This window comes from Lithobates pipiens, unplaced genomic scaffold, assembly GCF_037356315.1.
Source record: "Lithobates pipiens isolate NorthernLeopardFrog02 unplaced genomic scaffold, aLitPip1_a1.2 Scaffold_19, whole genome shotgun sequence".
Lineage (NCBI taxonomy): Eukaryota > Metazoa > Chordata > Amphibia > Anura > Ranidae > Lithobates > Lithobates pipiens.
In genome coordinates this window covers 499,809,552-499,881,640 of record NW_027507764.1, presented here as the reverse complement: position 1 = coordinate 499,881,640, position 72,089 = coordinate 499,809,552, and positions in this window count along the sequence as shown.

The following is a 72,089-nucleotide window of genomic DNA, read 5'->3' as shown; positions in this document are numbered from 1 at the left end:
CAGCCTCTTGGGCACCACATGCTTGAACAGACATATGTTGACCTGCCATGCAGATCGTTGGCAAGCGTACCTTAAAGACCCACACCAAAGAACAAAGCGGACCTCTCCTTGCTCCTCATCAGCTGGGATCTCCAACCCCACTATACCTTCAGTCCTCTCTGAAACCTGCACTGAGAGGAATGAAGGTGTATAATTAGGTGTGTCACAGCCAAGTACTTGCGGGCAATCTGCTAGTGGTACATTGACGTCCGATTGTAGCAGGCAAATTTCCCTGCCCCAGCTGCTGGACTGTCGAAAAAGAAGTTCACTCCCAGCCATCCACATGCCCAGCGGTTGAATGGAAGCTTGCCTAAATTGCTAGCACTTCAACTGCTGCCTTTTAAGTTGGTAGATTCGACTCCTTCCATGAGTTAGTGCAATGTGCGGTTCCTCAGTGGCAGGTTCCCAAACGCAACTTTTTCTCACAGAAGGTGATTCCGCTCTCTACCAGCATGTGTAAGGCAATGTCCATGCCTCCCTGGACAGGGCGGTAAGCGGTAAGGTGCATATTACTGCTGACTCATGGTCCAGCAGGCATGGACAGGGACGTTACCTATCTTTCACGGCACATTGGGTGACTCTTATGGCAGCTGGGAAGGATGCAGAACAAGGTGCAGTAGTGTTGGAGGTTGTTCCGCCACCCCACCTCCAAAATGCTACTACTGGTTGTGACACACCTCTCTCCTCCACCCCTCCTCTTCTTCTTCCATGGCCTCTTCCTGTGCTTTGTCCTCGGAACCAGCGGTGTTCCATAGGTGTCCAAGGGGCTACGCAAGTATGCAGGCAAAAAGATGCCATGCCGTGCTTGCGCTGGTGTGCAGGAGCCACACTGGGGCAGATATTCTGTCAGCTCTGCAGGGGCAGGCTAAGAGGTGGTTGGCGCCACGCCAGCTTAAGTCAGGAATGGTGGTTTGCAACAATGGCACCAACCTCCTCTCCACCCTCCGACAAAGACAACTGACCCATGTGCCCTGTGTGGCTCACGTCCTTAACTTGGTGGTGCAGCGGTTCTTGGGCAGGTACTCAGGCATACAGGATGTCCTGAGGCAGGCCAGGAAAGTCTGTGTGCAATTCTGCCAGTCACATAATGCCAGTGCTTAGCTGGCTGAGACATGCCCATCAGGTGGAACTCAACATTGGCCAGCTGCAGCGGCTGCACATGCAGCCATCAATGAGTACCTGTGCGACTATGGCACCAGGACAGGGTCAGGGGAGCTTGGGTTTTTTTCTCCACGCCAGTGAGCCATGATCAGGGATGCATGCACTGTCCTGTCACCATTTGAGGAGGCCACGAGGATGGTGAGCAGTGACAGTGCATGTATCAGTGACACTGTACCTCTTGTCCACCTGTTGGAGAACATGCTGCGTGGAATAAAGGACAGAGCACTTGTGGCAGAACAGAGGCAGGAAGAGGAGGACTTCCTTGCCTCTCAAGGCCCCCAGATAGTGTTCCCGCTGGCCCGCCGATCACACAGGAAGAGGAAGAGGAGGAGGATTGTGTCAGCATGGAGGTGGAGCCTGGTACTCAGCATCAGCAGCAGTCTTTTAGGGATCATTTATAGTCCCAAGAAACCCGTGGACTTGTACGTGGCTGGGAGGAGGTGGCTGTGGATCATGTCGTCCTTAGTTACCTAGAGGACTCCGGACCGAATGCCTCAGCTAACCTACGCTGCATGGCCTCCCTGATCCTGCAAAGGCTGCAGAAGGATCCTTGTATTCAGCGGATCAAGGAGAAGGATCATTACTGGCTGGCAACTCTCCTTGATCCACAGTACAAGGGTAAGGTTGCGGACCTTATCTTGCCGTCGCAGAGGGAGCAGAGGATGAGACATCTTCGGGAAGCCTTGCAGAAAGGTCTGTGCAACGCATTCCCAGAGACTGGGAGGTTACAAATTCCTGGGCCAGGACAATGTGTTGCTGAGGCTTCAGTCAGTCACAGAAGGAGCGGTGGAAAGGTGGCCATCTGACTGATGCGTTCAGACAATTTTTTAGTCCGCAGCCCCAAGGTATGATCTGTTACAGCAACCATCGCCAGCGTTTTTGTGCAGGAATACCTAGGTACAAGATCAGACTTGGACACCTTTCCCACTGAAAATCCTCTGGATTACTGGGTCTTGAGGATGGATCACTGGCCAGAGCTTGCACAGTATACTACTAGTAGCTACTGGCCTGTGCTTCATCCAGTGTTCTTTTGGAACGCACATTGCTGCTGGAGGCTTTGTAACCGATCACAGGGTGCGCCTGTCCACCGTCTCGGTTGATCGACTAACCTTCATAAAGATGAATCAGTCTTGGATCTCCACCAGCTACCAAGCACCTGAAGCTGATGTAACCAAATATTTTTTTTTTAAATGTCACATCCCTTTAAGACTGCCTATGCTGATGCTGAGTGACTATCCTGTTATGCTGACTGACTATCTTCTTCCTCCTCAATGATCCTGCTGATAGCTTGGAAGAACATTTTTGGTTCTGGGCGCCGCCACCAGTGGCTAAGGCCCAATTTTTAAGCCCCTGTTTAACCACTACAATACAGGGCACTTTCGCCCCCTTCCTTCCCAGCCCAATTTTCAGCTTTCATCGCTCTAGCGCTTTCAGTGACAATTGTGCGGTCATGCTACACTGTACCCAAATGAAATTTTTATCATTTTGTTCGCACAAATAGAGCTTTATTTTGGTGGTATTTATTCACGACTCAGTTTTTTATTTTTTGCGATATAAGCGCAAAAAAGCGGAAATTTGGAAAAAAAACAATATTTTCTTTTTTCTATTTTAAAAGAAATCCAATAAAATCTAATTTTGTCATAAATTTAAGCCAAAATGTATTCTGCTACATGTTTTTGGTAAAAAAAATTCCGTTAAGTGTATAATAATTGGTTTGTGTGATCACGGACATATGTACGCAAATGATCATGTACATATGTGTGCAGGTGATCACGTATATACGTGTGCAGATAATCATTGGAACATGTGATTTTAGTGGGACATATGTGGGGGACATGTTTTTATTATTAGGGACATGTGTTTTTATTATTTGGGGACATGTATGTTTTGGGGACATATGTGGGGACTGTGTTTATACTGTGTGGTGTGTTGTGTATTACACTAGACTGGTGATCAGTGAGTAAAAAGCTGTAAAAAACAGCTCATACTCACTGATCATCAGCCGGCTGCAGCGATCTGCTCTCCTCTCCTCAGCGATGACTTCTGTGTGAGGAGAGGAGGAGCCGATTGCCTAGCAACCGGCTGTTTGTTTACATCACATGACGGCTGTGATTGGACACGGCCGTCATGTGATCAGGAGGGCCAATCAGAGAGCCCTCTTGCCGATCTGAGATGCGCCGTGACCGGGTGACACGGGCGCATCGGGATCGCGCGCGCGATCCCGCTCCTTCTGATGGACATTCCTGAACGTCCTTTTAGAAGTAGACGGCTCTCACCCGGCCGTATATGTGCATTGCCCGGGTGGGAAGTGGTTAACAGGGGCGTGTAATTTAAATTTTTGATGCAATACTTTGCAGCAGGGCTCATTCCTGCGCTCCAACTAGGGTATCTATGAGGGGTTGCAGTGTTGTGGCACCAGCACCATTGCCTAAGGCTCAATTTTTCATCCCCTGTTTAACAGGGGCATGTAATTTCAATTTTTGATGCAATAATTTGCAGCAGTGCTCATTCCTGCGCTCCAACTAGAGTAACTGTGAGGGGTTGCAGTGTCATGGCCCCAGCACCAGTGGTTAAGCCCCAATTTTTCAGCCCCTGTTTAACGGGGGCATGTAATTACAATTTTTGATGCAATACTTTGCAGCAGGGCTCATTCCTGCGCTCCAACTAGAGTATCTATGAGGGGTTGCAGTGTTGTGGCACCAGCACCAGTGCCTAAGGCCCAATGTTTTAGCCCCTGTTTAACAGGGACGTGTAATTACAATTTTGGATGCAATACTTTGCAGTAGGGCTCATTCCAGCTCTCCAACTAGAGTATCTGTGATGGGTTGCCGTGTCATGGCACCAGCACCTGTGCCTAAGGCCCAATTTTTTTACCCCTGTTTAACAGGGGCATATATTTACAATTTTTGATGCAATACTTTGGAGCAGGGCTCATTCCTGCTCTCCAACTAGAGTTTCTGTGCAGTGTTGCAGTGTTGTGGCACCAGTGCCTAAGGCCAAATTTTTCAGCCCCTGTTTAACAGGGCCTGTTCCAGCGCCCACCGAAAGTAACTGTGAGGACTTACAGTTTTGTGGCACCAGCACCACCACCACCAAAGGCCCAATTTTTCTACCACTGTTCAACAATGGCATGTAATTACAATTCTTGATGTAATAGTTCACAGCAGGGTGTTCCAGCGCCCACCAAGAGTTACTTTGAGGGCTTACAGTGTTGTGGCAACACCAACACCTTAGGCCCAAATTTCTGCAGAGCATATAGGGCAGGCCCCTTCTTTCAAACATCCAACTGACAAACGTCTCCTACTTGCAAACGGACGGAGACAACAGGAAGTGAGATGAAATCTACACCTAGGAAGGGAAATTCTCTCCTGTAAGCCCTTGTACACACAGTACAAGTGTTGTCGGATAATCCGACCGTGTGTGGGCTCCATCAGACTGGAATATCCGACCGACAAAGTTTTAGAGCTGGGCTATAAAATTTTCCGACAACATGATCCGATCGGACTTTGTCCGATCGTTTGTAGAGAATTCCGATCTGACAAAGTGCCACGCATGCTCAGATCAAATTCCTAGACCAAAGCTATTGGCTACTAGCCTGAACGTAGTCCCGTCGTAACAAAATAACGTCATCACGTTCTGAACGATCGGATTTTCCGACAACTTTGTCCGACCGTGTGTATGCAACAACAATTTCGGACAAAATTCGGATTTGGTTGTCGGAATGTCCGACCGTGTGTACAAGGGCTTAGAGTTGATATGGGAAAAACGTGTCTCCTCTCCACTGATGCTTTATCCCAATCCTTGTTTTACTAAAAACCTCAAATTTTCAAAAAACATTGGTCATTGGGACAGAAAGTGAGGTGAAATCTTCTGAAGAGGTGAACAAATACCCATGCCATTTTTCTCAATAATTTTCATCCATATTGCCGGAACCAGACATTACATTAAAACCGCAAGCAGTTTTAAATGACTTTTTTTTCTGTTAGAAATGCCATTTTGTGCAGGGACTGTTCTAAACATGGGAAACACGTGCCACTTCACAGGCATACTATAGACACCCCCCAGGCACGATATTTAAATGAATATTTCACTTTTTTTTAAGCGTCATTAAAATCAGTGCTCCCGGAGAAAAGGCAGTTTTTAAAACTTTTTTTGCATTGATACATGATCGCTGGGGCAGGAGCCGGGTCCCCAAACCCTTTTTAGGTCAATAACTTACATATTAGCCTTTAAAATTAGCACTTTTGAACGTTCGAGTCCCATAGACTTTAATGGGGTTCTAAAGTTCATGCAAATTTTCGGTCCATTGACAGGTTCTGGTGCGAACCGAACCGGGGGGGGGGGGGGGTGTTCGGCTCATGCCTAGTCTCTAACATCCACCTGGTCTATGGTGACATCATGGAGGAGTGGAAGAGCACTCCAGTGGCAACCTGTGAAGCTTTGGTGAACTCCATGCCCAAGAGGATTGAGGCAGTGCTGCAGAATAATGGTGGCCACACTTTGGGACCAATTGGGACATTTTCACTTAGGGGTTTACTCATTTTTGTTGCCAGCAGTTTAGACATTAATGGCTGTGTGTTCAGTTATTTTGAGGGGACAGCAAATTCACACTGTTATACAAGCTGTACGCCCACTACTTTACATTGTAGCAAAGTGTAATTTCTTCAGTGTTGTCATATGTAAAGGTATAATAAAATATTTACAAAATTGTGGGGGGTGTACTCGCTTTTATGAGATACTGTAAATAATATATATATATATATATATATATATATATATATATATATATATATATATATGGACTGAAGTGTGGAGGAAATTCCAATTGTATACAGACTGGACATAACTTTTTTTTGTGAATTGAAAGGCCCAATTTTAGTCTTACTTACATAGTTCTGCAGGACATCATCAGAAATGCTGGACATCTGCTAGACAAATGCTGGGCAAACTGCACCAATGCTCAAGTTTTCCATTGTTCCATTGCCATGTTCAAAATTTCTAAGAAAAATTGTGAGTCAATGCCAAAGAAGGTCCTTACATTTAATGTAGAATAATTGCTAATTATTGCCACAGTGAATATGTCCAGCTGTACTATACTATTTACAGGCTATGTCCAAAGATGAGATGCCCTTTATTGTCAAACAGGAAATGGCTATCATTGCAATCAGTATATTCAAACCTTTTTTTTCCATTTTGGATAAAGCAAGGGAGGGTTAAAACCCATGTCAGAATTTTTTTGGGCAATCTGTTTCCCATTTTGGACATTTCCCTTAATTTCCTGTCCATAACCAAACAGGAAGTGGGAGGAAATCCCTGAAAATTAAGGCAATCCCTTGGGGACCCCCAGGTTACCATAACTAGTGTCCCTATTGGAAGATTTCCCCTCTATTACCTTTTTGGGGACAATCCAAAATTTTAGCTTTTCTTTACCTTCACTTTCAAAGATATTCATAAACAAATAGAGAGGGTGAACCTCCTTAAGGGGGGCACAGGCAGCAATACAAACTGACAGGGGTTCAAATCCCTCTAGTGGATTGGCGTTGATTATTATTCCTACTGGAATTTTATTTTATTTATTTTATCTAAAGTGATGCATAAATAGGTAAAAAAAATGACCCCAGTAAGGAAGCAGCAGTGTGTGGCTTCTTAAAAAAGGCAGTGAAACAATGTATGTCATACTTTGCACATCTAAATACATTATAGCATTTCCAGTGACCTTAATAATTAATTTAATACAATTAACATGTTTTTAAAAATTGCATCATCTTTGGCACAGTGGAAAGTCAAGTTTCTGTCATTAGCTGATATTCAGTGACAAATTATTGTATATAGTAGATTTCAAAAAATGTTCAAAGAAAACTCCTTATTTATGTATGAAGACTTCAGAAAATTATGCTTGAATGAATTTAAGCCACCATGGTGATGCAATTCTCAAAGGAATACATAGTTTGGATGTGAAGTAGACCTTTGGGAAATGAAACATCTGTACTCTTATACCTATGTGGTTGTCAAATGATAAATCTTAATTGTAAAGTGGGATTCGACCTAATGCAGTCTGAGCAAATACACTAAGTAGTAGGTAGAGTTTGTTACATAAATATTTATTCAACCTAATGGATATTGCACAAAATTATATAACAGTATTGAAAAGTGCTTACTGTCAGTTGGAAGCACCCAAAATGAAGCGACAGGTATTGCAGAGATAAGACTGTCACCAAAATTCAGATATGTTATTCCTCTTACACAAAAAAATCCAAATTAGGACACCTTTAAATGGATAGTCCACCTTGAGAGGGACAGTTACAGTAATTAGTAATAGTTCAATTTTGGACAGATGCCAAAAGCTTGCATCAGCTATAGAATGTTGTTCTGCCTACAAGGTGCCTAAGTTGTTCTTTAACCTGCTCTTTTTTGCCAATGATTCCTAATTTAAGTCAGTGGGAACTTTTATAGTTTTGTTTTAATTGTAAGCCAGAGAAACAAATGTTCTCTACACATTGCTCTTTTTTGAGTGTGAACATGCATCTTGAAAGACGTTTAAATTTTACTGAATTTTTTATAATCAGGAGGTCTTTTTTGTGGCGGTACACACCAGCACTGCCTAGTGCCACCTCCCGGCACTGATCCTGTTCTTATAGTGCTGTTGTGACAGCTGACTGAGGTGACACTGCCATTTGTAACAACAGATGCCGACAAAGAAAGTCTTCTACTACTCACTCCCTCTGCTGCTCTCTGTATTAGATGATCAGTCACCATCTCGCAGCAGAAACTCCAAACCTTCCAGGGCCGAGAGCACTTCCGAGACATTCAGGATCTTCTCTCTGTACTCCAAGATTTCCTCCAAATGCCACTCCAGATCGCTCCCAAAGTCAGGATCCTTTGACAGCCATAGGCTGTCATACCCAAAGCCTTCTGTTGGTTGTCGTCCGCTATCAATAGGCCACACTTGGCCACACTTGGGCTACATACCAGCGGAGGGCTCAGTAGCTCTTATCCAGCCTGCTTAACTCAGCTTTCCATTACTTGTGCAGTTGTTTCCCCAATAACAGCATTCACACTTCGTACTGTGACCAGTACTCTTCCTGGATAGAGGGGAGAACTTTTCTCTGTTGTCGGTGCTCACAGGCTAGCGGATTCTTCCAGAGTACCCAGCAGACAGAATCATACTATCCCAGCAGGACCTGCATTGACACTGGTTCCCTATTCTGTATCCGCATCTCTCGCAACCTCCTTCCAAATTCTTCTTCCATGGTGGCAGGTATCTGTACCTCTCCTCTTCTGCTATCCAGATCTTGGATCCAAGTGGAGGTTTGGATGTCCCAGACTGCAGGAAGCATCCCACTACTGCCACCAAATGTGACGGAACCGCTTGGGCACCCCCACTAGGTGCTTCCATCCACCAACCATTGTCTCCTGCCCTCCAAACTGTTCCAAGCAGATCAAGAGCTAATACCACCCCTTTTTACCACAAACATTGTACACAGACAATATGTGAGGTAAAATTCCAAAAGAAGGCTCTTTATTTGAAACTCAGACACAAACTTTTTTATACCACAGAAGGAGACCCCCCTCCTGATCATATTACCGGAATAATACAACCTGTGCACAGGAATATAACTAAAGCAACCAACATATATTATAAACATGAGGATAATTGAACAACTAGCCACCTGGAAAATCAGAGGTCTCATTCCAGGTCAGACTTGCAGAGATCGAGCTCACAAAGTACAATACACATTATTACAAGTATACACACATCCCCACAGTAGTTTGCTAGCAGACAATAGGTGTGTTAATTAGCACAATTAAGAATTGGTGAAAAACAGATGGCTTTAGCTGATGAGATTAACATTTGCTATGAGTTTCCCAGTGTTGAGCAGTCATTGCTGGAAATGTGGCATCTAGCATTTAACATGGATCTCGGACCTAGACTCCCAGGGTCTGTGTGTTCTGGGGAGACACAAATACGAATCAGAAACAAGACCCAAGTACCCACCTCTAAAAGAGTAGTGTTCCCTTGAAAGCCAGGGCCCATAGTCAATAGTCAAGAGACTAGCCTTCAGTCCCCTTCAAAAGCCTCTGTCCCAGGTGAGTCTGTCACGGTGTATCTGAGGTCTGTTGAGTGGAGGGAGGAGGGAAGAGCTCTGTACTTGGGTGGAACTTGGGGTTGCTAGGAGAGCCCTATACTAGGGAGTGGGTTGGGGGTTGCAGAAGAGAGATTTTTACTGGATAAGATTTATAGATGAAGGAAGGGAGCTCTGTGTTGGTGGGGAATTTTGGAAGAGAACACTTTACTAGGAGGAGATTGGGGGGGGGGTATTTTTTGGCTGTACAATGGCATATGTGTTACCTACTCCTGAGCTCTGCACTCTGTGCGATAAGCATTGCTGAACTCTGCCACCAATGCGAAGTATGTGTAGGTGGCAGTTGAGAGCACTGGAAACGATTTGGAGGTGGGAGAAAGGAGTTCTGTGCTGGTGGGGTATTGGAAGAGAGCATTTTACTGGGGGGGGGGGGGGGTGGGATTGAGGGGACAGTCATTTTTCGATGTAAACTGGCATATGTGTTACCTACTCCTGAGCTCTGTGCCCTGTGCATTATACACTCCTGAGCCCTGCCCCCAGTGCAATACACAGTTCAGAGTACTTCTCCCAGTGCCTTATGTACTGCTGAGCTCTACGCCCTTTGTGATACGCCTTAGCCCTGCACCCTGTGTCCTGTTTGATATTGACTCCCGAGCTTGGTGTCCTGTGCGATATACACTCCTGTGCCCTATGCAATATATTATATTATTATTCTTATTATACAGGATTTATGTAGCACCAGCAGTTTGCACAGCACTTTACAATATACTCCTGGGCCTTGTGTGATACCCATTCCTGAGCACTTCCTATACACTTTGTTGTACATTTCATACTCTTGACCACTGCACTGTGTGCATTGGGTTAGACAGTATATGACATACTCCTGACCCTGGGAGATATTAGTACCACCAGGAAGAGAAAGATAGGAAATGTTTTTGGGGGAAAAAACAAAATCGAGTAATATTTCTCTCTACCTTTTGTAGATTTTTTTTAAGTCATAAACATCAAGCTGATCTAAAAGCCATTACTTACAGTGGTGTGAAAAAGTGTTTGCCCCCTTCCTCATTTCCTGTTCCTTTGCATGTTTGTCACACTTAAGTGTTTCGGAACATCAAACCAATTTAAACAATAGTCAAGGACAACACAAGTAAACACAAAATGCAATTTGTAAATGAAGGTGTTTATTATTAAAGGTGAAAAAAAATCCAAACCATCATGGCCCTGTGTGAAAAAGTGATTGCCCCCCTTGTTAAAACATACTATAACTGTGGTTGTCCACACCTGAGTTCAATTTCTCTAGCCACACCCAGGCCTGATTATTGCCACACCTGTTCACAATCAAGGCATCACTTAAATAGGAGCTGCTTGACACAGTAAGGTCCACCAGAAGATCCTTAAAAGCTACACATCATGCCGAGACCCAAAGAAATTCAGGAACAATTGAGAAAGAAAGTAATTGAGATCTATCAGTCTGGAAAGGGTTATAAAGCCATTTCCAAAGCTTTGGGAATCCAGCGAACCACAGTGAGAGCCATTATCCACAAATGGTGAAGACATGGAACAGTGGTGAACCTTCCCAGGAGTGGCCGGCCGCCCAAAATTACCCCAAGAGCGCAGCGACGACTCATCCAAGAGGTCACAAAAGACCCCACAACAACGTCCAAGGAACTGCAGGCCTCACTTGCCTCAGTTAAGGTCAGCGTTCATGCCTCCACCATCAGGAAAAGACTGGGCAAAAATGGCCTGCATGGCAGAGTTCCAAGGAGAAAACCACTGCTGAGCAAAAAGAACATCAAAGCTCGTCTCAATTTCTCCACAACACATCTTGATGATCCCCAAGACTTTTGGGACAACATTCTGTGGACCGATGAGACAAAAGTGGAACTCTTTGGAAGGTGTGTGTCCAAGTATATCTGGCGTAGAAGGAACACTGCATTTCATAAAAAGAACATTATACCAACAGTAAAATATGGTGGTGGTAGTGTGATGGTCTAGGGCTGTTTTGCTGCTTCAGGACCTGGAAGACTTGCCGTGATAAAAGGAACTATGAATTCTGCTGCCTACCAAGAGATCCTGAAGGAGAATGTCCGACCATCTGTTCGTGTACTCAAGCTGAAACGAACTTGGGTTCTGCAGCAGGACAATGATCCTAAACACACCAGCAAGTCCACCACCGAATGGCTGAAGAAAAACAAAATGAAGACTTTGGAGTGGCCTAGCCAAAGTCCTGACCTGAATCCTATTGAGATGTTGTGGTAAGACCTTAAAAAGGCCGTTCATGCTTGAAAACCCTCTAATGTAACTGAATTAGGACAATTCTGCAAAGATGAGTGGGCCAAAATTCCTCCAGGACGCTGTAAAAGCCTCATTGCACGTTATCGCAAACGCTTGGTTGCAGTTGTTGCTGCTAAGGGTGGCCCAACCAGTTATTAGGTTTAGGGGGCAATCACTTTTTCACACAGGGCCATGATGGTTTGGATTTTTTTTCACCTTTAATAATAAACACCTTCATTTACAAATTGCATTTTGTGTTTACTTGTGTTGTCCTTGACTATTGTTTAAATTGGTTTGATGTTCCGAAACACTTAAGTGTGACAAACATGCAAAGGAACAGGAAATGAGGAAGGGGGCAAACACTTTTTCACACCACTGTATGTATGCTCATTTTTTTTTTTTTTGCAAAGCCAAAATAAATATAGAAAACAAAGTAAATAAATAAAATGCTGTACATTTAGGGTAAATTCTGCAAAAAATGAGACACATAATACAGGCGCACACTGAAAAATAATATAAAAACACACACAAAAATATATATTTTGTAATGGAGATAGGCTCAACTGATAGTGGCAGCAGTACCCATGCATGAGACAGGGGCCCCAAGTAACAGCCCAACAGGTTTGTCCTGCACTTTTATTCAGAAAGGCAACACATAAGGATGAGCCCGATATTCAAGTCGAACATTTGCTGAATACTGAACATTATGGGGCATTCGTGGGAAATTCGAGCACCCGCAGAATGCCCATAATGAACGGCTAGACCATCAATGCAATATGAGATTGCAATGCATTGACAGCTGCTGATTGGCCAAAGCATGCACCTGACCTGCATGCTGTGGCCAATCACAGTGTGCTCTACTGTGAGAGCCATGATTGCCAAAGGCAGGGTGCCTTTGCCCAATCATGGCCCAGGAGTCCACATCCCACACTATGTTAGGCTGCTTACATAGCAGCCTTACATAGTTTTATGAATGAGAGCAGCAAAATGACATTTGTAAAGGAAAAAATTTAAATTATAACTGTTCATGGCTGTAATGTATTTCCGGATACCGGCAATATACATAAAAATCATTGAAAAAAACGGCATGGGCCCCCCCAGTCCATTACCAGGCCCTTTAGGTCTGGTATGGATATTAAGGGGAACCCTGCACCAATAAAAAAAAAGGTATGCAGGTCTCCCCCAAAATCCATACCAGGCCCTTCAGACCCCCACGACACTTTTTAAAAATTCTGGCACAGGGTTCCCTTTAATATCCATACCAGACCTGGAGGGCCTTGTATGGATTTTGGAGGGGTTTTATTTTATATTTTGGTGCTGGGTTCCCCTTAATATTCATACCAGACACAAAGGATCTGGTAATGGACTGGGGGAAGCCCATTCAATTTTTTTCAATGATTTTTATTTATATTGCCGGGATCCGACAATACATTACTGCCGTAAGCATTTTTAAATGAAAATGTTTCCTTTAGAAATGTAATTTTGTTGTTAGAAAGTGTGGGTATAGGGAAGGTGTGATTATTACAGTGCCGATTTAAATATAGAGTTATATCATAAAATAACCAGTATCCCAAGAATATGAATATTATACATAAAGGGATTTTTATAAATACAACAAAGCTTTATTGAAAAAACATTTTTTTTTTTTATCACAATATTCTGTACAAAGCCAGTTATTTTTACAGGAAATACCAGAATACATAGATAAAAATTCAATCCATTCAGTTTAGGTTGTTGGTCAAGAGAATCCCGACATGTTTCGCCAAAATCATGGCTTCTTCAGGGGAATACATTCTTTGACCCAAAGAAGAATGAATAGTAACTAGAAATAATAATAGACAATACATGATTATTTACATAAAATTACAAAATAACACACCGCCCAATAACCCCCACTGGGATGGTCTACATAGAGAGATAGAGCATAGAGATTCACTTATGATTAGTTTTTCCAATTAAACTATAGGTGAATACATACCCCTGGCTCATACACAAGTCCACAATCGGTGGAGCCCTCCCACAAACGGGGGAAGAGATTGGAACAACCAAGCCTTAGGTCCCACCCATAGTGGCTGCAGGGGGCAGAGGAAAGGCCAATCAATATAAATTAAAAAAGAAAGAAAAAATCTAATTTATTGCAGCTATGGCAAGCAAAGAATATATATGTATCACATACCGTATATACTCGAGTATAGGCCGACCCGAATATAAGCCGAGGTCCCCAATTTACCCCCAAAAAACTGGAAAAAATTATTGACTCGTGTATAAGCCGAGGGTGAGACATGCCTGTCCATCCCTGTGTGTCGTCCATCCCTGTGTGTGTCCATGCATCCGTGTGTGTGTGTGTCCATGCATCCGTGTGTGTGTGTGTGTGTCCATGCATCCGTGTGTGTGTCCATGCATCCGTGTGTGTGTGTGTCCATCCATCCCTGTGTGTGTGCATGCATCCGTGTGTGTGTGTGTGTGTGTGTGTGTGTGTGTGTCCATGCATCCGTGTGTGTCCATCCATCCCTGTGTGTGCATGCATCCGTGTGTGTGTGTGTGTGTGTGTGTGTGTGTGTGTGTGTGTGTGTGTGTCCGTGCAGCCTACCTGTGTCCAGCCTGCCTGTGTCCGTCCAGCCTGTGTCCGTCCAGCCTGTGTCCGTCCCGGCCTGCGTCCCGTCCCGGCCTGCGTCCCGTCCCGGCCTGCGTCCCGTCCCGGCCTGCGTCCCGTCCCGGCCTGCGTCCCGGCCTGCGTCCCGTCCCGGCCTGCGTCCCGGCCCGTCCCGCAGCTCTTCGTCGGTGGCCATTCTAGGATTCAAAAGCCGCGCCTCCGTCGGTGATAGGCGGAACACTCAATTTCCCACTGACTGCTGGGAAATTGAGTGTTCCGCCTATCGGATGTCCGTGATAGGCGGAACACTCAATTTCCCAGCAGTCAGTGGTCCGCCTATCATGGACGTCCGCTCATCCTCATACTACGGACGAGGATGAGAGGACGTCCGTGATAGGCGGAACACAGACTGCTGGGAAATTCAGTGTTCCGCCTATCACAGGCGAAGGCGGAGACGGAGGCGCGGCCTTTGAATCCTAGAATGGCCGCTGTCTGTCTGCTCGACACGCTGATCGGGCAGACAGACAGCGATGACTCGAGTATAAGCCGAGGGGGGCACTTTCAGCCTCAAAAAAGAGGCTGAAAATCTCGGCTTATACTCGAGTATATACGGTACTTACCAATTACAGGTTGATATAAAGGATTAGTGTTGGGAACGCTGAAATTATTGTAGCAAGTTTTTAGTAGAAAGGGCTTTGGGGTAACCTAAAACTTAACCCAAAGCTGTTTAGGTGTCTTCATCAATCAAAACCGGTAATTGGTATCCAGCAACTAAGCCCAACCGAGACAGGGCTAGATAGTAAGCAATGTTGCTTAGTATGGCCCCTAATGGTAAAAGAGACAAAGGAAACCTTTCCACCTACGCCACAGACATCAGCATTCCCAGAAGGCCAGCAACCACCTTAGGCTGGAGGGACTTATATACCCCCCACCCCGTGGGCGCAACGTCCGGACGTCAACGGCATGTGACGTCACCGTCAAACCACGCGTGCGCTGAGCGTGCGCACCAACAGGGAGCGGACAGAGCACTCTCTGCATCTGTACCCGCCCCACACAATGCGCCTACAATCCCCAGAATGCCTAGCGGTTGTCGAAGCGTCAACATGATGATGCAAAATGACTCGATTGTCAGAATGACTCGAGCGGGCATAACTAGATGGTATAAACCGGAGAATAATACCGGATGGGGGACAGGGGAGTAAGGCAGATGGTAAGGGGCGTTCACAGAAGCGGGGAGTGTTACAACGGGAAAAAAAGAGAGCCAGGGCAGACAATGGAGTTGGGTAAGGTCCAGACATGGCCAAACGGCCCCGATTATAGAAAGTGTTTGAAAGTAATATACTCATTCAAGCCGGGATGCTGAATAGCATCCAGGTTATGTATCCATTTTGTTTCCAATTTTAATAATGTGGAATCTATTTCCCCTACTCGTGCATGCATCGGTACGTGCTCAAGGGCAGAGAAACGCACCACATTTGCATCAAAGTCATGATGGTAGCCAATATGTCTGTTAAGTGCAGTAGTACATTGGCGCTTCAATAAGGGAGACATATGGTCTCTAATTCGTTTAAAAAACGGACGCTTGGTTTTCCCAATGTAAAAGCAGCCGGATGAACATTGGGCCAAATAAACTACATTGTATATCTAAGGACTTCTGCGCTCTATGGGTAAAATAGAAGAGGGCGAGAGTAGCGAGTGAAGAAAGCAGCAATCACTAAATGAGTTGACTCTCACTAGTAGAAGTAAAATAAAAAAGGTGTGATGCGCTAATTTCAATAAATTAAAATAGCCACAATAAAACCAATAATGTGCAAAATACATTCAAGGTTAGAAAAATTGTATGAAGTGCAACCATGCATAAATATATCAAAAGGTGACTTTGTGCATAATATATAAAGATATGCTTAGATAAGTCAAAGTTATGCTGCAGTAAATCATAAAGTGACTATGTGCACAAAAAATCATGAATTCACCATAAGTATCAAAATTCATATACAAAATGTGTAAACATCATTAAATGTGTAAAAGATTAAACCATATAGTGACAAATATTACTGTGAACAATAAAACAGATTCTTGATCCAAGTGACAACCGTGAGTCGCAATAAAGTGTCCCATACACAATCAGATCAACTCGTGCAATTCGGTAAACACACTGAATTAAACGTGCAACGTGCTTGGCGAGCAATCCTTCCGTGATGATCTGTGCAAATAGTGCTAATGCTATGCAATTACCTCACCGCTGTAGGTAAACAGCGAAAATAGTGCTGGACACACAGGTAACAAGGGATGATCACAGAGATGGCTGTATAACAGGCTCTTTTGGAGACTCCTCTAACTTCCTCACATATGATGAATGGTGGATAAACTCAGGGAAATAGATCAAAGAGAACCGCCATAGTGTAGTATTTTAAGCATGTAAAATTTATTGAAAAAATTAAAACTACTCACAAGAGAGGTAGGAATGTGCACATTAACAGACAGCAATAGACCGGATATGGACGTCACTTCCGGGTTCCTACGCGTTACGTCGTCAAGACTTCAACTGGGATAGTTTCAAAAGGTACCGGAAGTGATTTATAGGTGTACTGGGCGGGACTACGCCGCCCTTCAATTAGCATACCGCCGCTGTGTAAGCATACTAGTGCTGGCGGGGACAGGCCAATTAAAATAGACGGGCGTGTCTCTAACTGAATTCTCCTCCCACCTGGAAGCACACATAGTTATAGCGACCATCAGGAGGGGAGAGCAGACAAGGGGGCGGGGAGGGCGAAAAAAAACAGAATCAGTTCTAACATTCCAAGAGGCTGCCGAGAACAAAAATAGTGCATTACGTCAGCTGCAAGTAGCACAGCGTTAAACTTATACACATAATGTCTATCGAAAAAGATATTTAAAGCCGATAGAGCGCGCCCGGCGGCCATTTTGTTGGAGTTAATTTAGAACTATGTAAGCAGCCATTTTTTTGGTGGTTAATATTATAACAGCATCGAAAACGGCGATTGTATGTAAACAGCTGGTAAATATAAGTTGTAAATAAGCATAAAAAATATTTAAAACGATGTATCAGAAAAGTCAAAAAAAGGGAATCACTAATAATTAGAGAGTGCCCACCCCTATATACATAAGTATAGATATATATATAGATGTATATACATAGGCAGCTTAAACAGGGAAAAATAGAATGGCTACGAAGCATATTTGAATAGCTAAAAATATATCTCTAAAATTATTTTACTTTACTAAACAAAAGTTTATATATATATGTATATATATATATCTTCGCGGAGACACGGAAATGACGTACACATTACAGATATCATCAAAACATAGCAGTTAATTTAAAAGGCATATTGGTGTATAATAAGAATATATGTGAAGAAAAATATATGTCTAAAAACCTAAAATAAATAAAATCACAAAAATATTCAGACCATATGCACTAAAAAAAAAGATGGATCTTAAAACGTCGCAGAGAGAAAACAAATCGCTTTAAAAATATATATATTAAGATAGAAATGTCGGAAAAAACCTAAAAAAAACTAAAAAACCTAAAAAATCCATAAAAAAGGCCACGCAACAAAATATCTATAGGGGGCTAGAAATCGCTAATAAAACAGTTCAAATCGAACTCTATGTTCAATCCCCTGGGGGCAAAAGTATCAAGGGTATATATCCATTTGGACTCTATCTGACTTAGCGTCCTAACCTTATGTCCCCCTCTCCAATGTTTGACATAGGGGGCAATGCCCCAGAATTTTAGATGCTTGGGGTCTCTATTGTGGTGAATAGCGAAATGTTTAGAAACATTATGTTTATCATACCCCTTCTGGATATTTTGTATGTGCTCTTTCAATCTAATCCTCAGAGGCCTTTTTGTACGGCCTACATATTGTAGGCCGCAGCTACACTCTAAAACATAGACGGCACCTACTGTATTGCAGCAGATAAAATCTTTTACTTTATGTGTGTTGCCAGTACTTGTGGCTAGAAATTCAAAAACTTTATTAGGTTTACTCGCTCTCGTGCACGCGAGGCACCTTTTACAGGGAAAAAAACCTTTCCCCGTGAAAAACGTAAAGTTGTTCACGGGAGGATCAGGTATGTTTTTAACTAGCATATCTCTAAGGCTAGGGGCGCGTCTATAGATGAACTTCGGTTTAGGTGGTAGAACTTCGTGTAGATCTTTATCATTCAAAAGGATGTGCCAGTGTTTTTTGATTATTTTTTCTATATTTTTGTATTGATTATTATAATCCAAAATTATTGCTCCTTCTACTCCTTTTTTATCTTTACGTTGTGTTTTCATATCCTTAAGGAGGTCCTGGCGATCCATCTTTTCTACTTCTGATATTTTTTCCTGAATTACACTCTTACCATAGCCTTTCTCCTGAAATCTCTGTCCCATGGACCCGGCTTGTTCAAGAAACACTTCTTTTTTGCTGCAGTTTCTCCGTAATCGCATAAATTGCCCTTTAGGGATATTAAAGAGCCAATTCTGATGGTGGCAGCTTGTCATTGGGAGATAGCTATTTTTATCTACACTTTTGAAATGTGTTTTAGTTTCTATTCTCCCGTCCTCTTGTGTGATTACTAAATCCAGGAAGACTATTTCCTTCTCATCCGAGTTCCATGTCAGCGTTATGTTCAAGTTGTTCTCATTCAGTTTCTGTTGGAACAAATTAAGGCTAGCACTACTACCTTTCCAGAGTATTAAAATATCATCGATATAGCGCCTGTACATTACTAGTTCTTCAGGTGGATTTGAGAAAACTGCGTTTTCTTCCCATCTAGCCATAAATAGACCGGCGACGCTAGGGGCAAATTTAGCCCCCATAGCGACACCTGTCGTTTGGTGATAGAACGTCCGGTTAAACCAAAAATAATTGTTTTTTAAACAAAAATCAAGACATTTAACTAGATATTTCCTTTGAGAGCAAATAAGGTCAGAGTGATTTCTCAAACCCCACTTGACGGCCTCGCACGCCTCATGATGGGGAATTATGGTGTAGAGCGAGGTCACATCCGCCGTCGCCAGGATAAACGGTCCATCGTGTGTAAACTCTTCTAGAATCTGCAAGACGTGCTTAGTATCGCGAAGATAGGCTTTCATCTTCTGTACTGTAGGCTGTAAAAAGTTATCTATATAGGATCCTATCCTTGAGGTGAGTGAATCTATGCCATTTACTATAGGCCTAGGTGGGGGGTTGATCTTGTCCTTATGGATTTTTTGTAAATAATAAATAATTGGTGTTCTCGCTAATTTTGGCATAAGGTATTGAGCTTCTTTTTTGCTCAGAATTTCTTTTTTTAGACCCAGGTGTACTACAAGCTCAAGCTCCTTTCTTCCTCTGAAAATCGGATTTTTTGGTAGGGTAGTATAAGTCTTAGTGTCACTCAATAGTTTTACCATGTTATCATTATATTGCGTTTTGGACAGGACTACAATCCCTCCACCTTTATCAGCTGGACGGATCACTACATCTTTCCGCTCGCTAAGGCGTTTCATTCCACATCTCATATAATTAGGTTCTGTATGTTTCTTAATGTCTAGGTTTTTTAGATCTTCTGCGACGATTTTCTTAAAAACATCTACAAATTTATTATTGCTGATTTGAGGATTAAAAACAGATTTATTCTTAAAAGTGCTATGTTTGATGTCATTGGGTGAAGGGGCATGGGTGTTTCTAGGATTGTTCAAGAAGTATTTTTTCATATTTAGGCCCCTTATATACTTCTGGATGTTTACAATCGCCGTTTTCGATGCTGTTATAATATTAACCACCAAAAAAATGGCTGCTTACATAGTTCTAAATTAACTCCAACAAAATGGCCGCCGGGCGCGCTCTATCGGCTTTAAATATCTTTTTCGAAAGACATTATGTGTATAAGTTTAAAGCTGCGCTACTTGCAGCTGACGTAATGCACTATTTTTGTTCTCGGCAGCCTCTTGGAATGTTAGAACTGATTCTGTTTTTTCCGCCCTCCCCGCCCCCTTGTCTGCTCTCCCCTCCTGATGGTCGCTATAACTATGTGTGCTTCCAGGTGGGAGGAGAATTCAGTTAGAGACACGCCCGTCTATTTTAATTGGCCTGTCCCCGCCAGCACTAGTATGCTTACACAGCGGCGGTATGCTAATTGAAGGGCGGCGTAGTTCCGCCCAGTACACCTATAAATCACTTCCAGTACCTTTTGAAACTATCCCAGTTGAAGTCTTGACGACGTAACGCGTAGGAACCCGGAAGTGACGTCCATATCCGGTCTATTGCTGTCTGTTAATGTGCACATTCCTACCTCTCTTGTGAGTAGTTTTAATTTTTTCAATAAATTTTACATGCTTAAAATACTACACTATGGCGGTTCTCTTTGGTCTATTTCCCTGAGTTTATCCACCATTCATCATATGTGAGGAAGTTAGAGGAGTCTCCAAAAGAGCCTGTTATACAGCCATCTCTGTGATCATCCCTTGTTACCTGTGTGTCCAGCACTATTTTCGCTGTTTACCTACAGCGGTGAGGTAATTGCATAGCATTAGCACTATTTGCACGGATCATCACGGAAGGATTGCTCGCCCAGCACGTTGCACGTTTAATTCAGTGTGTTTACCGAATTGCACGAGTTGATCTGATTGTGTATGGGACACTTTATTGCGACTCACGGTTGTCACTTGGATCAAGAATCTGTTTTATTGTTCACAGTAATATTTGTCACTATATGGTTTAATCTTTTACACATTTAATGATGTTTACACATTTTGTATATGAATTTTGATACTTATGGTGAATTCATCATTTTTTGTGCACATAGTCACTTTATGATTTACTGCAGCATAACTTTGACTTATCTAAGCATATCTTTATATATTATGCACAAAGTCACCTTTTGATATATTTATGCATGGTTGCACTTCATACAATTTTTCTAACCTTGAATGTATTTTGCACATTATTAGTTTTATTGTGGCTATTTTAATTTATTGAAATTAGCGCATCACACCTTTTTTATTTTAAATAAACTACATTACTATAGTTTCACAGGTGGCACAATGTTTAGTAATATGTTGAGTTCCATTGGATAAAGAGATGTATGGAGAATTGGAAATAAATTTACAAACATCACATGACCCACAGCAAAAAGTACCTCTCTTCAGGAGTCTGGATGGTCGATCCAATATAAAATGACTGGTGACCAAACGATCCTTCATGGATGGAGATCTACGGGAAGTAAGTTGTGGACAAGGTCCAATGTATTTCTGGATTGTCTAATCTGCCAAAAGAAGAGGCCAATACTTGGAAATAATTTCTTTCATTTGAGAGTATTGTCGTAAATACTGAGTGATTATCCGAATGGGCTGATCAGTTGGAGCAGTATTTTTGGGAAAAATAAGATCAGTTCGATTACGGTTGACAACCTTATTGAAGGTGCGTTTTAAGAGCGATTTACTATAACCTCGCTGCTGGAATCTAGTAAATAGATCCCCCGCAGCGTGATGAAAATCGGAATCCAATGTACAATTTCTTCGGAGACGTAGGTATTGACTGTACGGAATACTATTGAGTAATTGTCGAGGGTGGGCACTTGAAGCATGCAGGATAGTATTTCCTGCTGATGGTTTACGATATAATGATGAATTGAGTCTACCTTCATCATCAATCAAAATTTGTAAATCCAAAAATTCAATCCGAGATTGGCTATATTTCATGGTGAAACTCAAATTGAATCTGTTGTCGGACAAATAGTCAAAGAACAGCTTCAACTCGTCAATAGTTCCTGTCCAAAACACGAGGACATCATCAATATAACGATGCCAGCTTAAAATATGTCCAGTTAAGCTAGATAGTCGATCATCGGAAAAAATGGTCCTCTCCCACCCCCCCGGTACAGATTGGCGTAGGAAGGGGCACACTTGGTGCCCATTGCTACACCCTGCACCTGGAGGTAGTGGGAGGAGTCAAACATAAAAAAATTATGGGTTAGAATGAATTTCAGAAGGTCAAGGACAAATCCATCATATGCCTCAAAGGTGGAGCCCCTTTCACTTAAATGGTCCTGAATAACTTGAAGTCCTTTTTCATGAGGGATGGAGTTATATAGACATTCAACGTCCAAAGCCACCAACCAAGTGTTCTTAGGTAGTTGTTTGCCCTCTAAACTCCTCAATAGGTCAATAGTATCTTTGACATAAGAAAATAAAGAAAGCACATGTGGGAAAAGGTACTTGTCAACAAGAGCACTGGCATTTTCCGTTAGTCCCTGGCAGCCAGAGACTATTGGTCTGCCAGGTGGACTGGTCAGAGATTTATGCAATTTGGGCAAGGAGTAAAAGGTAGGTATTTTAGGGTATTTAACGTTTAAGTATTTCCAAGTATTGAGATCTATGGTGCCTAATTGGTAGGCCTTAAAAATTAGTTGATAATACTGTGAATTGGAATTACCCACAAAGGACTTAGAGACCGGGCGGTACCATTTTGTTGTGGTACTGCTCTAAACACAGGGAAGATGCGCTACTTTACAGGCATACTAAGGACACTCCCCAGGCACGATATTTAAAGGAATATTTCATTTTTTATTGTTTCACTTTAAATATTATTAAAACACTTTTTATGGCAATAACATGCATATAAGCCTTTTAAAAAAACACTTTTGATTGTTCATGTTCGTGTCCCATAGACTTTAATGATGTTTGCACAAATCTTTTGCCTGTTCGCAAGTTCTGGTGCAAACCGAACAGGGGGGTGTTCGGCTCATCCCTAGCAATAAGCACAGTTCAATACAGAAGGGCATTGTACAGCAAGTCCATAGCATAACACAAACAAAATATCTACTTGAATGACGCTCTTACAAAACCTATGTAAGGGACAAACAAGATGCCCCAAATGTGTTCCCCAAAAGTTTTTATTGTTTATTGAAAGGTTTTCTCATGTATACAAGAAAAAAAAATATCAAACAAAAAAACAAAAATAAACAAAACATAAAAAGGTATGGAAGTGCTACCCATGCAGTAGTGTCTTATAGATACATTGTATAAGCACAGATAGCACTTGAATCAAAAAAAATGGAACTTCCGCTTATCCGATTCCTCCTCCCTTCCGATGTCGCATTTGGCACCTTTCAGGGGGGGGCAGGTACCTGTCTAATACAGGTATTTGCTCCTACATCAGTTGAAAGATCACTGCAGAATCCGTGGAAATCTACGCCATGTGTGGCCCCTTCGCTGTCCCCCCCCCCACTGTCTTCTGGGAGACACACAGGTCCCAGAAGACAGCAGGGACCACTCAGAACGTGCAGCGCGACTCACGCATTCACAGTAGAGAACCAGGTGGGAAGCTGCAAGGCTTCACTTCCTGATTCCTTTACCAGCAATGCCGGTGCCTCCACCTGGAGCTGAGGGACAGGTCGGCTTTGGGTGATGACATCGGGGGCGCCCTGGACAGGTATGTGTCCTTATTTTAAAAGTCAGTAGCTGCAGTATTTGTAGCTGCTGACTTTTTTTTTTAGGCGGAACTCCGATTTAAGGTGTGACTGAACATCATAATTATATCAAGCAGATATGTGCGGTTTGCTATAACTCAGTAGCAGAATGATAGATGATGCTCTGTAAGTGGCCCAGTCAAATCTACTGTGTAGGAAGACTAAGGGAAGAACTCTTCTCTATTAATTAATTAATGACAATTAATAATTACAGACAACACATCAGTCCAGAACCCATTGATGACAGGGCAATTCAAGAAAATATGTGAGAAATCTCCCAGGGAATGACCACATCTCCAACACTCTGGGGAATGAGAAGGAATCATTTTATGTAGTTTAGAAGGAGTAATGTAGGCCCTATGTACTACCTTGAATTGTATAAGTCTGTCACAAAGGGAGACTAAAGTGTGGAAAAGGAAGTCTCAAATATCATCCCAGTCATCATCATCCAGATGCTGGATGTCACACTGCCATTTGGCCTAAGAGCATCTAGAGTAGGTAAGGATATTGAGAGCAAGTGGAAATATAAATGGGAGGTGAGTTCTCCGTACATTCAGTCCTGAGCACTCGTTCAGTGGCCGATTGCATAACTACTAGGTAGGCCTGCGGAAATTGGCTGGAAAAGGCATGGGAGAGGTGCAGGTATCGAAACATATGAAGTAGGAACATTAAAGTCAGATGATAGGTGTGTTAGAGGTTTCAATGAAACACCAATATACTTGGCCCATGTGCCGGGTTCGGGCAGCATATAGAAGTGGGGTAAGGAGGGATTCATCCAGAGCAGAGTATTGGGTGAGGCTGCTTGATCTGGGAAGTTTTCACCCCCCAAGGTCAACTCTCCAGGCTCTAATAGTAGTAAGCATGAAAGGGGTGAGCATGTATGGTGCCTTTGGGCCTCTAAACAAAAAGATCTGTAATGCTTCAAGAGACCACTGCCACTTCCAGCATTATGGAGGTGTTGGAGCGTTCAGGGCAAAACTACCAGGCCATGGTGACTAGCTGGGTGGGCAAAAAAAGAATTGTGCCAATTGGAAGAGGCAAAGCCCCCTTGGGTATTTAAGAAAATTAAGGTGGATAACTTATATCTTGGAGAGCAAGGACCCCATAGAAAAGAAACAAAAATTTGGTTGAGTCTGGGATCCAGGAGGGGGAATAATGGAATAGAAAAACAAATTTGCGAAGGATTTTCATTTTGATGAAATTTGTCTGGCCCAGAAATCACAATGACAATGCCTCACATGCCTTTAACTTCCATTTGGTCTCCTGCAATACTGGGGTAAGATTAAGGGGAGGTAGTCTGAGGCCTTGCGGGAAACCTGTACCCCCAAATATTTGAACTCTTCCATCCACTGGATTGGTAGGGCAGGTGGGGTAAAACTATGGGCCTCTGGCTCTATAGGCAATATTAAGGACTTTGTGCAGTTGATTTTTGACACCTGTGACTGGAATAGGAGTTCCAATGCTGTAATGCACCCTGTAGAGTGGGACCAGCATCATTAAGAACTAGTACTAGGTCTGCAAAAAGGGACGACCCTTTCCTCCAGCCAGCCAACACAAAGGCCCTTAATCTCTGAGGAAATGCATAGTATCTCTGCCACCAGTTCTATTGCTAAGGAAAAAAGGAGCTAGAGGGCACCCCTGGCTAGTACCCCTACGGAGTTGGAACAAAACTGATAAACCTCCACCCAACCTGAGTGAGGCCATGTGACATCTATAGAGGATTTGGAGCCATTTAATGAAAAGCAAGATAAAGACCATATGTCTAAATATCTCCCACAGGAAAGGCCACTCAGTAGTATCAAGTGCATTTTCTATGTCCATGACGCCACCACACTAGATCCTCCATTCAGATGTTGCACATGAAGGTTAGTAAATAACCGACAGATTTATAACTGTGAGCCATAAATCGAGTTTGATCTGGGTCTATTAGAATTGGCAGCAGCTTCTGAATATTTAGGTTAAAACGTTTAGTTAGAATTTTGAAAACATTTTTTAACAGGGCAATAGGCCTGCAGGAGGCACAGGTGCACATTTACCTGTTTAGTGGTCTATCAGTAGTCATCTTTCACCCAGTAGCATTCTCTTGCAGAGAGAATAAGAGAAAGAGCAATTAAGTCTCACTCAGCTCACATCTATAAAGGCTTGTTTACAGCTGACTAATTAGCTAGTTAAATCATAGGCCTAGGACTGCAGACTGCATTAGTCAACCCAATGTGTTTGGGCTTAGGGACCCAAGCCAGAATTTATTAAGATCTAGGTTTGTTTTACTCCATAACTGATACCAATACTGGGGCCTCTAACCATGTGAAGTTTAGCAATTTAGGTGGCACACATACACTATCCAACAAATAAGGGTAGTACTTACTACAACAAGAACCTGCTGCTATGGCTGAGACAACTTGTTAAAGAATTAACACCAGTTCACAGATTAGGAAACTGGTAGTAATTAAGACCAACGCTAAGCCCCATCAGGCTCCACACACCCCACTGCAAAACTCTCCAGCCATGCACCTGTCTGTGTGATAGTTGCAAAGGTCAGTAGGCAGGGTTGTCAACCTCATGCAGCATTTTTTACTGACAAATGGAACATTTACTGACAGAGCATGTTTTTTACTGACAATTTAAACTAACAAGTTATATGCCTGGATTACACTTTCAATGTCAACACAGCGAGACAAAATATCAACCTTTGATATTTACAGACAGTTGTAAAAAAATCACAGATGTTTACAAACTGTCAGTAAATTTACAGACGGTTGACAACCCTGTCAGAATGGAATTCAGTAATGCTAAGCTGGGCTGAAGATGGAGAGTCAAGTATGGGCACTCCAGGCTCAGTGCCACTACCTCCTTAGATAGATAGGTAGGGGATTGCCTGTCTAGCATCTGTATATTATGTTGTAGAACAAATTATTTAAGTTAAAACAATCTAAAGAATTAGATGTAAAATGTGTTCAGTACTTATGGCCCAATAACATCAATAGGGTATAATTATCTTTCTATTTTAGACAACAATTGGAGATTATATTCCTAAATTACTGAGAGTTATAAAGGTCCTGGTTCCCTTCCCTGCATTTGAACTCACCTCACCTAAATTTGCACTTTAGTAAGTCAGGGTGTAATGCACCCTGTAGAGTGGGACCAGCATCATTAAGAACTAGTACTAGGTCTGCAAAAAGGGACGACCCTTTCCTCCAGCCAGCCAACACAAAGGCCCTTAATCTCTGAGGAAATGCATAGTATCTCTGCCACCAGTTCTATTGCTAAGGAAAAAAGGAGCTAGAGGGCACCCCTGGCTAGTACCCCTACGGAGTTGGAACAAAACTGATAAACCTCCACCCAACCTGAGTGAGGCCATGTGACATCTATAGAGGATTTGGAGCCATTTAATGAAAAGCAAGATAAAGACCATATGTCTAAATATCTCCCACAGGAAAGGCCACTCAGTAGTATCAAGTGCATTTTCTATGTCCATGACGCCACCACACTAGATCCTCCATTCAGATGTTGCACATGAAGGTTAGTAAATAACCGACAGATTTATAACTGTGAGCCATAAATCGAGTTTGATCTGGGTCTATTAGAATTGGCAGCAGCTTCTGAATATTTAGGTTAAAACGTTTAGTTAGAATTTTGAAAACATTTTTTAACAGGGCAATAGGCCTGCAGGAGGCACAGGTGCACATTTACCTGTTTAGTGGTCTATCAGTAGTCATCTTTCACCCAGTAGCATTCTCTTGCAGAGAGAATAAGAGAAAGAGCAATTAAGTCTCACTCAGCTCACATCTATAAAGGCTTGTTTACAGCTGACTAATTAGCTAGTTAAATCATAGGCCTAGGACTGCAGACTGCATTAGTCAACCCAATGTGTTTGGGCTTAGGGACCCAAGCCAGAATTTATTAAGATCTAGGTTTGTTTTACTCCATAACTGATACCAATACTGGGGCCTCTAACCATGTGAAGTTTAGCAATTTAGGTGGCACACATACACTATCCAACAAATAAGGGTAGTACTTACTACAACAAGAACCTGCTGCTATGGCTGAGACAACTTGTTAAAGAATTAACACCAGTTCACAGATTAGGAAACTGGTAGTAATTAAGACCAACGCTAAGCCCCATCAGGCTCCACACACCCCACTGCAAAACTCTCCAGCCATGCACCTGTCTGTGTGATAGTTGCAAAGGTCAGTAGGCAGGGTTGTCAACCTCATGCAGCATTTTTTACTGACAAATGGAACATTTACTGACAGAGCATGTTTTTTACTGACAATTTAAACTAACAAGTTATATGCCTGGATTACACTTTCAATGTCAACACAGCGAGACAAAATATCAACCTTTGATATTTACAGACAGTTGTAAAAAAATCACAGATGTTTACAAACTGTCAGTAAATTTACAGACGGTTGACAACCCTGTCAGAATGGAATTCAGTAATGCTAAGCTGGGCTGAAGATGGAGAGTCAAGTATGGGCACTCCAGGCTCAGTGCCACTACCTCCTTAGATAGATAGGTAGGGGATTGCCTGTCTAGCATCTGTATATTATGTTGTAGAACAAATTATTTAAGTTAAAACAATCTAAAGAATTAGATGTAAAATGTGTTCAGTACTTATGGCCCAATAACATCAATAGGGTATAATTATCTTTCTATTTTAGACAACAATTGGAGATTATATTCCTAAATTACTGAGAGTTATAAAGGTCCTGGTTCCCTTCCCTGCATTTGAACTCACCTCACCTAAATTTGCACTTTAGTAAGTCAGACCCATTGCTACTCTAATAATTAAAATAGATGATAGCATGGGTAATCCTTGGGGATTTGCATGCTGCCATTCATAATAAGGGGTGTCCCGTCCATTAAGGGAGCATGGGCGCCACCCCCCTGTCCATTGACGCCTCCCCTATCCATGCATAATTAATAGGATTCTCCGCTTAGGATTTGGGCTGCTGCCTCCTCTGAACAACTCCAAAAATTGAAGGCGACGCTGTCCCTGTACTGAAGAGTCACCTTCAGAAGTGTATCACACTTCGCATTAGGTAGTGCAAGTGTTAAAATTGATCCACAATAGTGTAGTGTATTAAACCACTATAAATGCTTATGATTGCAAATAAACTATAAAGTGCAATGTGCTAATATGTCACCAGATATGTGACACAACTTTACCATACATGTGAAAGATTATACAAATACACAATTAATTTAAAATAAAAAAACTTGAATATATGCGGAAATATATATACATATATTCTAAAAATTCTCAAAAACATATAATAAATCAAAAAACAAAGTGTCCTCATGTGAAAAAATATAATATATATATATATATATATATATATTCAGTCTTTTAGGCCGCGTACACACGGGCGGACTGTTCGCCCAACTTTGTTCGTCAAACAATCCGACAAACAGTCCGCTCAAAATATGCATGAACGGACTTGACCACACACGATGAACGAACAGTCCGCTGAAAGCGTGCGCGATGACGTGAACGGCACGTACGACGGGACGAGAAATTCGACGTCCAATACACTGCAACCTTCGCCGTGTAAATCCTTTCTGAGCATGCGCGAAACTTAGTTTGTCGAACAAGCCCACACATGAGCAGACTGTCCGCTGAAACCAAGTTTCAGCGGACTGTCTTATGGAAATTCCGAAAAACTTTGTTCGTCAGACTGTCCGCTGAAACTGTCCGCTGAAGCCCACACACGAGCGGACTGTCCGCTGAAACACTGTTCAGCGGACAAAGTTGGGCGAACAGTCCGCCCGTGTGTACGCAGCCTAATATATATGCAATATTCCCAAGTGACTTGTGCAGATGTCCAAAGTGCTCTGTGCTTACACTCCAGTGCAGAAAAATGATGAAGTGACAGTAGTGCTCCCCTTCGGTTCCACACTCACCAGATCTTTGTACTCCTGCAGTGGTAAAGCACGTGTAATCAAGTTTGATTGAGTGGCAATAGCAGTGACCGATTAGTGACTGATTAGTGACTGATCACACATCCGTGGTACACCAGGTACACCAGGTGCAGGATATCCTCATAATGAAGGAGAATAGAGGCTGGAGAGGAAGTCACTTAAGTCACTTAAGGCAGGGCTTGACAAATTAGGTTGAATCTTCTCTGCTGCCAGATCCAGCAATGTCTGGATCTGGCAATGGTAAGCATGCAACAATGGTAAGACATTGCTGGATCTGGCAGCAGAGGAGATTCAGAATCTAGACATCACATATAATACACAAGTATTACAACATGATACATATAGAATTGGACTTAAGGTATGTAGACGCAGAGTAAAAGAGCATGGTAGCACATAAACATGATAATATTGACAGGAACAGTTCATTATTAAAAAAAATATAATATAAAATATTGCGCATGATTACTATGACAAAGCATAGTAGAAAAGCTTCATGCGTTTCGTGGACAATTGGCCACTCATCAGGAGCAGATGTGGATAAGAGGTATCTAGAATAAAAATTCCAAACTAGTATGATAATTAAAATAAGGGGAGGGACAATGAGGGGGAACAAAAGAAATCACAGCCACTCTTATCCACTCATAATATATTGGTAAAAATATTGATGATCAAAATAACTGGAGGCACAGTGAGGAACGTCATCCTCGGGAAATGGGGCAGCAAAAACTGTGACAGGATGGCGGCACATACACATCAGTACAAACTGTGACACACCCCACCATTATGGTTCTTATTACTATTATGCAAGGGTCATTCTTGGACCATACTGGGGGAGCTCTGGCTTTCTTCAACCCCAGGAGCTGTGACCCACACTGGGTCCTTCCCCTCCTCTCCCTACCCAATGAACACAGAGGGACAGGTTGGTGTTAAATGCAGGTCGACGCTGCTACCCCATGCGGAGCGTGTGACATCATTGTTGACGCTGAGCACTGACATGTTGTTTGTCCAGCTGCGTTCACCACAAAGGAGCATTGCACACCAACCGTCGAGCATCAATAGCTGCTCAGGTGCTGGCGCTGCCCCCCCACCCTTGAATACACTGCGTGACGTTGGTGGCCACATGTGGCTGGCTGCCAGTACTTATACCACACTCTCACTGTGCTGACACTTTGGTTTATCCTTGAGACACTGCTGCACCATCCTGAAAGTACTATGTGGTTCTATCATACTCACTTACCAATTTCTATACTGCTACATCTATCTTATCACTCAATCCTGGTGAGATACAATGCTACTTTTTTTATCCGTTTCCTTGTCACTTCTTTATGGTTTTATAGGCCACAATTTTCTCTATCCCTTTTTTCTCCTCAGTTCATCAGTTTGTGCAAGTATTCTATGACACCATATCAATCTTCACAGATACTTCTTGGCAATTTATATAGCACAAATTACATAACACAGCTGATCTTTTTTCAACATCCACTCACTGGTGTTGGTGCCGCCATCCTGTCGCAGGTTTTTCTGCCTCGGCTCCCACGTTCCTCACTGTGCCTCCAGTTATTTTTATCATCAATATTTTTACCAATATACTACGAGTAGGTAAGAGTGGCTGGGATTTCTTTTGTCCCTCCCCTTATTTTAGTTATCATACTAGTTTGGCATTTTTATTCTAGATACCTCTTATCCACATCTTCTCCTGATGAGTGGCCAATTGTCCACATAACGCATCAAGCTTTTCTACTATGCTTTGTCACAGTAACCATGTGAAATATTCTATATCATGTTCCTGTCAATATTATTATGTTTATATGCTACCATGCTCTTTTACTCTGGGTCTACATACCTTAGGTCCATTTCTATATGTATCACGTTGTAATACCTGTGTACTATATGTAATGTCTAGATTATATTTCCTGAATATAATATAGCAATGTTTTACTGTCCTAGGTGTATGTATGCTCCTATGCAACATTAAACATTTATTACTATATAATTATTGGTTTGTTCATTCTAAGCTGTGTGCTTCATATAAAGTCCCACTATTCTCTCCACCCCCCCCCCCCCTCCCCATTTTTCAATGTACAAGGGATGGAGACATATGAACTTACCAGTCATTGCCTTATACAAAGTCCCATTTTCTTCCCCCTTTTTGCATTCTCTAGGCTTCAATATAGGGTGGGCTTGGGTTGCAGAGAGTGCGCTCCAAGCCTACCCGGGTGTGTTACAACAGCGAATCAATATTCGCTGTTGTAACACTGATCCGCCAATCAGTTAGCGGGTTTTGACACCGGTCACCAGATTGTCTGAAAGCACAGGGGGATCCTATTGAATGCCTATGAGGGGAGGGAGAAGCCACACGGCAGAAGCCACTGTGATGCAGAAAGGACACAGGAGCCCGTAACCCACAGCCTGTAGGAGCCCGCAGCCCACCCATAGGAGCCCACAACCTGACCGATGCCTTCCGCAACTGATGAGGTAAATGCCAGGGTAGAGGGGGGGGCTGCCGACTGACCAAACAGGGAGGGGGGGTGGTTGTTTGCCACCCCCCCAAAAAAAACACCATCTGCCACTGTGTATAATAATGCAAAATGAAAAAAAAAATTCTATGGGCTATTGAGGAATTCCATATCATTGCACAGTATACAAAAGATAAGCTCATTTATGGCCTGTATGCATCAGTCAACCCAAAAACGTCTTCAGTTATATAATTGGCATATGTTCTGAAAACCTACCTTTTCTTGAATTTCAGAGTTTGTTTTAATTTTGTCATCTCCCAACATATCACTTTTCCGGAATGTGTGTGCTTTGTCTGTAGATCCACTTTTAAGTTTCTGTTTTTCTTTTTCTTTTCTTAAATTCCATACACTTAAAAATATATCTTCTATCTGGAAATATTAAGTTGAGCAAATATTATTTAAGCTATTTGGGCTTAAATGCCTCCTAATGAAGTAATTTTCTCTTTTTTGTTGTAATCACACTTTTCAAATGTGTTCTTAATTGCCTGGTGAAACCAGCTTTGTACATGTGATTTCTCAAGCATGTCAAAGTAAGTGCTCTTTCAGAGATCAGTTGGTTTTCATTTGACAATTACATTATCACTATGTTCCAAGGTGCTAGGGATGAGCTGGATTTGCCAAGGTTCTCAGGATAAACATACTGTTGTTTGAAATGGTTCTAAGGAAGTTTATTATTGTAAAAAAAACAGCACATGCATGATCGCCAAGCACCTGTTGTGAATTATTTTAAATCTGAGATTGATCACATTAATTTAGATTACAGATATGCAGATACACAGTTAAAAGGCTTGGCTCAATGTGAATCAGATTTCCTTAAAAAAGTGTATGTAAGATCTATTTTGGCAGTCTACCCACTTATCAGTAGTTTTGCGATATAAAAAGTAAAACAGTAGAAGACTTATTATGACCATAAAGCTTTTTGCATATGTTCTGACTTTGTTTATTATAGTCAGAACAAATATATGTGTGTTTATGTAAATAATATATATATATATATATATATATATATATATATATATATATATATATATATATATATATATTGTTTTTAGGTTCTCCTTACATACTTTGTAAAAAAAAAATAGGATTTTTATATACAGCTTACCTGTAAAATCCTTTTCTTGAGAGTACATCACAGGACACAGGAGCTTCATTACATAGTGGGTTATGTAGGCACCTCTGGTGATTGGACACTGGTTGACCCCAATTAAGGAGAATTCCTCCCCTATATAACCCCTCCCATATGGGAGGCACCTCAGTTTTGTAGCAAAGCAATAGGATACCACGTAAAACCCAGGAGGGGCGGGAGCCATGTGTCCCGTGATGTACTCTCAAGAAAAGGATTTTACAGGTAAGCTGTATATAAAAATCCTAATTTCTTTATCATACATCACGGGACACAGGAGCTTCATTACATAGTGGGATGTCCCAAAGCAATGCTCAGATTGAGGGGAGGGAAACACAGATCATAATTATAGACCGCCATGGGCCGGAGGACCTAAACTGCAGCCTGCAGTACACTGCACCCAAAGGCGACATCCTCTTGCCCTCTGACATCCACCTGATAGAATCTGGTGAATGTGTGGACTGATGACCAAGTTGCAGCCTTACAGATCTGAGCCAGGAAGGCCTGGTGATGCACTGCCCAAGAAGCACTTACAGCCCTAGTAGAGTGCGCTTTCACCTGAAAAGGAGGGATTTTCCCTCTAACATTATAGGCCTGAGAAATAATCTGCCTGATCCACCTTGAGAGAGTGGATTTTGATGCCGCCTGGCCCTTCCTATGGCCTTCCGGCAAAATAAATAAGCAATCAGTTTTCCTTATCTGAGCAGTTGCCTGAAGATATACACTGATTGCTCTAACCATATCCAAAGTGTGCAAAGATTCTTCTTCTGCGGACTGTGGGTCCGGAAAAAAGGATGGCAGGATTACATCTTGATTCAAATGGAATCCCGAAACCTCCTTAGGCAGAAAGGACCTGTTGGGGCGCATGACCACCCGGTCCTTATGAACAATTAGATACGGCTCTTTGCTGGAGAGAGCTGCTAGTTCTGACACTTCTCTGGCCATGGAAATGGCTACCAAGAAAACCAATCTTTTGGTCAAAAGAACTAATGAAGCCAGATGCACAGGTTCAAAAGGTTGCCCCTGCAAAGCCGAGAGAACCAAATTAAAATCCCATGGGCATACCGGAGGTTTGACTGGCGGCCTTATCCGCATAGCCCCCTGGATGAAAGCCCGCACCAGGGAATGCGATGCAAGTGGCTTCTGAAAAAATACTGACAAGGCCGAAATCTGCACCTTGATAGTGCTTACGGCCAAATTCATTTCTAGGCCTAACTGGAGAGAGGCCAAGATCCTGCTAATGACATACTTTCTAGGATGCCATTCTCTGAGTTCACACCAGGAACATATGCCCTCCAGATTTTGTAGTAAATAAGCCTGGAGGCTGGCTTTCTGGCATTATACAGAGTAGAAAGGACTGGCCCCAAAAGCCCATGGTCTCTCAGAATGTGGGTCTTAGCAGCCAAACCGTCAAATTCAGACTGTGTAAAGCAGGATGGTAAATTGGACCCTGCGAGAGCAGATCTGATCGGAGAGGGAGAATCCATGGCCTGCCTACTGCCAATTTCATGATCCCTGCGTACCACGGTCGCCTGGGCCAAGCCGGGGCTACCAAAAGGGACCGACTTTGTTTCCCTCTAGACTCTTCCCAGGAACCACGACAGAAGCGGGCACGGGGGGAAGGCATAAATCAGACCATTTCCTCTGCGAGCACGTCTCCTCTAACACAGCTCCCCAGCCTGTCAGGCTGGCATCTGTCGTAATAATCTTCCATGGAAGAGGAAGAAAGGTTTGCTTTTCAGCAAATTCTCGGTTTGTAGCCACCAGACGAGACTCCTGCGTGTCCCTGGGGATAGACGCATAGGAAGATCCAAGGATTGGGGCTTCCTGTTCCAGGCCGCAAGGATGCATCTTTGCAGAGGCCTTGAGTGGAACTGGGCAAATGGAACGGCCTCGAAGGAGGCGACCATTTTCCTTAACAGTCTCATGCACAATCAAATGGGGGAAGATCTTCTGCCCAGAATTAGCTGCACCAGATCCCCGATGGCCAAGGCTTTTGGCCTTGGAAGAAACACCTTGCCCTGAGCGGTGTCGATAAACATACCCAGGTATTTCAACCTGGTAGCAGGCTGTGGGGATGAATTTTCTAGGTTTATAATCCAACCTAGGCGTTCCAGGTGTTCTAGTGTTCTGGAAACACTGTGGTTCAGGAACGCTACCGTTTTCTCCATGAGAAGCAAGTCGTCTAGATAAGCCATGACGGCTATACCCTGAGCTCTTAGGCTTGCAAAGAGAGGGTCCAGAATCTTTGTGAAGACTCGAGGGGCCGTAGCGAGCCCGAACGGCAAGGCCCCAAATTGAAAATGGCACCACTCTACCGCGAACCTTAGATACTTTTGGTGTGTGGGAAATTTTGGCACATGGAGATATGCATCCTTGATATCTATTGATGCCATGAACTCTTCCCCTTGCAGGGAGGAGACCACAGTGCGAATTGACTGCATTTGGAAGGACCGGATGCGTAGAAACCAGTTCAGATCTTTCAGATCCAGGATAGGTCTGACACTTCCATTTGGCTTCGGAACGGTGAAAAGATTTGAGTAAAACCCTGAACCCTGTTCTTTTGGGTCCACTTCTACTATCACCCCTTGGGATAGTAAGTGATCTAAGGCCAGAAACTCTAGCCTGTAGCCCAGAGATACCGAAGAGATCACACATTTGTCCCGGATCTCTTCACGCCAGGCTTCCGCAAAATGCCGAAGCCTTCCCCCCACTCGGCCTAGCGGGAGCACCCCTTCACAAGGAAGTTTTTGGGCTCTGCTTGGCAGGCTTCCGCCCCCAAGTCTTTTTCTGCCCTTGGGCCCGGCCCTGAGCCTTTCCTGTAGAGGAGGGTTGAGAAGGCCATCGCCACTGCTTAGAGCTTGATGCTCCGGGAGAATGAGAAAGCCTAAATGATGGACGTTTGCTCTTTTTGACTGGAAGGAGAGTAGATTTACCCCCTGAAATCTTTTGGACGAATTTGTCTAATTCTTCTCCCAACAGACGTTCCCCTTTAAACGGGAACCCAATCAAATGCTTCTTGCATGACAGCTCAGCTGCCCAATTCTTTAGCCATAGGGCCCTTCGCATGTGTACCAACATGAGAGACAAACGTGATGCTTGTTGGACAGAATCCAAAATCGCAGCAATCATGAAACACAGAATATGAGGTATTTCTGCATAATTTTCTACTTCCTCAGTGGGAAGGAGTCCAAGCATCTGCTTAACCTGTTCCTTGAGGAACTGACACAACCCCACGGCTGCTACTGTAGGATGCACCACAGCGCTAGTCATGGAAAGGAGGCTTTTAATAAGGTTTCCAGCTTCTTATCAGTTGGATCTTTAAATACCTGCGCATTATCCAAGGGACAAGTCAGGTTTTTATTCACGCAAGAAACAGCCGCATCAACAGATGGGACCCCCCCACTTCTTGGTGAAACTTTCCTCCAGAGGATAATGCATAGAAAACCTTTTAGGAGGAGCAAACAGTTTATCTGGATGTCCCCAATCCTTATAGAACAATTCATTCATTAAGGGATGAATTGGGAAGGAATAGGCAGTCTGTGGGGCTCTCCTGACTCCCAGGGAAGAAACAGAGGATGTAGCGACTTCAGCAGCAGGCATTCTGAATGTGGTACGCACCAATTCAGTATAATACTGCACCTGTTTTCTGAATGCCTGGGAGGAGGGGACTCTCTCCTCTTCCTCTGTTTCATCCGACTGCTCATGATCCCTGTACCAAGATAGGGATCCCTCCTCATTGTCAGAAGAATCATCTGAGAGAGGAATTTCAGCAGAGGGAGGGGATCTACCCATTTTCCTGCTATCTTTCAGGGAAGCAGAAATAAAATTCATTATTCTCCCTTCAAAACCCTCCAATGTAGCCCTAAGGGATTCCTCAATGACATAAACCGGGGCTGGGACATTAGGAGAGGCTGCAAAACCTGACAGGGGCACTGACTCATTCTGAGAGGCTGGCCCCAGTCTTGCAGGGGGGGATGGTAACTTACAGGCACTTTTAGAACCCCTGGACCTAGGCGGTGATTTACCAGTGCTCTTGTTACCTCCCCCCGAGACCCTCTTACGAGGAGACATAGTCCTAAGCTGTAAAGCAGAGGTACTAGTAAAAAGTGCATTCACTGTTGTGCTTAAAGTCTCACAATAATTATATATGCTTAAACTGCACAACCTGATGCTGAGTAGGTGTCTAAGGTTTGCCTGGATCCAATCCCTTCAGATGCTTACTGCCCACAGCTCCTGTGTCTCACACTTACAGCCCCCTGACGCTCTGGGCTTTTTAAAAACTGCTACCTGGGGCCTGCGCAGTACAGCGCCGTGCACACTGACGTGCACGGCTCACAACCACACTCCCCGCTCCTCCATTAGGCCAGGAACGTGCTCGGCGCGCGTGCACGCGGACCGCGGAATCCAGGGGGGAAAGGAAAACTCAATCGGAGCTGCGTGGGACCCCCAGACTATGTGGGACCCCTGTATTACCTCTATTGTGGCAGGGACTGCAGTGGAGACGTAAGACAGCTGGAGAACCAGGCTTCACTGAGCGTGTGTACTGAAAAGGCATGTAAGTATGCATCAGGCTGCTCTTACTCCCTCTAGTGGTGGAAACCAGGTAAGACATACAACTACTCAAAATGAAGAAATCCATCATATAATTATATATACATATATATAGGATTAACTTCCGTTACCTGTCCCGGCCGCAGGAATTGCTGAAACAGACAAATTCCAGCCTTCACCCATCACGGTGGGCAGTGTTAGCCAACCTTCAGGTTTATCTGGGGCTCTTTCTCGGAAGAACCTCCTACCTGGACCATGTAAAAGACTCTGCCAGAAACTTTTGTGCGCTCTGTGTAAACAGTACACCAAGTCTGGTTTTCCCAGAGCCCAGTCTTCCAATAGGAGAGGACTTACCGGCCAAACCTCATTTCTTCGGCTGACGAGGCCCGGGTACCATACCATCTTGGGAGTCAAATATCGGCCCGGGGTATGGATCCGGTTTGTTGTAGCCCTTAGGCCCCCGCAGGGACCTGCACAGAGCTAAAGTTTTACGTGACCAACCACCATAGACACTGGAGAAAAAACGGAGGTGCCTCCCATATGGGAGGGGTTATATAGGGGAGGAATTCTCCTTAATTGGGGTCAACCAGTGTCCAATCACCAGAGGTACCTATATAACCTACTATGTAATGAAGCCCCTGTGTCCCGTGATGTATGATCAAGAAAAAGCCTGTTGTTCTCTTAGCTCAATCTCCAATTTAAACATACAACTGACCCTTTCCTCCTCTATCCCCATCAGTGATCATGTGGATCTGTAAAAGGATCAGAGAGAGAAAGTCTGAAGGCAATCAGCTTCTACTATGCACTCTCTTTGTACACCTGATATTGCTCTGAGATTCCTGTGTCATATCATCCTGTGTCTAATTAAAGGTTTATTGTAATACAATATTATACATTGTAGATTTTATGTATATAAAATGAAAACAGATATGCAGTATCTCACAGTATCTCAAAGAAGTTGAGTGCACATGCTCAGCATCCTATCCGTTGGTTGTCTTTGTGAAATAGCTGTATGAGTGCTAGACATGTGTGATTCCTTTCGCTAAATTTGTACGTTCGGGAGGATCTGAAATACGAATTGCCATGTGTCCGAATTTTGTACGAAATACAAAGGAGGAAGTCAGCACAGCACAGAGATGGTGGGAGCCCCTCATCTAACGAAAATTCATATTTCGGATTGGAAATTCTTCAACGGAATTTCGTATTTCGGATAAAAACCAAACTTCCATCAGCATCGACTGTCATATTGAGGTATATTTTTGCCTTTAAATTCATCGTAACGAACGTTCATACAAGTTAACGAACCTAACGACAATTCGTATTTCATACAAATTGAAACGGAATTTCGGACACGAAATACGAAGTACGAATTAATTTTAATACGAACCGTAATGGAACAGAACGAAACAAATTTATTGACGGTGCCCATGTCTAATGAGTGCTGCCAGCATTGCTGTAGAGGTTGAAGGGGTGGGGGGGTCAGCCTGTCTGTGCTCAGACCATATGCCGCAAACTGCACCAAATTGGTCAACATGGCTGTCATCCCATAAGGAAGCCTCTTCTAAAGATGATGCACAACAAAGCCTGCAAACAGTTTGCTGTAGACAAGAAGACTAAGGACATGGATTACTGGAACCATGTCCTGTGGTCTGATGAGACGAAGATAAACTTATTCGGTTCAGATGGTGTCAAGCGTGTGTGGCGGCAACTGGGTCAGGAGTACAAAGACAAGTGTGTCTTGCCTACAGTCAAGCACGGTGGTGGGAGTGTCATGGTCTGGGGCTGCATGAGTGCTGCCGGCACTGGGCAGCTACAGTTCATTAAGAGAACCATGAATGCCAACATGTACTGTGACATACTGAAGCAGTATTCCAAAATGATAACGACCCCAAACACACCTCCAAGCCAACCGCTGCCTTGCTAAAGAAGCTGAGGGTAAAGGTGATGGACTTGCAAAACATCTCTCCAGACCTAAACCCTATTGAGCATCTGTGGGGCATCCTCAAACAAAAAGTGGAGGAGCGCAAGATCTCTAACATCCACCAGCTCCGTGATGCCGTCATGAAGGAGTGAATGAGGACTCCATTGGCAACCTGTGAAACTCTGGTGAACTCCATGTAGGTTAAAGCAGTGCTGTAAAATAATGGTGGTCACACAAATATTGACACTTTGGGCCCAATTTGGACATTTTCACTTAGGGGTGTACTCACTTTTATAACAGCGGTTTAGACATTAATGGCTCTGTTGAGTTATTTTGAGCGGACAGAAAATTTACACTTTTATACAAGCTGTACACTCACTACTTTACATTGTAGCAACGTATAATTTCTTCAGTGTTGTCACATAAAAAGATATAATAAAATATTTACAAACATGTGAGGGGTGTGCTCACTTTTGTCAGATACTGTATATAAAAAATGACATTTTCCAATATATCATATCTTTACAGCACTGGTACATGGCCTGGTCAGGGATATGACCCCATGTCCTTGTACCTTCTGTAGCACTACCCTCGTGAGGACCGCTGGTAGAATCTGTACTCCACTGGTTGCCCCAACTCTGCAAGTCCTCCGACACCTCTGACACCCTGGGTTCAGTAATTTTTTTACCAGTTGACACCAATGGCAATAAAAATGATACAGGTGAAGCAGTTTAACCACTTGAGACCCGCACTACGTCTATTGACGTCATGGGGTTTCGCTGGTTATATCTAAATAATGCCTGAGGCCACAGACATCATTCAGATATTGCCGTTTTCAGCCGGCGATTCCCTACACCATAAGAACGATCATAGCGGCTGTTCCACCGCTTGATTGTTCTTACGGGCGGTGGGAGGGGACGTCCCCCCCTCCCGCCGCCCTCCGGTGCTTCTACCGACTCACCGTTTCCATTGGTGAGTCGGTCACAGGATCCGCCGGCCCCAGCAAGTGATCATAGAGATTTCCGGCAGACTAGATTGTCCCCGGAGTCTCTATGATCGTTCGGAGGCCGGGCGCGATGTTATGACGTCACGCCCGGCCTTGGTATTCAAATTAACGGTGCCGATCTGGCTAGGAAGCCATGATCGTTTTTTTTTTTTTATTCTTCCCAGCCTAGAGGTGAGATATGGGGTCTTATTGACCCCATATTTCACTGTAAATAGGTCCGATCGTGCCATATTCCTATTACAATGGATGTTTACATTCTTTTTAATAGGAATAAAAGTCATCAATTTTTTTTTATTTATTTTTTTAAGTGTAAAACTAAAAAAATAAAAATAAAATTAATAAAAAATAAATAATAATTAAACCGCCCCTGTCCCCGTGAGCTCGCACACAGAAGCGAACGCATACGTAAGTCCCACCCACATATGAAAACGGTGTTCAAACCACACATGTGAGGTATCGCCGCGAACGTTAGAGCGAGAGCAATAATTCTAGCCCTAGACCTCCTCTGTAACCCAAAATATGTAACCAGTAAAAAAATTTAAAGCGTCGCCTATGGGGATTTTTAAATACCAAAGTTTGGCGCCATTCCACGAGCGCGTGCAATTTTGAAGCGTGACATGTTGGGTATCTATTTACTCGGCGTATCCTCCTCTTTCACATTATGCAAAAAAATTGGGCTAACTTTACTGTTTTTTTTTTGTTTGTTTTTTAAGCATGAAACATATTTTTTTCTGAAAAAAACGCGTTCGAAAAATTGCTGCGCAAATACCGTGCAAGATAAAAAGTTGCAATGACCGCCATTGTATTCTCTAGGGTCTTTGCTAAAAAAACATATATAATGTTTGGGGGTTCTATGTAATTTTCTAGCAAAAAAATTAGGAATTTTACATGTAGGAGAGAAATGTCAGAATTGGCCTGGGTCCGAAGTGGTTAAATTGGTTTACTGTGGCAAAAGGGACACACAGAAATGCATAACATAGTTTCATAGTTAGTAAGGTTGAATAAAGACACCAGTTCAACCTGAGTGAGTGTCTACAATTGTCCCTATCCCTGTACATTGCACACTCACATTGGTCCCTACCCTCAAGGAGCCCACAATCCAAGGTCTCCATTCATATACTAGGGTCAATTTTGGACAGAAGCCAATTAACCTACCTGCATGTCTTTGGATTGTGGGAGGAAACCGGAGTACCCTGAGGAAACACACGCAGGCACAGGGAGAACATGCAAACTCCAGGCAGGTAGTGTCATGGTTGGGATTCAAATCAGTGACCCTTCTAACTGCTAGGTGAGAGTGCTAACCACTACACCACTGTACGTCATAAGGATGGCTTGTCTGTAAGCAATATAGCACTGTCTGGAAGCAATATAGCACTAGTATGAAATGTGACTGTGCAATCTAAATATTTCTATTTCGCAATGCAAAATTCAAAGAAACACAGTGCAATCCAACCTTGTTAGGTCACTGAGGCCTATGTGAACAGGCAGCAGAGAGGCAGAGGACTGACACTTAGACCCCTTTCACACCAGGGCGTTTTGCAGGCGCTATAGCGTTAGAAATAGCGCCTGCAAAACGCCCTAAAGAAGCTGCACCATTGTGTGTAGTGTGAAAGCCCCGAGGGCTTTCACACTACAGCGGTGCGCTGGCAGGACGTCAGAAAAAAGTCCTGCCAACAGCTTCTTTGGAGCGGTGAAGGAGCGGTGTGTTTACCGCTCCTCCACCGCTGCTGCCTATTGAAATCAATGGGGCAGCGCTGTAATGCCGCCGGCAAAACGCCGCTATTGCGGCGTATTGCCAGCGGTTTTAACCCTTTCGCGGCCGCTAGCAGGGGGTAAAAGTGCCCCGCTAGCGGCCGAAATGCGCCGCAAATCCGCCGCAAATCCGGCGGTAAAACGCCGCTAAAAATAGCCGCGTTTTACCGCCGATGCAAGTTGCGGTGTGGTGTGAAAGGGGTCTTAATAGAACTATGTCAAGCCACTCCCCTCTGTCTCCTCAGCACACAGGCACTTAAAGCGGAGGGCCGGTTATAAAAAAAAAAAAAAAGTCAGCAGCTGCAAACACTGCAGCTGCTGACTTAATAAACACACTCACCTGTCCAGGGCGCCCGCGATGTCGGCCGCCCGAGGCCGACCCGTTCCTCAGCTCTCGGGTCCCGGTGCCGCCATCCCTTGTAAGGGAAACAGGCAGCGGAGCCTTATGGCTTCACTGCCCGTTTCCTACTGCGCATGCGCGAGTCCCGCAGCTACTGCGCATGCGCGAGTCCCGCAGCGCTTTCTGAATGGGACGCGCTGTGTTCTGGAACACACAGTTCCCAGAACACAGCGCGACTCATTACCCAGAAGACGCCGCGACGAAGAGAGAAGACAGAAGATCTCCGCGGAGGAGGAAGAGGAAGATTAGGATAAAGTGCCTAGCAACAGGCATTTCTGGTAAGTAAAAAAAAAAATTTTTTTTCATTTTTTTTTTTTTAGATTTTTTGTAATTTTTAAAATTTTTTTGTTTTTCTGGGTGGCCCTCCCCTTTAACATTAAACAACTGACAAGCATTCAGCAAACTGTTGTGTTTAAATTGGCTGGCTCCTTTAAGCAGAGTTCCTGAGAGCAGACCCCTTGTATTTGACAGTCACTTATGAAGTTGAGAAGAGGATAAAAAGAGGTTAATGGCAACCCCGCATGATTCCAGCTTATCTTCAGCTAGCACTTAAAATATGAGAAAGGGAATAATCATTGATGTTAGAGCAGAGCAAATGTAGCTGCTATGTAATGAACCCCTTTGAAAATGCATAATTTTCCTGTATGACCTTAGCACAAGTGGTCATCATATATGTTCCTTCACTAGTATTGTATCCATTAGGGCTACAGATGACAGGGAGGTCAGCAAAGCACGGATGTCTACATAAATTGTCTATGGGATTGACTGAACTTGCATCCAGTAGCACTACAAGTATCAGGAATGTGGGCAGAGACAATAATGTCTATATGCAGTGTCTATAGGATTAAATGGGCAGGTGCCCCCTCAACAGCGTAACAGAAGTTGCTGATAGTGATGCAGTCAGGATTCTTTCAGGATCTCCCTCTGGGTCCTGGCTCAGGGAATGGCATCTGACCTCCGTCACACCACGCCGTGGCCTACCCATATCTGAAGTGAAGGTAGCAATGAAAGATCAGGAACAGCCTCCGAACCGCTATAGATAAGAAGCAATGCTGATGTCCCTCTGGTTGCAGCTCTATAACTCTCTCCTATGCAGGCCACGACTCGGCTGCAGTTCACACTGCCACAGAGCTCCTGCTGGAAATCCAGGCCGACATCCCAAGAGAGCAATCTAGGCCTCAACTAGCCTTTTTATATCCTCTCCCAGCAGTCTGTTCTTTTCTCCTCAGCAATCTGGGGGTTGTAGTTCAGGTCAGTCCTGCTGAAATTGAAACTCTAGCCTTCTGAACTACACATCCTCCGATGCTTTGCTCTACTCTAGGCTCTTTAGGAAATGACACATGGACTCCAAGCCAACACTAGAGGGAAACAGCTCCACATTAACAGCACTGCATACTGTCTCCGAGTTGCAGGCACAATAGCCACCTCCCACACTTCTGTGGCTGCTTTCCCTAAATGTTTGTGTTAAAGATGTCCTAGACTGCTTGCCGCTATAGAGGTGCTTCTATGCAAGGCTTTGAAACCTAGGACAAAAAAGATAGTATTGTAAATGGTGGCTCATGAAGTGGGCAGGTAGAATTGATGTATTAAATAAAGCCACCAATTGTGTTACTTTGTAGACGATAAACATCCAAGTGAATTGATCCTCATGAAACGTAAAGAAATTACAGCCACACCCACGGCAATCCAGTACACTGTGTTGAGCATATAGTGATTTGCTGTTAAGTCTGTCATAGGAATGAGCAGTGGATGGGATCATGTATTACTCATATTGGAAATTGTATGAGCCTTATTTTTATTGGTATATTACATTTATTTTAAACTGTATTTAGTAAATGTATGGTTTACGTGATGGACTGAACTATAGACTCATTAGGACACCAGAATAATCCTATATTTTGCATTGGTTGCCAAATCTAGGTGTTGCATGCAGCAGGGATGTTGGTACCCCATCTTGCTGGTTAAAAAGTCTCTTCTATGTTGATACCGGTTATCCTGCTGATTTTTGCTGCAGCACCCAGTTACTCCTGGCTTTGCCCAGGAAGGAGTGTGAGGAATTTAAACTAGAGAACTTGGGACAGCGAAATCCCACACCCTCCAAACTTGGTCTTGCCTTTAAAAGCTCCCTACTAAAAGAAGGAGCATTTTAAGATCAACAGAACATGATTGAAACATGATCGTTATAACCACAAATTAAATATCCCGCAAATGGTGAAAAAAAAACTAAACATATCCAAATCTTAAAACAAATGTTATTTCCTTCTCTGGCACAGAGTTTTTCAAATACGTTCCAGACCATTTCCAAACAGCTGTGTGTTGCTAATTGTTTAAAAATTGGGAAATTATTCTCGGCAAGTTTATAATACAGAAAAATTGGAATGTTTAGATTTGCAGTTGCTTAAGGAAATGAGCAAAGATATCTTTGAAAGCCAGTTATTAAAAAAAACACAGACGTTTTTCCTTTATTTTTCACCATTTTTGCAATCTTTACTGCCCACAGATCCATTTTAAATCCCAAGAATGTTACTATATTTTTTATGGTATTCAGTATAAGGCGTTAAATTATAATAATATCTATACTGCAAAATAAATATTGCTAAATTACCACAGTTTTTTTGTCCTGGCTCGCTTTTCCACCTACAGTGCCTTGCAAAAGTATTCGGCCCCCTTGAACTTTTCAACCTTTTGCCACATTTCAGGCTTCAAACATAAAGATATAAAATTTTTATTTTTTGTGAAGAATCACCAACAAGTGGGACACAATTGTGAAGTGGAACGAAATCTATTGGATTTTTGAAACTTTTTTAACTAATAAAAAAATAAAAAGTGGGGCATACAAAATTATTCGGCCCCCTTGCGTTAATACTTTGTAGAGCCACCTTTTGCTGCGATTACAGCTGCAAGTCGCTTGGGGTATGTCTCTATCAGTTTTGCACATCGAGAGACTGAAATTCTTGCCCATTCTTCCTTGCAAAACAGCTGGAGCTCAGTGAGGTTGGATGGAGAGCGTTTGTGAACAGCAGTTTTCAGCTCTTTCCACAGATTCCCGATTGGATTCAGGTCTGGACTTTGACTTGGTCATTCTAACACCTGGATACGTTTATTTGTGAACCATTCCTTTGTAGATTTTGCTGTATGTTTGGGATCATTGTCTTGTTGGAAGATAAATCTCCATCCCAGTTTCAGGTCTTTTGCAGACTCCAACAGGTTTTCATCCAGAATGGTCCTGTATTTGGCTGCATCCATCTTCCCCTCAATTTTAACCATCTTCCCTGTCCATGCTGAAGAAAAGCAGGCCCAAACCATGATGCTGCCACCACCATGTTTGACAGTGGGGATGGTGTGTTGAGGGTGATGAGCTGTGTTGCTTTTACGCCAAACATATCGTTTTGCATTGTGGGCAAAAAATTCGATTTTGGTTTCATCTGACCAGAGCACCTTCTTCCACATGTTTGGTGTGTCTCCCAGGTGGCTTGTGGCAAACTTTAGACGAGACTTTTTATGGATATCTTTGAGAAATGGCTTTCTTCTTGCCACTCTTCCATAAAGGCCAGATTTGTGCAGTGTACGACTGATTGTTGTCCTATGGACAGACTCTCCCACCTCAGCTGTAGTTCTCTGCAGTTCATCCAGAGTGATCATGGGCCTCTTGGCTGCATCTCTGATCAGTCTTCTCCTTGTCTGAGCTGAAAGTTTAGAGGGATGGCCAGGTCTTGGTAGATTTGCAGTGGTCTGATACTCCTTCCATTTCAAAATGATCGCTTGCACAGCGCTCCTTGGGATGTTTAAAGCTTGGGAAATCTTTTTGTATCCAAATCCGGCTTACAACAGTACAACAGTATTACGGACCTGCCTGGTGTGTTCCTTGGTCTTCATGATGCTCTCTGCGCTTTCAACAGAACCCTGAGACTATCACAGAGCAGGTGCATTTATACAGAGACTTGATTACACACAGGTGGATTCTATTTATTACCATCAGTCATTTAGGTCAACATTGGATCATTCAGAGATCCTCGCTGAACTTCTGGAGTAAGTTTGCTGCACTGAAAGTAAAGGGGCCGAACAATTTTGCACGCATCACTTTTCAGTTTTTTATTTGCTAAAAAAGTTTAAATTATCCAATAGATTTCGTTCCACTTCACAATTGTGTCCCACTTGTTGGTGATTCTTCACAAAAAATTAAAATTTTATATGTTTATGTTTGAAGCCTGAAATGTGGCAAAAGGTTGAAAAGTTCAAGGGGCCGAATACTTTCGCAAGGCAATGTATACCCATCCAAAGCATGTGTGTGCACATATGCTTTATGGAGTATCTATGATTGAAAATGTAAAATCATATATTCATTTCCACAATGTATTTCAATTATTAATCCCGAGTCCCCACACATCCTTGAATTCTGGGACATGTATTCAGCATGCCTTGTAAGTAGACACTGCTGTGTGACACATTTCACAGAGCCTGCCTTCTGAACTACAAAGGGGCTAAGAGGAGGGGTTTTAGGAGGCGGAGTCAGTACAGGAATCACTGCTTGCAGGCAGCAAGGTACCATGGGATGTGTAGTCCTTAGAAATAGAAGGTAAACAGCAAAGGAGAAGCTGCAAAGCATCCAGGGAGTCCAGGAAGTTTAGGAAAGAGATGGCCAGCAAACAGGCAGCACTCACAACACAAATTACGTTTTTATTGGATTGCCAAATATAACTATTGTTTGTATTGCTAATACAATGTTGGTGTTAGAAAATGAACGTGTATGCTGTGACAATATGTTTCCTTTAATAAAAGCAGATCATGTGGTGATGGGGACTGATGTGAATCAATGATCTTACCTCCTTGGGGATTAGTTGGTGAGATTCCTGCACCCAAGGGTTTTCTCATAAAAATATATATATATATATCAACAGATATGAGCATTGTAAAGAAGGTCTAAATGATATTGGGGAGGTAAAACCAGTGTTCAAACTTAAAAAAACAAAATATGCTTGGTAGTACCCTGCGAGGCGCCTCCATACAAATGCAGAATTTTGCACATTGGTTGCCACACAGCCAGTAATAAAAACATAGTACACCTTTTTCCAGTGTTATTGCTGGCATATACTGAATAAACATATACTATGTTTTTATATCTGGCTGTGTGGAGCTTCATCTATAGTCCCAATGGACAAATCTCTGCATTTGTAAGTGTTCAAAGTTCTTGAGATATCAATAAGTGTATTCACATACTTAAAGTGTATGCAAACCCTAATGCCGCGTACACACGACCGTTTTTCCATCAGAATAAACTCTGACGGTCTTTCTGACGGAGTTCCGATGGAGTTCCTCTGAAACTGACTTCCCTACACACAATCACACCAAAGTCTGTTTATTTACAACGCGATGATGTAAGACGGGACTAGAAAAAGGAAGTTCAATAGCCAGTAGCCAATAGCTGCCCTTGCGTCGTTTTTGATCCGTCGGAACAGCATACAGATGAACCATTTTCCCGATAGGAATTGATTACGTCAAAAAGATTTAAAACATGTTTTATTTCTAGGTCCGTCAGAATTTTTGAAAAAAAAAAAGTCAGATGAAGCCCACACATGATCGGAATATCCGATGAAATGATTCTGTCTGACCATTTCTGCCGGAAAGTCCGGTCGTGTGTACGCGGCACAACAGTGAACTCTTATTTGCTTCCTTTTAGTTTGTTACATATACCATTGAAATTGTTCCGTTATATATGTTTAATAAGGGCAAATAAACCTGCTGATCTTTCCAGAAATCTTGTCAGCTGATAACTTCCTATGCATTCTGTTAGTGCTGCTGTCTTGTTAGGTACTTCACAGTTCCCCACAGGGTTAATTACTCCAGAGGCATCATCATTATTAGCCCGCGCTGCACAAGGAGGGAAAAAGAAGATGCTAGCCTCAGAAAATAGATCTGTAATTGTGCTGTGGAGACGTGTTGTCTGAGGAGACAGGGGGTGTTTGTGTGCAGAAGGAGGTGTCTCACCCAGCACTGCCTCCTTGTTCCAATCCTGCTGTGGAAGAGCATATGGTGTGGAAGGATGGCCGCCATCTTTGAAGCCGCCATGGAGAGCTTGGACAGCCAGGCTCCTGACTGCTTGGGTGCATGTTGCCAGATTTTTTTCTATGGTTTCTGATGCAGCAAGGTGGCAGAATGCTGCGCTCGCTGAAGAGAGGGTGATCTGCTGTGCTATGCCAACCACTGGCCACACCCCTGTTGCCATCTTGTTAGTTGTTTCAAGTGCATTTAAATGCATTAGTATGCATTATATTATGTTGTATACATATTCTATGTTTTGTATATTTATGTTGTTTGTTTTTTGGTTTCTATTACAGTGTACATTGCCATAAGACAATACAGACATATTTGAGGCTTTTAAGGGTCCTGATAAAGTGGGATACCTCAGGAAACATGTAGACCAATACACTGTCCTCATTTCTACTCTGAACCATAAACTGTATTGTATATATGTTTGTACTCTGGAAATGTCCTTTTGCCATCTTTAAATATGGAATTTTGTAATAAAACAGTGTACAAACATTAATGATTCTTTGTTTTCACTATTAGAGGCATAATTAAAGTCACACTTACCTTCTTGATGATGCAGCTTTAGGGTAGCTCGCCACCACTGGTCTTCTAGGGTCATTTTTCATCTTCTAGCCATTTTTGCCTGTCTCTAGATTGTTCTTTTAAGCCAGGATTTACCATTTTCATCAATATGTAGCTCATATTGTGTAATCAGAAGGAATAATCATCTCTCCACAATAAATATTTTGGGTTTAATGAGTGGAACATATGTTTTAAAAATATGACAAATGATTGCAGACATTTTGGGGCCTGTGTGTAAAGATCTATTCCTTTCTGCTGGGTTGTAGACTTTCAGTTACAGTTGTCTAGGTGTATCTGCAACCTTCAAGATCTTGTCAGAGATTTTTTAGCAGCTCGGTATTAGTTATTCAAATGTCCAGATCTTAAGCTGTCCATTCAAATTCTAAATTGTGAACATTTGTCCAAACTACTGACCATAAATTTGCAAAATACCTGTAATATCATCTCACTCCTATAATATTGGACCCTCATTCCAGCATACATTTTAAGAAAGAAGGAAAGAGAAGGAAAGAGAGAAAGAAAGAAATCAGGGGAAAATAGCGGGTGCGTGTTATACGCCGATCCCCCACCGATTTTGAGCTTCTGGACGGCTCTCGGGAGCTTTCGTATGTTCTCTGCAGCTTTCGCCCACTTTTGACCCCTCTCGCCAGCTTTCAATGGCGTTCGGCCATTCTCTGTGGCTTTTGGCCACTTTCGGCCTTTCTCGGCAGCTTGTGGCCGAGTGCGCCCGAAAGCGGCCAAAAGCGCCCGAAAGCCATCGAGAATGGCTGAGAGCTACCGAGCGCTGCCAAGATACACAGGACATCCGGCTCTGTATCTCGACGGCGTCATTTTTAAACGCCAAAGCCAAAAATGACACTGACAAGGCTGCATGACAAGGCTGCAAATTACACTGACAAGGCTGCAGATGGACACTAATAAGGCTGCATTGATGGGCATTTAAGGCCCCGTTCACACCTATGTGAATTAGATGCGGCTTACACCGCATCCAATTCGCAGGACGTTTGTTTACACTTACCTCTCCTTGTTCATCAGCTCTGTGACCCGATCGTGGGACACCGGCTTCTTTTTTTGTTTATAGCGCAAAAAATAAAAACCACAGGGGTGATCAAATACCACCAAAAGAAAGCTTTATTTGTGGGGAAAAAAAAGGATGTCAATTTTATTTCGGAGCCACGTCGCACGACCGCGCAATTGTCAGTTAAATCGACGCAGTGCCGAATCGCAAAAAGGGGCTTGGTCCTTTAGCTAGAATTGTCCGATGGATTCCGGTCCGCCGGACCAAGTCTGCCGGAAAGTCTGGTCTTGTGTAAGCGGCCTTACAGTAATAAAATAGGCTGACCTTCTATCCTTCCTTCCTCCCTCTTCCCTTCCCTGGGTGCATGTTATACACCAGCTCGTGTTATACGCCGATAAATACGGTATATTGGAAATAAGGAAGGGAAGAGGGAGGAAGGAAGGATAGAAGGTCATCTTGTGTGTGGGCTCCAGCGGACTTTTTTTCCCCAAAAGTCTGATGGACCTAGAAATAAAACATGTTTCAAATCTGTCAGATGGACACAAGTCCGACGGACTAAAAATTGGGAAAAACGTTTGTCTGTGTGCTAGTCCAACGGACCAATTACGAGGGCAGCTATTGGCTACTGGCTATTGAACTTCCTTGTTTAATCACGTTTACGTCATGACGTTCAAAACTAACGGATTTTGGAACAGACTTAATCCGGTCGTGTGTGTGACCAAGTCAGTTTCCTTCAGAAAGTCCATTGGACCTCCACCGAAAGTCCATCTGGAAGACCATCGGACCTAGTCTGGCGAAAAGTCCGGTCTTGTAGTCCTGGTATGGTGAATCAACACTGAATAATATATTGGAATAAAGGGAGGGAAGGGAATGATTGTTTTAATACTGCTGTTATACTGTTAGCCTAGTTCTGTAGAAACAACATTGAATAATATATTGAAAGGAAGGAAGGGTGGAAAAGGGAATTAAGGTGAAGAGAAGGATGGACCTGAAGACTCCAGGAAAGAAGTATAATACTAACCATAAGTACATATAGTAGGTAAGGTTGAAAAAAGTCCATCAAGTCCAACCTATGTGTGTGATTATATGTCACTATTACATTGTATATCCCTGTATGTTGCGGTTGTTCAGGTGCTTATCTAATAGGTTTTTGAAACTATCAATGCCCCTTCGCTGAGACCACCGCCTGTGGAAGGGAATTCCACATCCTTGCCACACTTACAGTAAAGAACCCTCTACGTAGTTTAAGGTTAAACTTATTTTCTTCTAATTGTGAGTGGCCACGAGTCTTGTTAAACTCCCTTCTGCGAAAAAGTTTTATCCCTATTGTGGGATCACCGGTATGATATTTGTATACAGAGAATAAGTTCAGTGCTCACAACATTTCCTCATAACTAATATCCTCCAGACCCTTTATTAGCTTTGTTGCCCTTCTTTGTACTAGCTCCATTTCCAGTACATCCTTCCTGAGGACTGGTACCAAGAACTGGACAGCATACTCTAGGTGTGGCTGAACCAGAGTCTTGTAGAGCGGGAGAATTAGCGTTTTATCTCTGGAGTCGATCCCCTTTTTAATGCATGCCAATGTTCTGTTTGCTTTGTTAGCAGCAGCTTGGCATTGCATGCCATTGCTGAGCCTATCATCTACTAGGACCCCCAGGTCCTTTTCCATCCTAGACATCTTTTTTTACATCATTCCACTACGTTAACTGCTTAAGGACCGCCTCCTGCACATATACGTCGGCAGAATGGCACGGCTGGGCACAAGCACATACCTGTACGTTGCTCTTTAAGTGCCCAGCCATGGGTCGGGAGCGCTATTTGTGGGGAAAAAAGTACGGCAATTTTGTTTGGGAGCCACGTCGCATGCAAATTGGTCCGGGGCTTAAGTGGTTAAGTGAAATCACTTTCTTTTATCTGAATTAGTGGCTGGGTGTGCAGTCATGCAGTGCTTATTGGGCTAGTTTGTACTCTAAATATGGAGATTCCTAAATCCCATCCATAATAGTAAAAGACCTCAAGCAGCGACCATTTTCAGTGACTGCACCACCATCACACACACACACTAATTCTGGTAGTAATATATTGCAACCAGCTTTGGCTCCCAAATACAATTGCCCAAATATGAATGGTATTTCAATCAGTTTTAGTTTGCTTTTCATCTTTGCAGCGACATTACCATTAGGTATGCTATAGTCTTTAACCCGCTATTATTGCTTCATAGATCAACAAATGAGCTAAGACTTCAATTGGCAATGCTATACTTTACTCTAGAGCAAATATTTGTAAATTTACGTATGCATAGATGAAACGTTTTTCAGCTCAGTGTTTTCAGAGGAATTTAAAACCCGAATGTTAATCATCTGAAAATTAGCTGATATACGAAATACTTGAATTTACAGTAGAAACTATTTTGTTGCACATGTCCCCTTGGCAGCAGGCCAGCAGAATGTCATAGACTCTGCCAAGAGCAGATTATGCAAAGTGCGAACAGAACTGCAATGCTCTCAGGAGTCAGGAAGACATTTCGAGGCAACACAAAAAGACTTTTTGAGAGCCAGAACTCAAGGGAACCAAAGGAGGGTTTTCTCATATGGGAGGCATATGCTTCTTTTTAAGGTGTGGAGGTTAAGGTCTTTCTACAAATGTGAACATTATAGCCTATAAACTACTTATACAAGTTTCATGGGAAAACATCAAACAATATGTTATAATTCTACTTATACAAAATGCAGCAGCCCTCATTCAACAAATAAGCATATTTATGACAGATTCATGAAAGAAAGATTTTAAGGTTACCTGTGTGTGTTAATGGGACCTCCAAGATAGCTGGGAATTTGGCTGCATTATATATTTAAATGACCCCCCCCCCCTTTCCCCCATCTGCTTTTGCTGTCTCCATAAAGGGTTCCACCACTTGGCCTATAGCTACCTGTTGGAAAAATCCATTGTAGTATATGGGACAACCATTCAGAAATAATGGCATTCTACTTATGCATTGGTGTACACATCCAGTTTCTACAAATGAGCAGTGCTACAGGATATGTCTACTCTGGATAGAAGAGCAACAGATACACCTTTGCAGATTAGCATTGTGAGTTTGGGGGAAGGTGGTATTGGATGCCTGGAAGATTTAGATCAAGGGTAGGTTTCATAGTTTCATGGGTAGTAAGGTTGAATAAAGGCACCAGTCCATCCAGTTCAACCTGAGGGAGTGTCTACAATTGTCCCTAACCCTGTATGTTGCACGCTCGGTCCCTGCCCTCGGGGGGCCTGCAGTCCCCATTCGTGCCCCGCGTGGGCGCGGGGGGGCGTGCGGGCTCAGGGCGGGTCGTGTCGTTGTTGGGATTTGGGCCAACGACCCTTCTTGCTGCTAGGTGAGAGTGCTAACCACTACACCACTGTGCCGCCCACCAACCATGGCACTCCAGTTGTGGTGAAACTACAAATCCCATCATGCCTCTGCTTCTAGGAGTCATGCCTGTGATTGTCAGGGTCTTGCAATGTCTCACAGGACTTATAGTTTCAAAACAGCTGGAGGGCTAAGGTTGCCTACCCCTGATTTAGATAGACGTGACTAACATATTAAAGAGGAAGTAAACCCTGATGGGTTTACTTCCTCTTTGATTCCCTGCAAAGGTAAAGCATAATGGACTACTATGCATCGCATAGTAGTCCATTATGTGTCACTTACCTGACACAGGAGCCAGCGATGTCACCGCTGTCCTCTGTAGTTGCGAGCGTCCATCTTGTTGGTGGGTCTCCGTGCGTCTCGCTGCTCCAGCGCTGTGATTCGCCGGAGCAGCGATGACATCACTCCCGCGCATGTGCACGGGAGCCAACACTCACGACATATCGCCGCGATCTGCAGCTTACCCAGTGCGCCTGCGCGCCACTGTCTACGGTGCATGCCCCGTAGACAGCGGTGGCTGTCTTCAGGTAAATGTTTCCTAAACCGTATAGGTTTAGGAGATATTTCTTGGACCTACAGGTAAGTCTTAATCTAGGCTTACCTGTAGGTCAAAGTGGTTTGTAAGGGTTTACAATCACTTTAAAGCCAAACTCCAGCTAACACTTTTTAACCACTTTCAGGAAGAATTTACCCCCCTTTCTGACTGGGCCATTTTTTGCGATACGGCAGTGCATCGCTTTAAGTGACAATTGCGCGGTCGTGCAACGCTGTACCCAAACAAAATTGACGTTCATTTTTTATACAAATAGAGCTTTCTTTTGATGGTATTTGATCACCTCTGCGTTTTTATTCTGTGCGCTATAAACAAAAAAAGACCAACAATTTTGAAAAAAAGCGCAATGGGGGCTATTTACTAAAGGAAAATCCACTTTGCACTGCAAGTGCACTTGAAAGTAAAGTCGCTGTAGATCCGAGGGGGACGTGCATTTTATCTTGCACATGATTGGATGATAAAATCAGTAGAGCTTCCACTCATTTCAGCCCTACCCCTTAGAATTAGAGCGACTTCACTTCCAAGTGCAAAGTGGATTTGCCTTTTTTGTAAATAACCCCCAATATTTTTAACATTTTGCTATAATAATATCCCAAAAATTTTTTTTTAAAAACAAATTTCTTCAGCAGTTTAGGCCAATATATACTCTTCTACATACTTTTGGTAAAACAAAATCGCAACAAGCATATATTGATTGGTTTGCACAAAGTTATAGCATCTACAAACTATGGGAAAGATTTATGCCATTTTTTTGCCATTTTTATTTTTTTTACTAGTAATGGTGGTGATCTACGATTTTTAGCAGTACTTCGACATTGCGGCGGACAGATTAGACACTTTTGACACATTTTTGGGACCATTGACATTTATACAGCGATCAGTGCTATAAATATGCACTGATTACTGTGTAAATGTCACTGACAGGAAAGGGTTTCACAGTAAGGGGCGATCAAGGGATTAAATATTTTCCCTTGTGAATGATTCTAACTGTATGGGGATGTGGCTGACTGGGGGAAGAGGTATATCGTTGTTCCTACTTAGTAGAAACAACGATCTGTCTCCTGTCCCCTGACAGAGCAGGGATTTGTGTGCTTACACACACAAATCCCGGCTCTTGTGCCTGCAATCGCGGGTGTAGGGTGGCGATCGCATGCCTGCTTTGGCTCTTAAAGAGGTCAACGTACCTATTTGGCGGTTTGCGCAGCAGTGCCATTCTGCCGTTGTATATGTATGTGAGGCAGTCGCAAAGTGGTTAAGTAGTTATAGTAACAGTCTTGCTTTTTTGGGGGATAAAACCATTGTAAGCACCCCCTGTCAGTGGCAAATGGCTTGTCTCAACCCTGCAACTGACACTTTTGCTGGAAAGCTTGGTCTGTTAACCACTTCAGCCTCGGACCAATAAATACCTTAAGGACCAGAGGTGTTTTTGCAATTTCGCACTGCGCTGCTTTAACTGGTAATTGCGCGGTCATGCAATATTGCACCCAAACGAAATTTGCGTCCTTTTCTTCCCACAAATAGAGCTTTCTTTTGATGGTATTTGATTGCCTCTGCGATTTTTATTTTTTGCGATATAAATGGAAAAAGAGCGAAAATTTTGAAAAAAAATGATATTTTCTTCTTTTTGTTATAAGAAAAATCGAATAAACTAAATTTTAGTCATACATTGAGGGCAAAATTTATTCAGCCACATGTCTTTAGTAAAAAAAATGTCAATAAGCGTATATTTTTTGGTTTGCGCAAAAGTTATAGCGTCTACAAACTAGAGTACATTTTCTGGAATTTACACAGCTTTTAATTTATGACTGCCTATCTCATTTCTTGAGGTGCTAAAATGGCAGGGCAGTACAACCCCCCCCCAAATGACCCCATTTTGGAAAGTAGACACCCCAAGGAAACTGCTGATGGGTATGTTGAGCCCATTGAATATTTATTTTTTTTGTCCTAAGGGATTGAATAATGACAAAAAAAAAAAAAAAAAAAAAAAAGTACAAAAAGTTGTCACTAAATGATATATTGCTCACACATGCCATGGTTATATGTGGAATTGCACCCCAAAATATATTCCGCTACTTCTCCCGAGTACGGGGATACCACATGTGTGGGACTTTTTGGGAGTATAGTCGCGCACGGCATCCCGAAAACCAATCACCACCTTCAGGATTTCTAAGGGTGCAAATTTTTGATTTTACCCCTCACTACCTATCACAGTTTCGAAGGCCATAAAAAGCCAAAATAGCACAAAACCCCCCAAAATGACCCCATTTTGGAAAGTAGACACCCCAAGCTATTTACTGAGAGGCATGTTGAGTCCATGGAATATTTTATATTTTGCCACAAGTTGCGGGAATATTACAAACTTTTTTTTTTTTGCACAAAGTTGTCACTAAATGATATATTGCTCACACATGCTATGGGCATATGTGAAATGACACCCCAAAATACATTCTGCTGCTTCTCCTGAGTACAGGGATACCACATGTGTGGGACTTTTTGGGAGCCTAGCCGCGTACGGGACCCCGAAATCCAAGCACCGCCTTCAGGATTTCTAAGGGCATAATTTTTTTATTTTACTCCTCACTACCTATCACTACCTATCACAGTTTTGACGGCCATAAAATGCCAAGATGGCACAAAACCCCCCCAAATGACCCCATTTTGGAAAGTAGACACCCCAAGGAAACTGCTGATGGGTATGTTGAGCCCATTGAATATTTATTTTTTTTGTCCTAAGGGATTGAATAATGACAAAAAAAAAAAAAAAAAAGTACAAAAAGTTGTCACTAAATGATATATTGCTCACACATGCCATGGTTATATGTGGAATTGCACCCCAAAATATATTCCGCTACTTCTCCCGAGTACGGGGATACCACATGTGTGGGACTTTTTGGGAGTATAGTCGCGCACGGCATCCCGAAAACCAATCACCACCTTCAGGATTTCTAAGGGTGCAAATTTTTGATTTTACCCCTCACTACCTATCACAGTTTCGAAGGCCATAAAAAGCCAAAATAGCACAAAACCCCCCAAAATGACCCCATTTTGGAAAGTAGACACCCCAAGCTATTTACTGAGAGGCATGTTGAGTCCATGGAATATTTTATATTTTGCCACAAGTTGCGGGAATATTACAAACTTTTTTTTTTTTGCACAAAGTTGTCACTAAATGATATATTGCTCACACATGCTATGGGCATATGTGAAATGACACCCCAAAATACATTCTGCTGCTTCTCCTGAGTACAGGGATACCACATGTGTGGGACTTTTTGGGAGCCTAGCCGCGTACGGGACCCCGAAATCCAAGCACCGCCTTCAGGATTTCTAAGGGCATAATTTTTTTATTTTACTCCTCACTACCTATCACTACCTATCACAGTTTTGACGGCCATAAAATGCCAAGATGGCACAAAACCCCCCCAAATGACCCCATTTTGGAAAGTAGACACCCCAAGGAAACTGCTGATGGGTATGTTGAGCCCATTGAATATTTATTTTTTTTGTCCTAAGGGATTGAATAATGACTAAAAAAAAAAAAAAATGTACAAAAAGTTGTCACTAAATGATATATTGCTCACACATGCCATGGTTATATGTGGAATTGCACCCCAAAATATATTCCGCTACTTCTCCCGAGTACGGGGATACCACATGTGTGGGACTTTTTGGGAGTATAGTCGCGCACGGCATCCCGAAAACCAATCACCACCTTCAGGATTTCTAAGGGTGCAAATTTTTGATTTTACCCCTCACTACCTATCACAGTTTCGAAGGCCATAAAAAGCCAAAATAGCACAAAACCCCCCAAAATGACCCCATTTTGGAAAGTAGACACCCCAAGATATTTACTGAGAGGCATGTTGAGTCCATGGAATATTTTATATTTTGCCACAAGTTGCGGGAATATTACAAACTTTTTTTTTTTTGCACAAAGTTGTCACTAAATGATATATTGCTCACACATGCTATGGGCATATGTGAAATGACACCCCAAAATACATTCTGCTGCTTCTCCTGAGTACAGGGATACCACATGTGTGGGACTTTTTGGGAGCCTAGCCGCGTACGGGACCCCGAAATCCAAGCACCGCCTTCAGGATTTCTAAGGGCATAATTTTTTTATTTTACTCCTCACTACCTATCACTACCTATCACAGTTTTGACGGCCATAAAATGCCAAGATGGCACAAAACCCCCCCAAATGACCCCATTTTGGAAAGTAGACACCCCAAGGAAACTGCTGATGGGTATGTTGAGCCCATTGAATATTTATTTTTTTTGTCCTAAGGGATTGAATAATGACTAAAAAAAAAAAAAAAAAAAAAAATGTACAAAAAGTTGTCACTAAATGATATATTGCTCACACATGCCATGGTTATATGTGGAATTGCACCCCAAAATATATTCCGCTACTTCTCCCGAGTACGGGGATACCACATGTGTGGGACTTTTTGGGAGTATAGTCGCGCACGGCATCCCGAAAACCAATCACCACCTTCAGGATTTCTAAGGGTGCAAATTTTTGATTTTACCCCTCACTACCTATCACAGTTTCGAAGGCCATAAAAAGCCAAAATAGCACAAAACCCCCCAAAATGACCCCATTTTGGAAAGTAGACACCCCAAGCTATTTACTGAGAGGCATGTTGAGTCCATGGAATATTTTATATTTTGCCACAAGTTGCGGGAATATTACAAACTTTTTTTTTTTTGCACAAAGTTGTCACTAAATGATATATTGCTCACACATGCTATGGTTATATGTGGAATTGCACCCCAAAATATATTCGGCTACTTCTCCCGAGTATGGGGATACCACATGTGTGGGACTTTTTGGGAGTCTAGTCGCGTACGGCACCCCGAAAACCAATCACCACCTTCAGGATTTCTAAGGGTGCAAAGGCCATAAAATGCCAAAATAGCACAAAATCCCCCCAAATTACCCCATTTTGGAAAGTAGACACCCCAAGCTATTTACTGAGAGTCATGTTGTCTGAACGAAAAAAAAGAGATTGATCGGTGGGTATGCCCACCATTAGATACCTCCCTTCATCCACCCACTTCTAATGATGGACATACATGCACCATTTATATATGCCGAAGCATGGGGGCATCCTCCCGCAAAAAAGTTATGCCGCGTACATACGTTCAAACTTTTCCATGGGCAAGCCCCCTGTCGGAATTTTGACCGTATGTACGCGGCATTAGGAGCAAAATCACTCCTCCACCCCTTATGCCCCCATGCTTCGGCATATATGCTCTTTTTTAACTGTGGTGGTGAAATCACCGCCTACAGCACTGGAGTCACGGCTTTATGTATCGTGGGAGCAAACGCTGTTGCTGTCAAGATAAATAAATCCGCGCTGCAGCTGAATGGCGTACCTGCTAAGCAAATTATGGTTAACGTTAAAACAAAGTAACATCCCAGTAAAACCTTACCATACCATACCTGCAAAGCAATTGCCAAAAAAAACAGTAAAAAATAAAACATTTTTTAACACAACCTGTGCCTAAAATATATATATGCCGAAGCATGGGGGCATCCTCCCGCAAAAAAGTTATGCCGCGTACATACGTTCAAACTTTTCCATGGGCAAGCCCCCTGTCGGAATTTTGACCGTATGTACGCGGCATTAGGAGCAAAATCACTCCTCCACCCCTTATGCCCCCATGCTTCGGCATATATGCTCTTTTTTAACTGTGGTGGTGAAATCACCGCCTACAGCACTGGAGTCACGGCTTTATGTATCGTGGGAGCAAACGCTGTTGCTGTCAAGATAAATAAATCCGCGCTGCAGCTGAATGGCGTACCTGCTAAGCAAATTATGGTTAACGTTAAAACAAAGTAACATCCCAGTAAAACCTTACCATACCATACCTGCAAAGCAATTGCCAAAAAAAACAGTAAAAAATAAAACATTTTTTAACACAACCTGTGCCTAAAATATATATATGCCGAAGCATGGGGGCATCCTCCCGCAAAAAAGTTATGCCGCGTACATACGTTCAAACTTTTCCATGGGCAAGCCCCCTGTCGGAATTTTGACCGTATGTACGCGGCATTAGGAGCAAAATCACTCCTCCACCCCTTATGCCCCCATGCTTCGGCATATATGCTCTTTTTTAACTGTGGTGGTGAAATCACCGCCTACAGCACTGGAGTCACGGCTTTATGTATCGTGGGAGCAAACGCTGTTGCTGTCAAGATAAATAAATCCGCGCTGCAGCTGAATGGCGTACCTGCTAAGCAAATTATGGTTAACGTTAAAACAAAGTAACATCCCAGTAAAACCTTACCATACCATACCTGCAAAGCAATTGCCAAAAAAAACAGTAAAAAATAAAACATTTTTTAACACAACCTGTGCCTAAAATATATATATGCCGAAGCATGGGGGCATCCTCCCGCAAAAAAGTTATGCTGCGTACATACGTTCAAACTTTTCCACGGGCAAGCCCTCCGTCGGAATTTTGACCGTATGTACGCGGCATTAGGAGCAAAATCGCTCCTCCACCCCTTATGCCCCCATGCTTCGGCATATATGCTCTTTTTTAACTGTGGTGGTGAAATCACCTCCTACAGCACTGGAGTCGCGGCTTTATGTATCGTGGGAGCAAACGCTGTTGCTGTCAAGATAAATAAATCCACGCTGCAGCTGAATGGCGTACCTGAAAACATGAAAAATGGTTAACAATAACACAGTAAACAGTAAAGTATAAAAAATTTGAGAGAAGAGAGAGAGAGAGAGAGAGAGAGAGAACAATAAAACGACAACTATTTTTGGTTTTTATATTTTATATTTTTTTTGGTTTTTTTATTTTACTTTTTTTTTTTTTTTATACACTTTTTTTTGAACTGTAAACTGTAACTGTAACGGTTCGGGTCTCTCAAAATGCGATGGCATCTTGGGAGACCCTGTGTTAGTGTGCCTAGCCTGTGAAATGCTGTACCCTACGCTAATACTTCACTCGTTCATGGTAGCGTTCAAAACACTCACCCTGACAAAGACCAGGCTGGCCAGGACAGCGTGGACAATAAGAACGGGTGTCACGCCTATATCCGCGCTTGCTACAGACACGACATCTTTTTTGGGGGGCTCGTTGGGTAGGGGTACTCGGGAGGACATAAGAATAATGCCTCTCATACAGCCGGCTTACTGCATTTGGTTGGGAATGGTGAGGTACAGAACCGTCTGGAAACAGAAGCTCTGTGACAACCTCTCTTTGGAAGAAAAGAAAGGTTAATGTTCCGCCTGAAGCTTTGTATAGCACAAAAGCATTCAGCAAAGCCAATTGAAATAAGTAAGCAGACACTTTTTTGTACCAGCGTCTGGTCTTACGGGAAGTTAGATACGGCGCTAACATCTGGTCATTGAGGTCCACCCCTCCCATATTTTTGTTATATTCGTGGACACAGAGGGGTTTCTCCACAATACCAGTCGCCGTAGAAATTTGGACCGTCGTGTCTGCATGAAGGGAGGTAAGAACGAAAACATTCTTATTATGCCTCCACTTCATAGCGAGCAAATTATTACACCGATAGCAGGCTCTCTCCCCCAGCCTAAGACGGGAATCTACAAGCCGCTGGGGAAAGCCCCGGCGATTAGGTCGCACGGTGCCACATGCTCCAATCTGATTATCAAATAAATGACTAAACAGTGGCACGCTGGTGTAATAGTTGTCCACGTACAAGTGGTACCCCTTTCCGAATAAGGGTGACACCAATTTCCACACTATCTTGCCAGCGCTTCCTATGTAATCAGGGCAGTTCTCCGGCTCTACGTAACTATCTTTACCCTCATAAACCATAAAGCTCCATGCATAGCCTGTGGCCCTGTCACAGCACTTATAGAGCTTGACCCCGTACCTGGTACGCTTGTTGGGAATGTACTGTTTGAATGACAAGCGACCAGTAAACTTAACCAGGGACTCATCAACGCAGACAACTTTTTGGGGAATAAACAAGTCTGCAAAACGTTGGTTGAAGTGGTTTATGAGGGGCCGAATTTTGTAGAGCCGATCGTATTCAGGGTCTCCACGTGGACGACAAAGTTCATTGTCACTGAAGTGCAAGAACCGCAAGATCTGCTCGTATCGTGCCCTGGGCATGGAGTTAGAGAACAGGGGCATGTGGTCAGCCGGATGCGTGGACCAATAAGCCCGCATCCGCATAAATTTGTGTGTGCCCATGTTGAGGGAAAGGCCCAAAAACGTCTTAAATTCGGAAACCGTAACTGGTTTCCAATCTCTGGCAAGAGACGGCAACTGGGGATTAGCGGCGATGCGTTGACCAGCATATAAATTGGTTTGGTCCACAATAGATCTATAGAGATCTTCCGTGAGATACAGAGAATAAAAATCGAGTGGCGTAAAATCATCTGTATCCACCTGAATACCGGGTTGGGCAGTGAATGGGGGAAGTACGGGTTCTGCAGAAGTGGTGGGCACCCAATTGGGATAGGCGAATTCTGCAGGAAGGGCACTATGGGTACGACGGGCCTGTCTTTGTCTTCTTCTTCTTGGTGGCAGCGGGACACTACTTGTGCTTGCCACCTCGCCAGCTTGAACTGCACTTATGGGACTCGCCACGTCACCACGTGATACTGCAGTGCTGGATGTACGCCCAGGGTGTACTAGGCCGCTGGTGCTTGCCAGTTCACCAAAAGGATGAGCGGCGCTAGTACTGGCTCTATACTCCATACGAGGGACTTCCGGTTCCTGCACCTCAACAACATCAGAAAATCGGGGTCGGGTACGCCTGACAATAGCAGGGACCTCTTCTTCGTCGTCAGAGCTATCTGACATGGAGGCGCTGTCCTCTACAGGTTCGTATTCTGAGCCTGATTCTGACAGATCAGTGTCTTCCTCTTCACTATCTGTCATGCTCAGAAACGTGTAGGCCTCTTCACTAGTGTACCTTCGCTTTGCCATTTTGGGCTCTAAATTTAGGGGTACAGTAGTGAGACTCACAGGTAAAAAAGCACCTAGCCTGTCAGCGACTGTATAAAACGCTACCAAAAAAAACTGTTAGCGATCGCAGGGATCAGGCCTGACTCTGCGAACGCTGCAGTTATGTGTGTTGTGTTTTGTAAGTGACAGTGATCGATCGATACTGCACTTGGGTGGGCTGGGCTGGGCTGGGCTGGGCAGAGGGGCAAAACGCAGGTGCTAGCAGGTATCTGGGCTGATCCTGCTAACAATGCGTTTTTTTAGAACCCTAAATTGCTGGGCACGCTAGTATAGATCTGATCAGATCAGATATTGATCTGTTCGGATACTATACCACTAAGGGAGGTGTATGCTTTGCGCGTGGGTGTTAGCGGTGCTGGCACTAACCTAGCACTGCCTGGGGCGACGCAGACCCTTTCTGACCCTAAAACCAAATTTATATCACCCGCCGGGTGATCAGGGGGTTAAACCTTTATTAGGTAATAAATGGCGGGTGCCCTGATGCTATAAAAAGCGAACTACCAAACCAGCGTCACCCGTAACACTTATACGGTGATCACTGGTGAAAGGGTTAACTAAGGGCAATCAGGGGTTAAAACCTTTATTGGGTATTTATATGGGGGTACCTGAAGCTTTATAAAAAGCTGACGGGGAACCTAAATAACTAAATAACTAACTGGCTAACCAGCGTCACCAGTGACACTTATGCAGCGATCGCTGGTGAAAGGGTTAACTCTAGGGGCAATCAAAGGGTTAAAACCTTTATTAGGTTATATATCGGGGTACCTAACGGTATAAAAACCTGGCGTTGAACCTAAAAAAAAACTAGCTTCCTAGCGGGACCAGTGACACTATTGCAGCGATCAGAAAAACGATCGCTTAGTGACACTGGTAAAAGAGGGTGAAAGGGTTAACTGGGAGGGCAATCAAGGGGTTAAACCTTTATTAGGGGGGGGTAGGGGGCTACCCTGGACCTAAAGGGGCCTAACACTAGCTGCCCTGACACTTTTTACAGTCACAACTGACACTAAATGTAGTGATCAATAAATAAATGAACACTGCATTAGTGACACTGTGACTGGGGGGGGGGGGCGGGGGGCCGATCGGGGGGGTGATCGGGGGGTGACTGGGGTGAAATGTGTGCCTGTGTGTACCTATGTGTCAGTGGACTGTTGGTGCACTTACTTGCGTCTTCACTCCTCGCTGTCCGGTTCAAAAAGACCGCCACGAGGAGTGTGACATCACTTCCTCCTCCTGTGTTTACATTTTCACAGGGGAGGAAGTTCGTCACTGGCCAGGAGCGATCGAGAGGGGATGGGCGGAAACCAACGGCCATCCCCTCATCGCCGATCGCTCCGGCACCGAAAGGGACCGCCGTATCTAGCGGGAGGGGGTCCGATCGGACCCCCCACCCGCTAGAAGGCAATCACGTACATTTACGTGATTATGCCTGCCTGTGCCATTGTGTTGACGTACATTGGCAATACGGCGGTCCTGAAGTGGTTAAAGAAAGTTGAAATATAAAAGACTTACTGGCAGGTTCACCAGATGAAAATGAAGGAAAAATACATGTTACTATACTTGCCTCTTCTCCAACAGTCACAAGTCTGTGTGGGGTCACTCACCTGCACTGGCATCTTCTCGCCAGCTTCTTTCAAATGCCGCTCTTTAGCCATTCTAACTGCTCATCACAGGATAATGTATTTCGGTCTTTAGAATTTAAAGGGCTTTTATATATTGTTGTTATGTATGATTTTATATGTGACAGGTTATGTGTATAGTACTGCTTTGGTGTGCAGCTGCTTTCTATTTTTATTTCAGTTTAATTTTACTATTTCATATTTTTTGGGGGGCTTTTAGCCTGGTAGTGTATATATAGTATCAGTGTACATAAGGTCAGGTCAAGAGACACCGTGGGGACCCATATTCAGGATCCTCAAAGAGAGGAAGAAAATTTTGGCACCTATGGCCTTATTTATAAACTACCAACCCATTATAGAGCATTAAACCATTTATATCAGTATTGGTTCAGATAAACATATGTTGCATAATGAATCTGACTTCCCTGTGGCAATTAAACAGACCTACATGAAGTTTGACAGTCTGGTTAGAAGTCATTTAATCTATCAGTGTGCTTTTGGACTGTGTGAGCTAAACATCTGACAGTGATTGATCCACCACTAGTTATTACTTGGTGAAAGTCACATTGACGGCTTTATAAATATGTAATTTAGTGTCTATGTTGAGTACATGGATGAGTGGCAAGGTTTGAGTAGTTTAGCAAAAACAACTGGGTTGGGCTTATACCAAGAGTTATGTTGAATAAGCAGTAGTACAAATACTTATTTTTTAGAGCTGAATTGTGATTAACAGATGATGTCAAAGGCCTGCACGCCTGTTAATAAATGGTTATTTCCTTTTATGCCAGTGAAGTCACACCTTCAGCCTTGTACTTAACCACTTAAGGACCAGGCCTCTTTTTCGGACTTGGTGTTTCCATGTTAAAAACAGTTTTTTTTGCTAGAAAATTACTTAGAACCCCCAAACATTTTATATTGTTTTTTTTCTAACACCCTAGAGAATAAAATGGCGGTCATTGAAATACTTTTTTTCACACCGTATTTGCGCAGCGTTCTTAGAAGCGCACTTTTTTTGGAAAAAATTCACTTTTTTGAATAAAAAAATAAGACAACAGTAAAATTAGCCCAATTTTTTTTTATACTGTGAAAGATAATGGTATGCCGAGTAAATTGATACCCAACATGTCACGCTTCAAAATTGCGCCCGCTCGTGGAATGGCGTCAAACTTTTAGCCTCAAAAATCTCCATAAGCGACATTTAAAAAATTCTACAGGTTGCATTTTTTGCGTTACAGAAGAGGTCTAGGGCTAGAATTATTGCTCTCGCTCTACCAATCGCGGCGATACCTCACATATGTGGTTTGACCACCGTTTTCATATGCGGGCGCTACTCACGTATGCGCTCGCTTCTGTGCGCAAGCTCGTCGTAACGGGGTGTTTTTAAAAATGTTTTTTTTTTTTCTTATTTATTTTAATTTATTTTATTTATTTTTACACTTTAAAAAAAAAAAAAAAAAATGGATCACTTTTATTCCTATTACAAGGAATGTAAACATCCCTTGTAATAGAAAAAGGCATGACAGGCCCTCTTAAATATGAGATCTGGGGTCAAAAGGTCCTCAGATCTCATATTTGGGCTAAAATGCAAAAAAAAAAAAAAAAAATCTGACATTTAAAAAAAAAATATAGCTTTAAGAGGTATGGGCGGAAGTGACGTTTTGACGTCGCTTCCGCCCTCCTATGGTATAGAGACGAGTGGGGGCCATCTTAGCCTCACTTGTCTCTATGCCCAGCTGACTGAAGGACCCGATCGCCTCCGCCGCTACCGACGGCTCCGGTAAGCGGCGGAAGGTGCGGGAGGGCGGCGGGAGGGGGGGTGGCACCTCTCCCGCCGCCGATAGCGGTGATCTCGCGGCGAATCCGCCGCGGAGACCACCGTTATCGTACAGCCGACCGCCGCCTGAAGAGATGGATATCTCGGTTGTGGCAGCAGCTGCTGCCGTTACCGAGATATCCCTCTTCAAAAAATGGACGTACATCGTCGTGCGGCGGTCGGCAAGTGGTTAAACAATTTACATATATCTCTGGATTTTTGGTACCGTGATGATTTGATTTTGTTAAATGGAGCAGGGTAGTTTAACAATCAACATCTTTCTTAACGTGGATGTAAACCCACTCTCATCCTTTCTAAACTACTGCAATATTGGTTATCTAGAAGCATATACACGCCTCCTGCACATATACTTATCTGTCAAATGTATCCCCTCTGTCTGCTATGAGACCCAAAAACTGCAGATTTTGTGGGTGGGTCTGTTTTCCAGGGCTCAGTGGGTGGAGTTGTGATGTCAGTAGATTCCCCGCCCACACTCCCCTTATCAACATGCATTTTCTCCTGTGTATTTCTTACACTGAACTTCTGCTATGATCACTAACATCCAGTCAAAACCCAGAAAAGTCCCCACATGACTTTAGCATGACAAATCATGCTGAGGTGTGGAACAGCCAATCCTTGCAAAGCAGCAGAAGAAAGGAGTGGGAGGGAATTCAAAAATAATGCATGTCTCTTAGGCTAGTGTACGAGATATGTAAATCACCTGTCACTCACAGCAAGGGGGAGGATTTGACAAAGATTTTCTCTGTTTGTCAAGATTTATCTCACTGAACAATAAAAGAGAATTTCTCAGAACTGGATTAACTCTTTGTGGCAAGACTGGGCTCAAATGATAGGAAATGTTATACTCTACATTATGACATAAAACTACTTTAAAGGCTGAAACACCTTTGCAATGCATGTAAAACACAACCCAACAAAATGCAGATCGAACACACATTCCTTGCAGTGCAACACAACTCATAATAGCTCACTACTGTGCATTGTGGTGTGCTGCATAAGGTAAAAAATGCTGCATACCTGTTTTTTGTACATTATTGTGTGTTGGCAGAAATAATGGACACAAGTAGTAAAGTGCAACGCTAGGCTTAAGCACAAAATGACCCTGTGCATAAAAACGTATATATAGAGTAGGTACAACACAATATTGTAAATGTGCAATATGACCTAAACATAAATAGCAAAAAATTCAAGTAAATTGCAACTGTGCAGTGCAATGTAATAAATTGTGCTATATGCAACCAAATAATTATTTTCAATGCAGTCCTATGCAAAAATGCATGGTGAAACCAAAATTGCATACAAAACGCACAAAGTGCAAAATGTTGCAAATGAGAAAAAAAAATCAAATATTGCTGGAATCCAGTGTAGTGACTACAAAGTGCAGCATATAACGTAGATCAAGTTCTCATCACTGTGTTTCCCATCACCTCATTAAGATAAAAGGCTTACCAGAAAGCCTGCGATCTCCCTTACTCAGGGGGGTCAAACAGCGCTTTTAGTGAAATCAAAGGTTCACGGATGGAAGACACTGGCGTTCCACTCTGGAAAGATCTTTAGACATCCAATGGAGTGCCAGGGATGTGGACAGCAGGAGACGATAATGTAAAAAAGAAGAAAAGCTCTAACAGTGTAAAAAGTCTTCCCAAAGCTTTTTATTAAAAAAAATGGGAGTTGCAATACATAAAACTTAAAAGCAAATATAAAAATTACAGTAACGATCCTAGCAAGGAAAAAAGGACATACAAGTCTGTTTAAAATCAGATCACGCATGCACACACTCCTTCTGCGCATGCACGATCTGATCTGATTTTATAGCCATATGGCTATAAATACCGGGGTATGTATGTTACACCAACATTTATCTGCACTGACAAAGACACTTGGGTAAGTGGTAAAACTTCCACAGTCCACACATGCATTCAGGTACAGTCAGAACCTGGGCTGTGAGCTAAAGAACACAACCTCCTGCTTTGTAGTCAGCTGGAACTAGGCTTGCTTGAATCAATGTGCATGTAAGCAGGTGTAGGGTGTAGCGGCTTCACCGAGGGAATCACACGTACTGACTTTATAAACCAAGCAACGTTTATTACCGGAGAGACGGTAGTAGAAAGAGTATTTACAGCAGTAATGTAAGTAGTTTCACTCCAAGCATGGAGGCATAGATACACGGCACAGTCACTTCTGATTTAAGCGGTAGTTGTATTCGTCAGCACTATAGGCACTTTCCACTGACTGACACAGTATAAATCCAAGCACACAATGCGTATTGGTAGAGGCTGATATTCACACGCATTACTCGGTATTCCTTCAGCAGATGGATATAGGCATCTGATACACTTGTCCCTCCCTCACAGCAAGGACACTGGTTTTATTTTACGCAATGGGGAGACTTCATTTGACCCGGATTGCTGATACTGAACTCCGTAGGAACCCTGAGCTATCCCTCAGAGGCCGGAACACTCTCCCTATCTTCTCCTAACTCTCCCTCATAAGTGGATCTCTGTCCATGTCTATACACACACGTGTTCTGTTCTCAACGTGGTTGGGCTTTCCTATATAAGTACCCAAAAATGGCCGATCAAATCTCCCGAGATTTGCTTGTCCTATCAGGACACCAGGATTCTCCAATATGGTGCTGGAGACAATTATAAAGGCCAAACAGCTCTGAACATATGTACACATAAACATATCAAATCAGCGGAAAAGTGACTATATACACTTGCTAACCCACTTCCTCATGCAGCCAGTTATGCTGCCCTGCACTACAGCTGCCTACATGCAGAAAATCAAAAGTTACCTTTTATTGCTAGGCGCAAAAGCATAGCTCCCAATTGTCCCTGATTTCAAGGGACTGTCCCTGATTTTCAGAAGATGGGTATACTGTAGTCATAAAGGGATGGACATGGTTAGCAACAATACTCAGGTAGGCCGTGGTGTTTAAACAATGCTCAGTTGGTACTAAGGGGCCCAAAGTATGCCAAGAAAATATCCCCCACACCAATACAGCACCACCACCAGCCTGAACCGTTGATACAAAGCAGAATTATCCATGATTTCATGTTGTTCATGCCAAATTCTGACCCTACCATCTGAATGTTGCAGCCAAAATCAAGACTCATCGAGGCAACGTTTATCCAATCTTCTGTTTGTTCAATTTGGGTGAGCCTGTGCAAATTGTAGCCTCGGTTTCCTGTTCTTAGCTGACAGGGGTGGCACCCAGTGTGGTCTCCTGCTGCTGTAGACCATCTGTTTCAAGGTTCGATGTGTTGTGCATTCAGAGATGATATTCTACATACCTTGGTTGTATTGAGTGGTTATTTGAGTTACTGTTTCCTTTCTATCATCTCAAAGTCTGCCCATTCTCCTCTGACCTCTGACATCAACAAGGCACTTTCCTCCACACAACTGCCACTCACTGGCTATTTTCTCTTTTTCTAACCATTCTCTGTAAACCCTAGAAATGGTTAGATCTTCAGCAAGTTGTCTTCACCACTTATAAATGCCTAAGTGCATTGAGTTGCTGCCATGTTATTGGACGATTAGCAATTTGTGTTACCAAGCAATTGAACAGACGTACCTAATAAAGTGGCCGGTGAGTGTAGCTGTATTTAAAATGCACTTTTTATCTTTCACAAAGGTTTCCTAGTGCTAAACCTTTCATCCAATTTCTAAATTGCTGCATCTGTAAATTTCAAAAGCCAGTATAAAGGAATAGTAGTGGAAAAAAAGCACTTGTGGGTTTAACTAATCTTTTTTTGTATAATTCTCCTTTAAGGGGGCGTGGCAAGGGGTGTGCCCTATGCCTGCATACTTTTGCTAATAGGTGTCCCTCGATCCCATCTCAAAAAAGTTGGGAGATATGGCAAAATGAATTTAGCAGGTATTACACTATTGGTTTTGACCTTTGGGAGTTATTGATTTTCAGATGGCAAACGGGTACATACATGGAGAATAGCCTAAGTACTCTTACATGGCAAAAATATTCTAGGCACATTCAATGCCATACAGTGTTCTTTTTTCAGTGTTTAAAAAGCACAGGCTGCCATTACTTTAGCAAGAACAAAAAAAAAAAAGAATTGATTTATTTTATATTGCAATATGAGAAGGAGGGTGAGGTGTAGAACAAGATATCCCCAAATCATGGATGCCCTTAAATACCAGACTAGTCTCTCATCTCTGAAAAGGTCTCTCTGTACTTTCTGAACACAGACAGTGTTCAGTGGTGGAGAAGGATCTGGGTGTTCTGGTAAGCTTAATAATAGCATGCAATGCCAAGCTGCACTTTCCAAAGCAAGCAAAATCCTTTCTTGTATTAAGTTATGGACTGCAGAAAGAGAGACGTCATTTTGCCCCTGTACACAACATCATCTGGAATATTTAGTTTAGTTTTGGGCACCAGTTCACAAAATAATATTGGGGAACTGGAGAGAGTGCAGAGAAGAGCAACCAAACTGATAAGAGTTGCTCAGCTATCAGAAAAGATTAGAGGAGTTGATTTTATTCTCTCTTGAGAAGAGGAGATTAAGGGGGGATATGATCAACATGTATAAATACATAAGGGGTCCATATAGTGAACTTGGTGTTGAGTTATTCACTTTAAGGTCATCACAGAGGACAAGGGGGCACTATTTACACTTTTCTGGAGAAAAAAAGATTTAAAGCGGGATTCCGCTGCCGTTTTTTTTTTTTTTACCTGTGTCACTGGTGGGCGATTCCTACGGTGTCTTTGCAGTCACGATCGGCGTCTTTTTAACCCCCGGCGTGACGATTTCATTGCTAAGGAAAACTTTTAAAAAAGCAGTCCGGCGGTTTCCATTTTCACTGTGGGCAGTTGAAGCCCACAGGCATTTACTTCCTGTATGCGATGACGCTAAGCTCCCAGCATCCACCGCTCCATCTCGCACATGCTCATTGAGTGTCCTCTTTGTTTTCCTTCCTCTTGCCTCGTGTGCTATAGTGGTAATGGCAGATAGAGCTGCCTCCCCACTTTCAAAATGGCAATTTCGGACATGCCCTCGTCACGTGACCAGCGTTCTCCTTCCGAAATCTCACGAGATTTCGGCATGACTGTGTCCCCCACTGATTCCTGGGAAATAGCTAAAAAAGTTCCCAGGGACCATTGTGAAGCCGATAAACACGCCTACTCCCACGGGAGGAGAGCCCGGAAGTTGGCATAAACATTAAAAATAAAAGGTAAATACTGCATATTATTTTATTTCAAAGGTCATAACTGCATCTATGTTCCAAAGCC